Raw genomic sequence first — 72,089 nt, 5'->3', positions numbered from 1 at the left:
GGAGCACTAGGGTGGGGAGGGATGGACAGGGGAGCCAGCGGAGGCGGGGGGTGAGGGTGGGTGGTCGGGCTACTGTGGGGCTGACTCAAACTCTCTCCTCAGCTAACAGTTCTGATAAGATGTAGAGTTCATCAGCGGCTAGGTCAGGGAGATCAGTCCAACACAGGTCAGAAGAAGACAGGACAGCGGGGGCGTAGAGCATCTGTTTACAAAAATCCCGGAGACAATTTGATAAGCGGCAGTCCAAGGCCGCCAGGGAGCCAAATTCCTGATTCTGCGACTTGTTTTGGTACAGACTGTACTGATTAAATTGTTGACAGCCTTCAGTCTTACTGGCACCTCTCTGTGGCGAAAAATCCAATTCATCCGAATCTTCTTGGTTCGTTCCTTCGCCGTGCAGAAACAGATACATACATCTCCAAGATCTTACCCCTCAGAATCAGCTCCAGATATACAGAGTCTGAGTTTGAGTCTGTACCCTTCCCACGTTCTCGTCATAAGCAGCCTTACCAAGGCCAGACAGCTGCCTAGACTTCCTGAATTGCAACGACAAACCAGGTATCTCCCGATCCAATTCGGAGAAACCCCAGTGTCAATAAGCCAAATGTGTGTGTATTCCATTGACAATATGGCCAGGCACGTCATCTTCCACACCACACAGGAATCCATAACGTAGCCAGCTGGAATGTCAATTGATAAGAGGGAATAAGGTTCTCCTTCCCTAAATCTCCTCATGGTGAAAAATTGATCAAAAACAATGGCGTTGAGAGACCAGCTGACCAGATCCATAATTATAAATTCCAGTTCGGAAGTTGTGTGAAGAGAGGCTCTAAAGCAGCAAGCAGCAAAGCAGGGGAAAAAGGAAGGGCTGGGGAGAGAAGGAAAGTGCGACCGTCTCCGCTGAGAGCTGAGAAAAAAAAAAATAGCAGCCTTCGTCTCATCTATATTTTTGGGTCGGGCGTTTCTCATCTTCCTCTTGACAGTATCCCATAGATTCTCTTTGGTGGTCAGGTCAGGTGAGTTGGTCAGTCAAGCACAGTAATAACATGATCAACAAAGCATTTAGTAGAGGTTTTGGTGCTGCAGGCATGTGCTAAATCCTTTGCAGATAGAAGCATGACGTGCTCTAAGATCTTCTAGCAGAAGGCTGTGCTGCTTTTGGATTTGATAAAACACAGTGGACCAACCCCCACCAACACCAGCAGATGACACGGCGCTCCAAATCATCACAGACTGCACAAACTTTACAGTGGACTTCAAGGATCTTGGATTCTGTGCCTGTCCATTCTTCCTCCAGACTCTAGGACCTTGATTTACACATTAAATAAAAACTTTCTTCCATCTGAGAACAGGACTTTGAACAACCGAGCAACAGTCCAGTTCTTTTCCTCTTTAGCCCAGGTAAGATGCTTCTGGCATTATCTCTGGTTCAGGACTGGCTTAATATCAGAAATGCTGCAGTTGTTTCTCCTTTCCTGAAGACGTGTGCATGGTGGTTCTTGTTGCACTGACATCAGCCTCGGTCCACTCCTCGTGAAGCTCTTCCAAGTTCTTGAATAGACTTTTCTTGACAGTCCTCTCAAGGCTTTGATCATCCTTGCTGCTTGTGCACCTTTTCCTCCCACACTTTTCCTTCCAGTCAGCTTTCCATTAATATGCTTCAATACAGCACTCTGTCAGGTCATCTGGACAACTGTCAGGTCAGCAGTCTTCCCTGTGATTGTGATTCTGTGTGCTGAACTAATCTGAGAGATAAAAGTTATTTCTAACAGTAATTTACTCAAACTTAAAAAAAAATGAAAATGAAAAACAAACAAACAAAAACCTTTTCACAATGCTCTTTATCATTTAAAACAAATCACAGAATCAACTGATCTGATGGGCTGAGGAATGCTGTTCCAGAGTCTGTGTGCCACAACCTCAAACACATGATCACCTCTGGTTTTAAAATCAGAGCCTGGGATGTTAGGAGACCCAGGTTAGAAAATCTGAGAAGCCAGCTGCAGTGATAAGGTCTCAGAAGCTCTGCTAAATGAGCTTTATATGTTGATTATAGGATTTAAAGTGCATTCTGAATTTCACTAGAAGCCAGTGAAGGAACGCAAGAATGGGTGAAATATGTGAGAGACGGCTAGTTTTTGTTAGCAGCCTTGCTGCTGTGTTCTGCACCAGTTGGAGACGGGCTATGGAGGACTGAGAGATGCGTGTGAAAAGTGAGTTACAATAATGAAAGTGGGAGAAAATGTGTACTAAATGTTCCAGATGATTGAATGACAATAAAGCTTTGATTTTTGCTACATTTCTGAGGTGAAGGAAACAAGACTGTATGAGCGTTGAGATGTGAGCTTCAAAATTCAGTTGTTGGTCAAAAATCACGCGAACGTTTTTAGCAGATTAAGAACCTTAGTTTAAGTACCATCAACTTCTGCCCTCACACACTGACTCTATAAGCTCTGCTTGTTTAGTGCAGGTTAAGCTTTGCTGAAAAGCATAAATAGCGGTTGTCTTTTTTGGGCACACTCAAAGGTCAACAGTGTCCTGACTTTAAAATGCTGGTGTCAACAAGCCTTTCAGTATATACAAAACGACATTTTTTATACAAACTATTACGGCAGAACAATTACAGCAACAGATTTCTCATGTTAGCTGCTGATACTAGGAATGTTGCTGATTGATAAAGAGGTTATTCCTTTGTGTAACCTCTTTATCAATCAGCAACATTACTAGTATCATAACCCCTCCAAGCAAAGGACCATGAGGCTGCCCTGCTGTTTTTATTTGGTTGGTACTTCACTACAGCAGCAACCTTTCCATGCCCCAGCTTTCACCTCTTCTATAAGGGTCATGTGTTTGGCCCAGACCAGATAATTCAACCACATCTGGTTCTTTATGGTGTGGTCAGCAGAGCTGCACTGACGTGTTTACATGCAGCTTAGATGAGGTCATAGACCTGTGCTTCATTCACCTCCTGCTCCTGCTTGTTTCAAAATTAAATCTACATATCTACAAATATGTCACATTGTGTCACACATACTCTAATGGCTTCCAATGTAACAGAATTTGATGAAGAGTAGTTTAGTATTTATCTAAGAACAGTGTGCAAGCTGTCTATGAGATCCTGAAAACCCACCTTCCTTTTTCACCAGTATAGTGCAGGGCAGCACAGGCACTCAATAGTAGTTTGGGATGTGCCCCAAGGGTGCAGGCTCCAAAGCACTTAACTGAGTTCTGTCCAGATAAAATCTGTATAATACTTCTGTCATTTTTCTTCTACCACCAGGGAGCTCATTAGAGGTTATATGCTGTTTGAGTCCAGGGAGACAAGAGCAGATTGACAGCAACAACTCAAGGAGAAGAACTGAAGGTGAAAAGGTGAGCAGGCACAAGGCTGGTCCACTTGGATAAGGAGTATTCAAGTAGAAGTAAAAGAGGCAAAGACTGAAGGCTATTGATGATGCTGAGAAACACAAGTAAGCAGGAAAATTGGAATGACATAGGCGATGAGTTCTGTTTGTCACTACACATCCAGTATGTCCCATCATACCAATTCTGTCCCACTGGAGCAAGTGTGACAGGCTTTAAGAGTGGCCTCATCTCATACTGTCAGGCCAAGACACAAATATCCCCTTGTGATCTGAATTTATGACAACATTAATGCAGCACAGGAACTGGCCTCTTAAACTGGGAACACTGCTACTGACTATGCTGCCTGCAGGCAAGAAACACAATGTTAGATAACAGCGATGTTGGCCAGTTGGATCAAATATAAACCAGAAAATGATGCAGCTTTTGGGAATAGATGCAGTTATTCATCTGTTCTTAAAAGTCTTTTGTAAGTGTTATTTGTGATTTAGATCCAGAATTTGTTGAAGAAAGAGATATTTTTTGTAGTTTTGCCTCTGTACATCATTGCATCACGTACTGATAGTTTACTTTTAAATCAAACTGTCAATATGGGATTGAAGAGGTTTTATAAAAATTTTTGAATTAAGTATTTAAGAATTATAGCCATTTTTATATACAGTACTGCATTTTCAGAGGCTAAAAATTAATTGGACAAACTATAAGAAGCACTCCGAGCGTGCAAGCCACCACCAAGGCAGCTCACTCTCTGAGCAGTATTTACTGCTCAGAGAGTGAGCTGCCTTGGTGGCAGCTTTTTGTGTTCAATTAAAGTTATTCACACTGTAAACCCAGATTGAACACAAAAATCTAAGTTAAAAGAATAAAATAAAGTCAAACTATATCCACTGATCCAGCAGTGTGGATCAGGTGGTGGCTTGCACGCTCGGAGCCACCACCAAGGCAGCTCACTCTCTGAGCAGTATTTACTTTTAAAGGAATAGTAATGTATTGTCATTTTGTTTTCTTTGTTCTTTTTAAACGTACTTTAAGAAGTTTGCAACTGCTTTCTTTATGTTGACAATACACACCACACTTGTAAGAATCATAGTTTTGTTAATTTTGGACCAGTAAATCATTAAGTTTACCTTGAAGACCTTGGTGGATGTAAGCCAAACTGTATTGGATTATTAACATGACCCCACTCTACACCCCCACTAAGTTTTATCAGAATTTGTTCAAAGTTTTTCGAGCTGTTTTGTTTACGCATGCACACGCTACCAAAAACACAACCTCCCTGGAGGAGGAATTGTTTTTGATTCTTGGATGAAAGTTCTTTGCAGTCAACGGTTGCCTGAACCCATGGATATCACTAAATAATGTCTGTCCTGCTCGGCCTTCACTGTAGCTGCCTTCAGTTACTGCTGGTTTGTGAATCTTTCTACGTTCAATTTTGTATTCAGTAACTGCAAAGCATACTCCTTTTGGCTGAGATCTGGTGACTGACTTTGCCATTAAAGAATATCCCATTTCTTCTTGAGAAACTCTTGGGTTGCTTTTGCTTTGTCTCATTATCCATTTACAATGTGAAGCGCCGTCTGATCAGCTTTGCTGCATTTGGCTAAATCTGAGCAGAGAGTATAGCCCTGCTCCTTTCAGAATTCCTTCTTTCAGCAGACTGCAGACTTCTGTCAGCAGTCACATCTTCAATAAACACTAGTTACCTGGTTCCACTGGCAGTCATACATGTCCATACAATAACATCGGCTCCACCATGTTAAACAGATAATGCGGCATGCTTTGGATCATGCTTTTCATCTTGGCTTCAATTGTCCAAAGAATTTTTTAAAGAACTGTGTAGGCTGTTTTAAATGTTTTAGATGTTTTCTGGCAAAATCTAAAATGTAAAATTTAAATGGTGTGCTTTGTTATATAAATACTAGAGATACACATGGTTTGTACTTAATTCCTTCAGAATCAGTGGGTCTTTACGAGTGCTTTTATGAAACCATGTCTATGCATTTGTTTGTATGTGGATGTGCGTAATGTTAATCTCCCATATATCAGTTTACACTGTAAAAACAAGGCGAACAGAGATTTTATCCTTTAAATGTGTGTGTGTGTGTTTGCTGGTAGGCTCTTCAGAGCCACAGCCATCCCTGCAGTGAGCTCTAAGTAGCGCTGATTAAATCTGGCCTCCCTCTGCTCCTCTCCATTGCTTTTAGGATGCAGAGATAATGTTCATTAGCAGTGTCGGGTAGGGACTTTGGGAGGCGGATGCTCGCGTGTTGCTCGAGTGTGGCTGTAATGGTTTCTGATGGGAGGGTAATAATATTTGGTTGATTGTGAAGCTGCGACTAGGGCTTAATTTTATGGACTGTGTGCTCATGAACATATGACCTGTAAAATGCCATTATCGCATGAGGGAAGGAGTGAGGTTAAAGATCAGATGAAAGCCAGTCTCTTTGTTCCTGAATCTTTGCTTGATGAAGCTGGAGTCACTACCCAGAAGAGCCAAATTTAGGTAAAAGATTGGAAACCACTGGCAGGGTTTGTCCTAAAGCTGTAAAATGTGCCCACCAGCTTCTTTGAATCTGTGCAAAAAACACGTGTGTTATTGTAGGGTTACCAAGAAAGCTCACATCATGTTAACACAGTATTGAATTTAATCCACTGTCGTGTATGGCTGTGTGACCCAAATGCAGGATGCAGGACAACACACTTAACTCGAAGTGTATTTTTAATGCTGGAATCTTCTCACAGGATACAAAAAACTCAAAATACAAAATCCAAATTTCGACCAAGGCTCGACTAATAACAAGCCTGGGAGAAAAAGGGGGAAAACACTAAACAGGGGAACACACAGCTAAGGGATCACAGACAGTGACACAACAACAAACAGAGAAAAACTGAAGACTTAAAGACAGACAGGATAATGCAAGGATCAGGAACAGGAGAGACACAGCTGGGAATAATTACAGAGACAAGACAAGGGGAAGCAAAACTAAACACAAAGCGCACATGACAAAGGACTGTCAAAATAAAACAGGAAGTAACCAAACATGATACAAATGCAGACTTGACACAAAATGTGGAATAGCAAATACACTGTGGAAAACAAACAAGAAACTCCACAACAAGGGAGGGACACTAAGGGAAAACACAGGGAGAACTAAACTCTAAAGCTATGGGAACTTAGAGGTACATGATTAACCAGAAGCCTAAACACCACACTCAAGGAAATGAGGGGAAGCAAAACTAAACACAGAAAAGGGCCAAGACACGAGAACAAAACAGACACAGAAACACAGACACGGAGAAGACAAAAACAAAGGGAAACCAGGATAAAATACAATAACTAATAACAGGACAGAAACTATAACAAACTGAGAATCTAAGAAACACAGCTAGAAATATAACAAAAACAGAACCTCAGAGAAAGAACAGAAAACATTGGGCCAATGGCCCAGGACCATGACATCCATACAATAAAACTAATGATTTTCTTTGAACAATGAATTGTAGCTGTATATACCATCCTGCCAGTTGAGACATCAGATCAGAAAATACAACAACAACAAGCCACAACATTAAAACCAGAAAATGGGTAACATGAAAACCATTGACAATCTCATTGCATTTTATGTTGGAAAACGTTTTGTCCTGGGATTTGTGGATATTATAGGGCATGGGCATCCCATCAAAATTCCTCCAAATTCCAGAGTTCCCAATCCAATCAAACACTGTGGGAGATGTGCCACCACAAGTCCAATCCACAGAGGACTGAAAAGATGTGCTGCTGGACAACACAGGACACTCCAGGTTGTCCTATATCCATGCCTCGACTGATCAGAGCTCTGTTCATATGTTTTTTGGTCTCTGCTGGTTGCCAGAAAACCATATAAAGACACTGACTATGAAGCCACAATGGGTCAATTATCACACTTTATATTTTCTGAATTAAATAAACCATAGTGTTACTGTTCACACTAAGAAAACTTGAAAAAAAAAGAAAAAGAAAAGAAGTAACACTTAGCAAATGCTTGATTTAATGCAGGCTGTGTCATAGATTTCTGAGGCACACCATTAACAAGTGCCACTGCCAAGTCACTTTATGTGATTAGTTCACTTAGCTGATCACTTAAGGAACATTAGTTCAGTTTCTTCATATATAAATTGATGTACAATGAAATTAGCTGGATTAGGCACTTAAACTTTATCTTAAGACTGTAATTTGCTCAGCTTAAAAAAAAAAAAAGACTGTTAGCTGTTTTTTTCAGAAATGTAAATTTATTTCTTCTATCAAACTTGACACCAGATGCATGGATTTACACAGTAAACATGTGTACATGAGTATTTATAGATGCATACACTGCACCTTTCTAGTACTAGTTTGCACCTCCTTTTGACCATGGAGGCTCTTGAGTGCAGTGAACTCATTGTTGTTTTCAAAAAAACGGTCTGTGATTATTTGAGCTTTGTGACATGGTGTGTTGTCCTGCTGGAAGCAGCCATCAGAAGATGTGTTCATTGTGGTCAAAAAGGGATGGGCATGGTCACTAATAATACTCAGGTAGGCTGTGGTGTTTAAACAATGTCCAGCTGTTGCTTTGGGGCCTAAAGTGTGCTAAGAAAATATCCCTTGCACCATTACACCACCAGCAGCAGCCTGAACCATTGATACAAGGCACTATGGATGCATGCTTTCATGATCCATGGTTTTTATGACAATTTCTGACCCTACTATCCAAATGTTGCAGCAGAAATTCAAACTCATCAGACCAAGTAATGTTTTTCCAATCTTCTGTTGTCCAGTTTTCCTGTTCTAGCTGACAGGAGTGGCACCTGGTGTGGTCTTAAGCTGCTGTAACACAGCTGCTTCAAGGTTCGACATGTTGTGCATTCAGAGATGCTCTTCTGCACGCCTTTCTTGATTATTTGTGTTACTGTTGCCTTCCTATGAGATCAAAGCCACTCTCCTCTGAGATTAACTAGATATTTTTATCCAGAGCACTGCAGCTCCCTGGATATTTTCTCTTTTTCAGGCTGTGCACTAAAGATGGTTGTATGGGAAAATACCAGTAGATCATCAGTTTCTGAAATACTCCAACCAGCTCCTCAGGCTTCAACAACCATGCCACATTCAAAGTCTCTTAAATCACCTTTCTTCTCCATTCTGATGATCAGTTTGAAATGAACCCTGCCAACATGCCTAGATGTATTGAGTTGCTGCAGTTGAACAGCTGTAGCTAATAAAGGGGCTGGTGCAGTTTGCCATTGAATTAAACATGATTTCAAATCAATTCATGTATGAAGTAAGTGTGAATGACAATTCCTTGTCTGATGCTCTATTGAGCTGGCAGTAATATATAATATCTCAGCTTCAGGAACTCACAGAACATCTGGAATTAATTTGTGCATTGCTAGTTAGGCTATGATTTGTACTCTTATTATAAACTGTTATTGTGTTCATTAGTGATCTTTAAATACACTATTAGGCAAGTTTATTTATCTTTGGAGAATCCCCCTTTCAGTTTCCAGTCTTAATGAAATGCTAAGAGGATGCAGGGTTTTACTTCAAGCATGAAACTGTAATCCATGTCTTCTGCTAATTCTTGGGAAGAAAGCTTGCCTTTTATTCACATTTAATGTGCGATCTTAAATCAGCTTTTTTTCCCCTCTTCCTTCTTTCTGTCTATGCAGTGAAATAATTAGCTGGAGTCATTTTGTGTAGGAAATTTTAAGACCATGTCTTTCTTCTGCCCTCTCCTCCCCTCACATCACCAAAGGGACCTCTGGGATAGTTATACTACATTGATGTGTGCAGACTCAGGAAGCCTCTAGCTTTTCCATTCTCAGTATACACACACACGCACACACACGCACACACACACACACACACACACACACACACACACACACACACACACACACACACACACACACACACACACACACACACACACACACACACACACACACACACAAACCAGATCCATGAGCCACCAGCTGAGGCCAGTTCCCCTATAGGGGAACTATAGTTGACTTGTTAAATATATATAAAATGTATCTGAATTCCTCCTCACAGACTTTTGTGAGCAAACAGATTTGATAAACAGACATTAAACAAAACTGGGGTTTTCTGTGTTGTTATCACTTTGCCTGTTTTTGTGTTTCTGGATAAATACAAACAACTGGTTTGATGAACTACCAATGACGAATGATTTTATTGATCCCTGTGCATGTTCTTTGGGTACTCCAGTCAAATAAATACATGTTAGGTTAACTGGTGATTCTAAAAATTGGTTGTAGTTGTGGCTGTGACAATGTTATGGTTGTGCCTTTGATGACCTTGTGACTTTTACAGGTTATAAGCTCCAGCACCCCTGAAGCTCTAAGTTGGACTGAAGAATATGAAGGGATGGAGAGTTCTTGCTGTTTTGTATTTCACTGCTGAAGTACAGGCTTCATTACAGGTTTGTCCTTTTCCTGCATATCTCTCCATGATAACCTCTAATAAGTAATCTTTAGTGGACTCTGACCTTTGACCTCCCAATGAGACAAACACAGCTCAATATCTTACACTGATTTTGTATTCCTCCAAGTGGCATGCTTCCAGGATTTTATACTGCACTCTAATGGAGGCAACAAGACCTTTGTTTTGCTGCCAAGAACCTGCTTCATTATTAACTATATTTTATCTTAATTCAATTAATCCGTTGAGATTGATTTAGTTTTTTCTCTAGTTTTAACAAAAACTTTATAAAGTAAAATTCCACTTCAAATTATCTTTATATTGAGGCGATAAGGTGGCTTGTGGGTATTTAATGTGTTCTCTGGAGGGGGTTTCTAACCGTTATCGCCGCCTGTTTGTTGTCACACATGTTAAACTATGTCGATCAAGACGGCGCAGAGCGAAACTGACGCCCGGTCGGAGAGCGCACTGGGGCGGGCGGGTGATGTGAGGATCGGGGGCACTTAAATCTTTTATCTGAAGAATGGCTGCTTTGGCGATAACGGGGCTGACTTATCCCCACTAGCTCCTTAACTCACATTCCCAAAGAAAGCGTTGTTTGTATCGCTCTAGAGGAAGTAAGGGGGGCTCTGATCTTTACAGCCGGTTTGCGCTGCGCGCAATCACAGCTCCAGGACCAGCGGTGGAGTCGGTGCGTTTTGGCAGAAGGCATCCAGCTTCTTCATCTCTCGGTTCTGACAGCAGTCAGTGCTCTCCTCAGTGCCCCCAAGCTACCGGTTCTTACTTGCGGAACCCCTCGCAATGATACCAATGTAATCCACCCTGTTCATTTTTCTTTTTGTTTCACACTTTACTTACTGCAAAGCGAGCGCAGAGGACAAGACAACGCGGGAAATACTCCTCATCTGCAAGTTTTCGAGTGTGAGCCACACTGGAGGGGAGGAAGCGATGGCAGCTCCGGTGAAAGCAACCCTGGCTCTCTTGGTTCTCACCGTGGCAAGTGAGTAATCATTTCAAATCCTCTTAGAACGGGACGAGGGACTAATACTTAATTGAACTTTAATCTCTGGCTTGGGTTGGCCATTGGAAAACTGCACACTCTCTTAGAGCCACATGCATGCCAGTTAATAGGTCTGATAAGTAATGTATTTTATTGCCAGAAAACACCACATTAACGCTCTGATAAGCGTTATGCTTTCTTGAAGGGATAATTTCTTGGAAAATGTTTAAGCCACACTTTTACCTCACAAACATAGGTGGTACTGGAAAGCAGGCCAGTGGGAATAAGTAGCGGCTTTTCCACGCACCAGACACTTAAGCACGTGATTTTTCTGCACTCCTCAATTAACACGCTCCCCTTTACGCAGCAAACCCACGGAGTGATAATCACATTTACGTTTTAAGGGCAAGGGTGTGAAATGTGAGTAAGGAGCATTCATTTTACACTGCTTTCAATTTGGTCCAAGCCTATGTTTAGTCATATTTAAATAATTTAAATAACAAATTTGGCACCATGCTTTGCACATGACTCATTAAGCAGCTGGCTATGTGGTTGTAAGTGCGGATATAAGCATTGCTTTTGATCTACATGAAATCTCATGATAATGTTCTTGGGCCATTTGCTGTGCTTCTTTGCCTATAAGTGCACCAAGACACTTTGATAACAGTAGCAGACATTTAAATGGAGTGTTTACTTTAACTTGAATCACACCTATCAGATGATCTTCTGTAGCACCCCCCCCCCCCCCCCCCCCAGTCAAATAAAGTAACTTATGAGAAACTATGAGATCCTTCCTGATCCTAAATCAGGAAGGGGGAATCTATTCTGGAGCTGTCAGTGGTGCTGAAATTGGATCAATGCGCAGCACTAAACAGGGCAAAGCCCAGTACCCATTGTGTTTGCGTCTCCATATTAATGACTAGCTAGAGAGAAAAGAGTGTTTTAAATTAAGGAAAACTGCTTTGTAAAACCACTTAATTGCTCATTAGTTTGAGATAAGTGCTATCTAACTGTACAAGTGAACATTGTTACAACTACTTCAGTGTAATTAAATTTAATGATTGGGGATTTAATCCCCCCCCCAACAGTGGAGTGTATTTTTACTGGAAGAAGGGCATTATATATGCAGATAATATACAGTATGAATTAATATGAGGGACTATCTTTTATTAGCTGCTGTAGTAATTAAAAACAGCAAGACTAAAGACCAAGGAAGTTAAAAACAACAAAAGCTACTTTAATTTTTTCAATAATTGGTAAGTCAGCTAAAAATTGGGGCAGCGTCAGCCAGGTGTATTCATATCATTTAAAAAAGTACAAATGTGAAGTTTTCTGTGAGTCATTCGCTGTCACCTGTGCTCTATCTGCAGCTGATTCATTGTACGACCCTGTCACTTCTACCAAACTTTCTCCTGGCTGCGACCAGGAGAAAGATGAAATCCATTCAGCCACTCTGCTGGGATGCATTTGCTTTATGTCTTATTGTGTTGGCTTCTCTACAATTCTCACTCTGTGTCCCATCCCCTCTCTGTTCCTGTACACCATCATTTCTGTCTTAGTCTATATTTTTGCACTTATGTTTCCTATGCTGCAACTTATCTGACATTTTCAGTGCTGCATCACACATTTCCCTGCCTCCTGTGTTCTCTATCTCTCTCAAGAACCTATGACATGTTTTGCTCATTGCATGCTTGGAAGACTTGCTCACACACTATCCACATTTAACATGTTGCATGAAACCATCCCCATGCCCTGCCTGTGCTTCTCCGTAGCTCATGCGTGATGTATTATATGTGGGTGGGCAGGAACATGCAGCTCCTAGTTTTGTTTTGAAGTTTCTCATGAATTTAAAACTGGTTTCTCATAACTGCAGATGTATATCTCACCAACAGGGGCCAGCATCAGTGAGTCAACACTTCATAGTAAACTATTAGTCATTGTGTTGGAACACTTTTTTGGATGCTGTTCTTTGAAGGAGAGGTGCCGCCAGATGAGGAGAAGTATCAAAGTGCGTTGCAAAGCAAAAAAAGCTGCAAACCTAAAAACGGCTTTGTGTAAAGGTGATACGAGCCTGCTGAGAGCAAAAGAAAGACACTTTTACTGCACCAATGGTCTCTCTTATATCCTAAACTTGCACATGTTCCTGACATGCTGTGAACAAAAGAGCAAAGCAGGACAGAAAAATATGAGGGAGAGATTGTGACAGATAAAAAAATAAAAATAAAAAAATCATTGTAGTAAGAGAATTTGTTTTATCCTCACAGACAGAAGGGCTGTCTGGATGAGGAAAGGTTTGGGGCAAAACAACCAAAAGAAATCCCACGAGGGTCTAAAAACACAAAAATCTCTCAGGCAGTAGATTTGCTATGTATAGTATGAAATGTCTTGTTGGAACTTGTGAGAATCTGTGGATGCATATGCACGTAGGACTGTATTTTATAACATGACCGACTTGGGCGGTATCCTGAGTAAAACCAAAGGCAGCTGACGCCTAAATTGTTTTGGCCTCCGAAAGGCTACCACAGATGGTAATACGCTGAATAATTCACTAGCCTGAAAAGAAACCTACAGGATGTAGAATTGTTGTTTTTGCCCCCCCAGCCCCCCCACCCCCTAGTCTTGACTGGTGACACAACCTATCTGTCCATCTGCATCACTCAAACTCAGCGGCATGCCTGAAAGCTTTTTTTGTTTGTTTTTTTTAATTATCCTGATGTTGTGATGGAAATGGTGTTGATTTTATGTGAATAAGAAAGACTTGAAGAATAATCTCTGATTGTGTCTGAGTCTCTGTGCAAGTAAGATGATGGCATTTTTATTTTAGCGGCAATGAATTATTGAGGTGTGGAGAGTGCAGTGAGGCAGACAGGAGTGTGTATGTGAGTGTGTGCGCATACATGTGTGATGAGACCTGCTGGTAGACTCCCTCCCGCTCCATCTCTACTTAAGGCATATCCACATCTTATTTTAGCATCATCTACCATTTTAGCCGTTACTGTCAAACCCACCATGCCATACCATCTATACTGCATCCTTTCACCATTTTCAATCCCTTTCAGTCACATGAAGCCAATTGTCTTTCCTGGTTTATTAATGTTTTGTACTGGATTTATTTTTATACCCCCCCCCCCACACACACACACACATTTTTAAGCCAATATGACGTTTCTTATTTCTCTCAGGCAGAAATCAGGGAGCAGCCAAGGAAAAGCTGAAGAAACTACAGAAGAAATCACACTGCAGGGCCAAACTGCTATAAAGCTGTGTATTTAAATTATAAATCACATCTATTTAATTACTTCACAGCATGTATTCAGTTGAAGTTTTTTTTGCATTTCTCTTTTTGTTTAGTGCATAGATGCATTTGAATTTTGTCTATAGCCACTGACATCTTAATTTAATGCTCTAAATGGCTTTTTGGGTCTTACTGATTGTTCTCTGTGACAAAAAGATTCCTCATTGAAATGTTTAACGAGACAGAGAGGGCAATGAGAATGACTTTGGTCACAATAACAATAAAATCTTAGATTTCAAGGGAACTGTAAAAGCTGCAGACTGAAATACTTTAGTGACACAAATACTGTATGTCTTTTATAATTTGAGAACAATTATGGGACATGGTTAGATGATTGGACTGAGGACCTAAATGCAGGACATTGCAGAGTGAATCAGTCAGCCTTTATTGTGGCTTAATTCTTCATTGCGTAGATTCACCAAGGTACTGGAAACATTCCTTAGAGATTTTGGTCCATATTGACATGGTGGCATCACACAGCTGCTGCAGATTTGTCAGCTGCACATCCATGATGGGAATCTTCTGTTCCATCTAATCCAGTGGTTCTCAAATCCAGGCCTCGTGGCCCGGTGTCCTGCAGGTTTTAGATGTGTCCCTGATCCAAAACACCTGAATCAAATGGCTGAATTACCTCCTCAGTATGCAGTCAAATTCTCCAGAGTCCCGCTAATGACTTCTATATGTGATTCAGGTGTGTTGAAGCAGAGACACATCTAAAACCTGCAGGACACGGGGCCATGAGGCCTGGATTTGAGAACCACTGATCTAATCCCAGAACTGCTCTGTTAGACTGAGATGTGGTGACGGTGGAGCCCATTTGAGTACATTAAAGTCATGTGTTGTGTTTTCTGAGATGCTCTTCTGTATACCTTGACTGTAACAAGTGGTTATTTGCATTATCGGTTTCTGAAATGCTCAGACCAAACTGGCTGACAGCAACAAACACGCTGCATTCAAAGTCACGTAAATCACCTTTCTTCCCCCATTCTCACGCTTAAGCATCTTAGATATCCATGATGCCTCTGAAACTTTGAACTTATACAGGATTGTGGTCTAAGATCTGAGCATCAGAAGACTCTATTCAGCTGTTTTATAGGGTAAAAGACAGTAAAGGCATCATCTTAGTAAAGTAAGCTTAATGTGTAAAACCAGTTGATTTTAATTAGAAGTAGAAGCTGGCATCATCTGGCAGTTTGTTGCATGTCAACAATGAATTGTTGTCAGGCTTTAATCCCATTAACAGAAAACTCATGAATCCCTGTCATTATTCATTGAAAAAATATAGCAATATCCTATTTAATATTATCTGATGATTATACTAATCTGGGAATTGTTTTGTCTCATGCTCTGATGTTCCTATTGTTTATTGTTGTGTCTCTATTGTCCTCTTCTCCAGGCATCAGTCTCCTCTCTGTCTAGTCCTGACAGACACAGCTTTTTGTCTCTGAGGACTTTTACCTTCAGGGTTTCTTGTCATAGTTGCTCAGACACTGGACACTTTTCCTGTCTCCTGTTCAGATGGAGACTCACTGGAGGTTAATGTAAAGTGACCAAGTGTAGAGTATCCCTCTTCTTCCATCACCTGCCTTTAAAGCTCAGTGCATCTCATTTTCAGTTTGATTTTGACATGTTTCAAAACACTGTTTTCTTGAACGTATCTTGATAAGACAGTCGAATGCATGGCTACAAACCTGTGCAAGTGAAGTGCCAGAACAGTGTGCTATTTTAAGTTGATGCAAACACTGAAATTCACCTGTCCTAAACCATTATTGGGATAGAATATGGTGAGAAAATGGACTTCACTGCTAAAGCTGTTTAGATATACTGTGTATCAAACAGCAATTTGTTTATTGACTGCCTTCTTAGAAGCAAAAGATCACCTCCAGCTTTAGTTGGTTGCTTTGACCTGGCAAAGGCAGATCACAATTCAAACTCTTTGTGTTTGGCAAAGTCAAAGATGACTCATCTAAATAGACAACACTGCATAAGAGAGGACTGGCAACATTACCCTTCACTAAGACACTGACACAAACCCCATTTACTTTTTGGTTCTCTGGTATTTTGTTTATCCTCTTAAGATAACTAATAATGGGATTAGAACTCAGCATAAGTAACATGTACTATGTAACATGCTTTTTGAAGCAGGAAGTTTAGGTTGCTTTGGGCTGAGATTTGCACAGTATTAATGCAATCCACTTCTTCTATTTATTTATTTTTTTTGTTTTTTTGCACATCATCCTTCATTATACATTGTCCTGTAGGCAGAAAATTCATAGCCATCAGTCATGTCAAGCAAAGTTTATTTATGAAGCACACACACACACAGACACAAAAAGCTGCCACAAAAGCCTCCCAGACCCCAAACAACATAAAAACACACAAGGCTAAACATAGCAGAAACTGGAAGGAACAGCTTGAAGACAAAACAGGAGGACAGAGAAGACATTTAAATGAAAATACTGTATATGTGATAAACCTGATGAAATTAGGGCAGCACAGTGGTGTGGTGGTTAGCACTGTTGCCTCACAGCTAGAAGCTTTGGGTTCGAATCCATCTTGGCCTGGGACTTTTTGTGTGGAGTTTGCATGTTCTCCCCATATTTGTGTGGGTTTTCTCCCGGTACTCCAGTGGGCTTACGTTAATTGGTGATTCTAAATTGCCCATAGGTGTGAATGGTTGTCCGTCTCTCTGTGTTGGCTGGTGACCTGTACAGGTTGTACCCTGCCTCTTGCCCTACAATAGCTGGATAGGCTCCACCCCCCCCACGACCCTGAACAGGATAAGCAGAAGAGAATGGATGGTGATAAAGCTGTAATATATAACGTATTTGACAACTTTCAATTTCTTTGTGGTTTATTGCACTTTTTCACAATTTCTTTACCTACTATGGATTTATTACACACATATTATCAAAATTTGATTATAAAGCTTGTTTTGATGTAAGTTGAAAGCAAGTTGAAAGTCTCCAAAAAATTGCACTAAAGCATGTAAAAATGTAAAGATAAGCTCTGGTGGACTTGTTTTGTGGTAGATCATAAACATGGAAGGTACACTTCCTTTTCTTCCACTTTAAAAAGTACCAAAGTCTGGCAATGTCTCTATTCTAAAGCACTCGCTCACATGAAACTCTTTGTTCCATTCAGACATTGTTCTGTGGAGATTACATGGGTAGCATGTGGTGACACTCCCTCTGTTTATTGTCATATGTATTACACTTGCACTTAAAATGAAATAGACACTAAGTAATATGATGAACTGCCTGGGTTCATCATATTGCCTGGCCGTGCTGTTGGCAGGTGCAGAACATGTGTGCGTTTGTGTGTTTATGTGTGTTGGATTGTCACTAAATATGGTTACAGGTGACCTGTTTGTGAGACATGAATACTCCTACCATGGCGCGAGCGCACGTGCGCGCGCACACACACACACACACACACACACACACACACACACACACACACACACACACACACACACACACACACAAATATATATACACACATTACTCCCATTGCTCTCATTACACACCCATTAAATCTGTGAATGTGCGGCATGCTGCATCACTGCAGCACATAATTGTTGAGACCTCACAACACGAGATTTAAACATCGCTTCACCAGTTAGAGCTCCGGGCATCTGTGTGCGTTTTTGCGTGCTTCTGTTATTGTGTTAAATTCAAGGGCTCCAGTTAACCATACCTAGTAATTTAAGCCACACAGTACCCAAAATGAGGAGCACTCAGTGCCTAATGTAAGCCTTGATCTGACTGGTTCATCTCAACAACCACTCCACCGAAATGATGAAATCAGGCTTATTTTTGACAGTTTTGACAGGGCAGCCAACAGAATGAGATTGCATAATAGCCAGAGGACGTTTCGCTCGGTGAAACAGAATAAACTGGAGTCGCTCCCATTAGGTTCTCACAGTATGTCGAAAAAATATGGGCTATGGTGTGATTTTATGCTAAGTAATAAAATTTGTCTTTTACACTAATAAAATTGCAGCTAATTTATTGTGAGCAAGTGAAACAGGGTTGCATACAAATTCAGCAATCTGCTAGAGTAAAAACTACTGATTTAAATTTTTTCTGTTTTTTTCCCCCCTTCACGGTCATCTGTTTGTACAACGCTGGACTGCTTCTAGTGCTGCTGCTTTTGCAGCCTGTTCTGACCAATTGCATAGAGTTACACTTAAATAAATATTAAAACATAAATATGGCAGTATGTCATTAGGTAGTGTTCAACTAGTGAAGACTAAAAATGTATTTTTTTTTAACATGCATTTGATAGTACACAATTTGGGTTATAATCAGTTGTTAAATCATATGTAGCTTATTTTCAGCTCTTTTCTGTGTGTGTGTGTGTGTGTGTGTGTGTGTGCGTGCGTGTGTGCAGCTGTCCTGTGTGCGGAGGTGGAGGAACGTTTGGTGAATCACCTGTTGTCACCGGAGCGCTACAACAAACTCATTAGGCCAGCTGTCAACACCAGCCAGCAGGTCACCATTTACATCCAGGTGTCTCTAGCCCAGCTGATCAATGTGGTAAGAAAACACACACACAAATCCAAAACTGCACATGCCATAATCATGGAGTCATACCTTACTAATTTCAAATGATTGGGGAACACTGTTATTGCTAATAAGAGCAGTCAGTGCAGCCACTGCTTAAAGACTTCGGCCATGTCTGTGTTTCAGAATGAGAGGGAGCAGATCATGACCACCAACTGTTGGCTCACTCAGGTTTGTGTTAAAACATCTTGTTCATTATTTGTTTATTTTCTGAGAATCAGGTCAATTTAAAGAATTGACCAATGTGGTTGAATATCACTACATGAACTGCTACACTTATAAATGGCCTTTGAATGTAATTTTATGTGTTGTATTTGATTTCATGTTGTTACTGATAGATAATCTCTTTTTGTATGTACAGTTGTGGTCAGTTTATATACACTCATCATAGGTATGAATGTCAGGGTAATTTGAGGCTTTTCTTGGAACTGTTTTTTTTTTTCAGGGTGAAATGATTGTACAGCATACACTCCCCTCCAAAAGTATCAGAACAGTGAGGTCATTCCCTTTATTTTTGCTGTGTGATATTAAAAAATGCATATGAGACAAAAGATCAACATCCATTTTTCTTGTTCTTCATGTGACTGACAGGTGGGTTTTGCTTCCCAGGTGTGTCCTGTTACATTTATTATTCAAACAATAAATAGTGCTGAATATCTACATTCAGTTTCAGATTTGAGTTTTGCCTGTACAGACTGTGCAGTTCTGGTTAGAGAACATGAAAACCAGAGAGCTATCTGTTGGTGAAAAACAAGAAATTGTGAAGCTGGGAGAAGATGGAAAATCAACCAGAGCCATTGCAAAAACATTGGCCATAGCCAGTACAACCGTTTGGAAGGTCCTGAAGAAGTAAGTCATCACAAGAAAGTCCACAATCAGTGCCTTTGTTTTGCTGATGTTCAGCAGGAGGTGGATCTCCCGGCACCAGTCCTCCAGGTGGGGGACCTCCCTCCTGTAGTCTCTTCATTGTGGGAGATTAGTCCCACAACAGCTGAGTCATCAGCAAACTTTATGATATTGGACTCTGATGTGGCCTCGCAGTCATGGGTGTCCAGCGAGTACAGCAGAGGACTGAGCACACAACCCTGGGGGGTGTTGAGGTTGGGGGGGGATGAGGTGAGGTGACTGTTGTCTGTGCTTACTTGCCAAATGACAGTTCAGAGTACCCAGCCTTCCTGGAGTCACTGGGTGAGGTGCTTGAGATTGCGCAATCTGGTGACTCTATTGTTCTACTGGGAGACTTCAGTGCTCACGTGGGCAATGACACTGAGACCTGGAGGGGCGTGATTAGGAGGAACAGCCTGCCTAATCTGAACCTGAGTGGTGTTTTGTTATTGAACTTCTGCGCAAACCACAGTTTGTCTTTGGGTCCCCCCGGACGAGCTGGAGGAGATGGCTGGGGAGAGGGAAGTCTGGGCTTCTTTGCTCAGGCTGCTGCTACTGTGACCCCATGGCTCCGGATAAGTGGAAGAAAATCAATGGACGGATGGATATATAATTTTGATCCTGTGCAGATTAGAGAAAATCCAAAATAAATTCAAACTTGTGCACCCCATTCTTGTTTTTTTAAAGTCATTAAAATCTGCTGTACAATCATTTCACCCCAGAAAAAGAGCAAGTCAAAGAAATCATAAAAGCCCCAAATTACAATGACATCTACGCTCATGATGAGTATTTGTAAACTTCTAAGTACAATTGTATGTGACTGTTAATTTTAAATATTTTCTTATATGTTTGTATTTGCTTGTGTGCCCTTCTACACCAGGGCTGGAATGACTACAGATTAATGTGGGATCCTGAAGAGTACGAGGGAATCAAGAAAATCCGACTCCCGTCACAACACATCTGGCTGCCTGACATTGTCCTTTACAACAAGTATGTCCTCTTTGTGACAGACACAATGAGTGTGTGAGTGTGTGTGTGTGTGTGTGTGTGTGTGTGTGTGTGTGTGTAAAACTAAGTGATGAAACTAGGGACAGACTGAAAGATTGAGCAACTTCAGTTTACTAGCTGCAAAAGCCCCATTTTGCTAAAAGGTTTCTCATTCTATCCTCTTACTCTCTCTATCCTCCTAGCTCCTTTTTTATCCCACTTGTCACTTCTTTTAGTTTAATAAATATTGAATAATAACCCAACAATATTTTGTTGACATTGTGTCGAGTGTCTGCAGACAATTACATAATCAGGAAAGATCTTTTAAGGTTTGAGAGCTTTTAAGGTGTGAGATCTCTCTGTGCTCAGTCAGAGCACAGAGAGATTATGGGTTAAAAATTTTTATCTTTTAAGTGTTAATCCAGAAGGTCACCAGTTTTGGTGCACTTGAATAATACTATGTTTAATCATTATGCACTGTTCCATTTGAGGTAAAACTTGCAGTACATAATACACATTGCTTCATTTGAGCAGAGTATACACTATATAATAAATATTTACCTTTCAGTTTCAGCTTGCAGTAATTTGGAAGCCAAAATTAGGCTTCCACTGAACATTAACAATTTAGCTATGGAGGAAAATCACAGAAAAGTACACAGTCCCACGACTGCTGTGCTGATAGAAACACAGAAATTCAAACTTTCCAACATAGTTACACTGGAGTACAGGACACCCTTATACATTATTGATTGTTTTGTACAGCAGGCACAGATATGCAAATCATGATGTGAGAATATTTTGACATATGTGGAAATTATCTTGCTGCTCTGTAAAATGGCTGCAGGGAAAAATCAATACATCAGAATCTCAATGCTGTAAAAAGTCTTGGAGAAATAAGTTGTGCTGCCCTTAATCCCTGGAGAATCAACTAACAGATGCAAAGGCCTGTGGATGTCACGTCTGTCACCCATATAGGTCAGCAGATGGGTCTCCTCTCCATCTGCTAGTTTCTTGAGAAACACTAACTGTTGATTTTCCCCATTAAAATGAATTGAATGTTCTTTCTCTGTTGTGCCAGAGAACAAAAGCATCATAAATAAAAGCAGTTAGAGTTTTTAAATTTCATTTAGTGCTCAGTTCAGATAAATAATTATAGTGTGTGATTTTAACGTGGATGCTGAAAATGACAGCCTCAGTACTGCATTTAATCTATTATTAGACTCAAATGGCTTCTCTCAAAATGTAAATGAGCCCACCCACCACTTTCATCACACTCTGGATCATGTTCTAACATATGGCATAGAAACTGAACATTTAACAGTATTCCCTGAGAACCCTCTTTTGTCTGATCATTTCTTAATAACATTTACATTTACACAACAGTAGGGAATAAATGTCATTACAGTAGATGCCTTTCTGAAAGTTCTGTAACTAAGTTTATAGATACAATTCCTCCACTCAATGCCATGTGCCAACACAGTACAGAGCCGATATGGGGCTTTTCTGTTCAGAGTCTGCAAGTGCTCCCTGGGCTGGTACGGGTTTTCTCCAAGTACTCCAGCTCCCTTCAACAATCCAGAAACCTGCATGTTGGGCTAATTGGAGATTTGAAGTGGCAATAGTTGTTAGTGTGAGTTTGAATGCTTGTTTGCCTCTCTGCAATAGCTGTCATAGGGTGAGAGGCCTTGAGAGGTGGGACAGCCTCTAGCTGCCTTTAACCCTGAGTTGGATAAGAGAAAGAAATAGATGTTTTATGTATTACTTGTTAAAAATGTATGGACTCTCTGTAGAAAGTAATTAGTTAAAATACTTTGTACATCTTTATCTTATCTTACATGTGCCCACATCAATTCCAGTCCTAACTAGGAGGGCCTACATAAGATCTATCTTCAGCACAAACTGGAGTAAGGCGGTTGATATGATTATGTTTTTTTCTACCTGCCCCATGTACAAATAATTTGGGAACTTATGTAACACAAGTAAGATAATTCTTTGATTACTCAGTAATTTTATAACTGAATTTAGGGGTAGTTGCTGAAAAAAAGGTAACATAAGAGTGAAAATTTTGTCTGCCTCTTTGGGCTGCAAGAGTAATTACACAAACACTGTTAATGTGTGCTAAAGATGAAGAAAAGCCACACCATTGGTGATCTGTTTGTATTTGCTGTTGATGTTTTAATTTATTAGACTGAAATCTTTCCTTTGAATGTTGAGTTTCTTTTTTGTCTGCAGCATCAGAAACTTTTTGTGTACTTTCTATGTTTTTCAGTAGGCTGTCGCCTACTCCATCTCAGTCACAAACCAGTCATTGATGGTAAACTAGTAACTGTAGTAACTGAATGCCACCCCTCACACAAATTTAAAATGCTGGTATTCGACAAACTTCAGAGGGATTTACTTGTGTCAAGCTTTGACCACACACATGTTCTAAAATGTGCCACTGAAGTTGCCATACCACCACAATCTGATCAGCTGTCCACTGAGCATTTGGGGTTTGGAAACCTGTTCAAGTGCATCTCAGTGGTGGTAATGAGGGAAGAACAAGATGCTGCTTTTTTACTCTCCCTGCCCAGATTTATCCAAGTTTCACCTAAACTTAGATCAATAGATCGATAGATAGATAGATCTATCTATCTATCGATCTATTGATCTTTCTCTTTCTTTCTCCTCTTCTTCTTCATCCTTTTATGGGTCTCCACAGTGGACCATCTGCCTCCAAATCATCTGAACTTTTATAATGGTCCAAAGCAGAGCAAGCTCTTGTGTCACCATAAAATATCCCAACAGCTGCACTGGAACTTTGAATCATGATTTTCATCATGATCACTGTGTTTCATGAATTAAATTTGGCTTTTAAGCAACATGGACAGAAGCCCCCAAAGTACTCAGAAAAAAGGAGTAGAGTAAAAACAGAGAAAAGGTCCTGGACTTGGATGAATGATTGTTTTCTCAGCTTCTGGAACCGTTGAGGTTGACAGAGTCTGACAGGTTCACAGTTGTTTAAACATATAGTTCTTGTGTTTTAATCCCGCACTTTACAGTACCTGCAGGTATTCAACTTTTATGAACCTAGATTGCTGGTCAGCTGAAGGACAATGGACAACTGAAGGGCATAATAGCGTAAGAGACCAGCGAGCAGTGATTATCAATCCTGTTTTGTAACTTCAGGTGCAGAGATGCAGGTTAAGGTCTAAGTTTGGAGACCTGAGGCCACAGCAAGTAGGTGGGGGCTGCTGCATTTTTTATTAGTCTGGATATACACAGCAGCATTAAAGCATTAGAGGCAAGTGTGATGGTTGGATTCCTGACCCACTTTATAATTGATAGGCCACTTATTTATAATGCATCCTCTGCAGGCTTAATGAGATGAAGAAAAAAGTCAGTCTCAGCAGATTTGAGGTGTGAGGGACAGGTGTTGCCTTGATGCCAGCATGTGTCCCAGGCCAAGCTCTTTCCTTGAGATGCTAAATGCATCCTTTGGACTTCAAACTGTTGCACGAGTCACCTCTGCAGACTCATGGAAGTAGTCAGAACTTTTACTCAGCATGCAATCAATGAATTTACTTTAGAATGTGACAAGATATTAATGAGTGACCAACAGCACAGTGGCTCTCATTAAGTAAGGCCGAAGGTGTGAGAGAAATTGTCAATAAGCAGTACAATGAAGCAAAATGTTAGTTAAAACACTATTCATTGTCAGGGTTTAACAAACATTAAAACAGCAGTGCTTCAGGTACTCAGGGGGTTCACTTCAGGAGCAAGTGAGACAATGAAATACGATCCAGTTATCAGAAATAGATCAGTGATACTGAAACATTATCCGATACTGGATTATCAGTCATTACAGCAGCAATCATTTTATGTTATGCTGTAATTATATACAGGTAAAGAAAAAATATTCACCAAGTTCACAAGTGGACTTTTACAGTTCTTTTGGTATGTGCAGAAGAACAACTTTATTAAGCAATTTTGTTTGTTTAAATGTAGCTTCAGAAACTGGTACCACCCTAACCACATTCTTATGTGAAAGCATTTCATAAATAAGAAAATAAATACACTGTACATAGATATATTTGTTAAGAGGGACAAATTCAGGACTTCTTTGAAAACATATTCAAAGTGAGGATCATGTTCTGTTACTTCAAACTGTGTCTGACATAACTCTGTGTTTTGAAAATGAAAAGTTGTCAAAAAGCATGTTATTCTGGATGAAAAGGGCAAAACAGGGGAGTTCAAGTACAGCTGGGGTTTATTTTAGGAATCATTTTGAGCTTTTAGTCAATATTAGCTTGCCAAGGCAATAAAACTACCTGTAAGATTATAGAAAATATGATTCGGATTAGAACATACCCTTTCATAACTTTACCAGACTACCAGAAAGTCTTGAAGGAAAACTTCTTCTCAATGACTTTGAGTGTTGTCTTGCTTTCTGTTGGCATATTTTGTAAGGATGCTTGAAGCACCTCAGCTGGCTCCTTCAAATACAAAGAAGTAGTAATTCTGTGTTTAAATGACTGGGATATAAGCAATCCTTCTGTGAGTGCTTGACTTTACTTCTGTCTTTTCTGCAGTGCTGATGGCACCTATGAAGTCTCCTTTTACTCCAATGCTGTGGTCTCCAATAATGGCGAAGTGGCCTGGCTCCCACCAGCGATCTACAAGTCGGCCTGTAAAATCGAAGTCCGTGATTTCCCCTTTGACCAGCAGAACTGCACTCTCAAATTTCGTTCTTGGACCTATGACCACACAGAGATTGATCTCATCCTCCTCAGTGATTATGCCTCACGTGATGACTTCAAACCCAGTGGTGAGTGGGATATTGTTTCACTGCCTGGACGCAAGAATGAAGACCCTAATGATATCAGATACCTGGATATTACCTATGACTTTATTATCAAGAGAAAACCGCTCTTCTACACCATCAACCTGATCATTCCCTGCATCCTGATCACATCACTGGCTATTCTTGTGTTTTACCTCCCATCAGACTGTGGTGAGAAGATGACTCTTTGTATTTCAGTCCTCCTGGCCCTGACTGTGTTTTTACTCCTTATCTCAAAGATTGTGCCACCTACGTCTCTAGCAGTGCCTCTGATTGGGAAGTACCTAATGTTTACAATGGTGCTGGTCACCTTCTCTATTGTCACCAGCGTTTGTGTGCTCAATGTGCACCATCGGTCACCCAGTACGCACACCATGCCTCCTTGGGTCAAGCGTGTCTTTCTGTATCGGCTTCCCTCTTTCCTCTTCATGCGGAGACCCGGTAGCTCTAACATCCGTGAACGATTCCGGAAAAAGCACCAGAAGCAAAAGTACTCTGACCAGAAGCGGTGTGGAGCAGAGGGTGGAAGTGGAAGTTCCACTGCAATGGCTGATTCCTCCTCATCCTTCTTTGTTAATGAGGAGTCGGCCAAACACTATGGCTGGAGGGTCAGTGACTTGTCAGAGAACACAGAGTTCAGGAAGAGGATGACCTTGAAGAGCAACATTGATGTGGAAGATGCAGTTGATGGAGTACGCTATATTGCTGAGAAGATGAAGAGTGAGGATGATGACGAAGGGGTAGGTGTTTGGAGATGTTTGACCATATTGCACATCGCCATGTGAACTCTTCTGTATACCAAAATATACCATGCTTTATTTATTTAATTTTTAAAATAACCAAATATATGCACATTTTCCTCATGGCTTATTGCCAGATGTTCACATTTTAACATGCCGTAACAATGATACATAAGTACATTACCACAGTGGATTTTAAATCAAACAACAAACAGACTTTTGAGCCTCTGAAAGTGGTAAAATGTATAAAAATGGCTGTTATTCCCAAACAGTTATTGCAGTAAACCACATATTGATTGTTCAATTTAAAATCCACTGCAACTGCGTGCAGAGGCAAAATTACAAAAGTGACATCACTGTCCAAACTTTTATGGCCCTAACTCTACATGTCCATCTGATCCATCATTTTTATCCCTCCTATTTATTTTCTACGAAATTAGCCTTTCAGAATGACATTCTAGTGAACTATTGAAGAAATATAAGACAGAATCTAAAAGAAAATTAGCCAAAGAGTAACCATGTTGGTTTCATTTTGAAATCTGAGAACAGGCACTGACATGAGGTGTTTGTCTAATTAGATGCAGGCAAGTGTCATCTATCTGACACCATCTAATGCAACACCCATCAAGTGTCTAATGTTGGGAGGCTGTCTCACCTTTTGTGTCCAAAAGTGCTCCTTTAGACACATACCATTAGACAGCAAATGTGTTAAACACACAAGCAGGCTAGCACGAAGACATTAAAGTTTACCTGAAAGTGCCAACTATTGGCTTTTTAAGGTCTCAGAAAGATTATTCTGTCAGTATACTGAAAATAAATACATTTGCTATCATAGAAAAGGGCAACAGTCTTTGAATCCTGAAATGTATATTTTTAGGCTGTGCCAGTTATCAGGTGAATTGCATTTGTACTTTATGTTGTCATAAAAACATCATATGATACTGTTTTTTTTTTAAACAAAAGAAGCATGGGAAAATGATGATCACAAATCAACTGTAATAAGTAAAACCATTCAAATAAGTTCAGTTCACTTTTGTTCAGGCTCATGAACACAATAGCAGCATTTAATATGCAACTGTTTTATCTCTCTGCAGATCATTGAAGACTGGAAATATGTGGCGATGGTGATTGACCGTCTTTTCCTGTGGATCTTTGTGTTTGTGTGTGTAGTTGGGACAATGGGCCTCTTCATGCAGCCTCTTTTTCAGAGTTATAACACCCCCATTATTGAGGACATAGAGCATAATTCTGAAACTTGAACCTTCATTGTGACCTGACCCAGAAGTGGCTTTTTATTTCCAGAAGCAGATTTTAACATCATATCATATGGCCGCCTCTCACCACACTCTGACTGGGAAATGACACATTTTAACCTTTCCATTTTCTCCTCCCCGCCCCTGCTCTGCCTTTTAAATCTCCATGTGCCCGCCATCCTCTGGTCCACTCATCTTTCCCTCACACAGGAGCTGTGATATTTTTATTTCAGCGGCTCTGCAACCCCCCAAGCTTTGTAAAAGAAAGAAAGAAAAAAAAAAGTTTAAAAAATGCATTCATAACCCAAACTGTCTGCTATAACATGAGTCACAGTATTTACTACAACAGCTTTTCTAAAAGGCTCGGATGCTGTGTAAAATGTAAAAAAATGTGGTTGCATTCTCAATTCAGTTTAGATTCTGTTGTGGGATGAGAGAGAGCACAAGCCTGGGTGTAGCCTCCCGCATCAGCCGCACTTTCACTAATATCTATATACAGTTGCCTGCAGCACTGCAAAGGCTTGTGTTAGAACTGCCAGATCCTCAGCGTACACTATATTGCCAAAAGTATTTGCTCATCTGCCTTCACACAAATATGAACTTGAGTGACATCCATTCTTAATCCATAGGGTTTAATAGGATGTTGGCCCACCCTTTGCATCTATAAAAGCTGCAACTCTTCTGGAAGCAGTGTTAATTTTGTTGACGAAATATTTTCGTCATAGTTTTCGTCAACGACCCTTTCTTTCATGACGAAAACAAGACGATTACTAAATTAAAAACACCTAAAAGGATAAAAAGGATGACGAAATTAATTTGCACTTTTGGAAATGGTTTCGTCTTGACGAATCCATTTCCACACTCTGGCTTTTTTTTTTCACACAAGGCCTAAACTTGACATAGCTTTTCTAGTATGCACCTGTGCATCACTAATAGTAGAAAATTCCTTGTTTTCTTTTCAGCAAAACAATGCTAAACCGCATTTTGTGCATATTACAACATCACTTTGTTTTAAAAGAGTGGGAGTGCCAGACAGACCTGGAGCATTTGGAGCATTTTGAAAGAAAAGACAAGGGAGAAACTGCAACACAGTGCTGTGAAAAAGTATTTGACCCATTCCTGCTTTTAAAAAAATGTTTTTTTTTTTTGCATATTTCTCATATTTGCATATTTCAGATCCTCAAAGTAACTTTAACATTAGATTAAGATAAATACAAAATACTGTTTTTAAATGATGATTTCATTTATTAAGGGGGAAAAAGCTACCCAAACCTACCTGGCCCTGTGTAAAAAAAGTAATTGCCCCCTTGTTAAATCATGGATTAACTGTGATTAACCACATTTTTTGGAACGCTGAGCTAAATTTCACAAGCCACACATGGTTCAGATTACTGTCATACCTGTTGAATCAAGAAATCACTTAAATAGAACCTGCCTGACAAAGTGAAGTAGGCTAAAAGATCTCAAAGAGCAACACATCATGTCAGGATATTTAGAAACTCAAGCACAGATGGAAAAACAAAATCATTGACATCGATCAGGCTGGAAAAGATTACAAAGCCATTTCTAAGGCTTTGGGACTCCTGTGAACCACAGTGAGAGCCATTATCCACAAATGGAGAAAACTTGGAACAGTGGTGAACCTTTCCAGGAGTGACTGGCGTACCAAAATTACTCCAAGAGCGCATCAACAACTCATACAGGATGTCACAAGGGAACCCAGAACATCTAAAGAACTGCAAGCCTCACTTGCCTCAGTTAAGGTCAGAGTTCATAATTCAACAATAAAAAAAAGAGACTAGACAAAAATGGCATCCATGGGGAAGTTCCAAGGAGAAAACCATTGCTGACCAAAAAGAACACAAAGGTTCATCTCACATTTGCCAAAAAAACATCTTGATGATCCTCAAGACTTTTGGGAAATATTCTGTGGATGAAACAAAAGCTGAACTTTTTGGAAGGTTTGAGTCCTGTTACATCTGCTGTGAAACTAACAGCATTTCATAAAAAGAACATCATAGCAGCAGTCAAACATGATGGTGGTAGTGTGATGGTCTGGGGCTGCTTTACTACTTCAGGACCTGGACGACTTACTGTATCTAAAAATCCTGAAGAGAATGTTCAGACAACAGTTCATGCCCTGAAGCTCAAGCTCACTTGGGTTATGCAGCGGGACAATGATCCAAAACACACCATCAAGTCCACCTCTGAATGGGTAAAAAAAAAATCAGAATGAAGGTTTTGGAGTGTACTAGTCAAAGTCCAGACTTAAATCTGATTGATGTTTTGGCCTTAAACAGGCCATTTATGCTCAAAAACCCTCCAAATGTGGCTGAATTGAAACAATTCTGCAAAGAAGACTGGGCCAAAATTTCTCCACAGCGATGTGAGAGACTCATTGCGAGTTATCACAAAGACTTTATAGCAGTTCCTGCTGCCAAGGGTGGCACAACCAGTTATTGGTTTTAGGGGGCAATTACTTTTTCACAGCCCTGTATATTAAACAAAAATGAAAAAATAAGAAAATAGATGTACACAAACAGCAACTCAGGGCTTAATTTTATTTCAATTCTTTTCTTCTTTTCTTACCCTTTTGTATCTTGGTCCAAATCAAATTCTAATGACTGTATCAGGGCATGACTAGCACTAGCATGCACACAACGCAGAACAGATACTTTGTATTGAATTTTTTTGCTAACTGTAAGTGTGACAGAGCCCAAAGAGAAACAGAATCTTCCAAACAGACTCATTTTGCAGAGGTGGATCTCACACAGCTCACACGCACCCGAAGAGAAGAAGGTGAATCTGTTGTGAAGACACCCGGAAGATGCTCACTCCCCGTGTCCTTTTGCCAATACCACAAATACATCCAACATGAAACAGCTGACTGCTGGACTGTTTAAATAATAATGGATGGGTGTGTATGAGGGGGTGCCCAACCTTTTTGTTTACACTCACACAACTCACTGTGCAGAATCTGGGCTGTCTTGATAAACTGATTAAATCTATGAGAAATTGTTAAACCGTCTTTGTTTTAAGTGAAGGTGGGAAAATAGTGCTGAAAAATTCTTCAAACCAATGACTGTGAGGCTGTTGCTGCTCACTGTGCGTCTTTTAAAGGTACAGTACACTGGCCAAAAGCAGTGCTTGTCAGCATCCATCACCAAGAACCAGCAGCAATAATATTGTACAGTATTTTATACACACTGACCTAGATAAAATGACCAAACAGCCTGTCACTTCACTTTCATTATATGCCATCATATCGTAGGCTTTCCGGTCTGTTCTTAGAGGCATTACTTGAAACCATGTCCTGTTATTATTTCTAAGTAGCATTGTATAATTTTTCACCTTCCTAATGCACTTGTCTGTCACTGCTGCCAACATTAGCCTGGAAAAAAAAGTGTACTATTCTTATCCAGCTTGATTGATTTGTTTCATTTTTGACTTCTTGGTGGATGGTTGAATTCCCACTAGACAGTCATGCTGGGTGACATGCTGAGTTTTGTCTAACAGTAAGGGACTATGATGGGGACTTGATGTCTTGCTCAAATGAATCAATAAAGGGTAATGAAAGCAACAAACATGTCTGATGAATCCCATCTACATTAATCACTCTAGCCTGTCTTTTTTCATAACATGCCTCAGTTTCTGTATTAATCTCTTGAGACATGTACTTTCCCTCACTGGCTTCCTCCTTTATTTGTGGTATATATAAGAGGTTATTTCACCTGGTTATGGACATAAAGAAGTTAAAAAAAGTGTTTTGAACATAAATTTCTGGATTGTATGTGCTCTATTTGTGCTGTCCTGGGTCAGTGTTAAAGTCAGCTGAGTGCAGATTCATTAGTGAGTCTTATATCCTCAGGCCTCGCAACTTCACCTTCTGTTAGCTTTAGATGGCAACGAGGCTGTATGACTGCTAAAGGGAGACAGCGGGTGAATGAATACACACACAGTCATAAATCTAGATAGTTGACTAAAACTGAACTAAAAACTAAAACTAGATGGGAAAAAGCACTTTAGTTAACTAAAATAAAAATACAAACTAGACATTTGAAAAAATTAAAAATAATTGAAACAGTTTTGCGAGGTTGGAAAACTAAACTAAAATAGAAAATTTAGTAGAAATAGCCTTTGTTTTAATTGTTAATTTAGTAAAATTAACTTGCCTGATGAGGTTTTATTGAGACTTTAGATGTCTACAAGAATGTGAGTCAGCTGCTTTCAAAAGGTTATTTAACACCTATATTGATTTTCCTAAAATCCTTCTAAATATGCCCTCCATATAATAATACCAAAAAAGACCTAATAAACTAATAAAAACACTGAAACTAATAAAACTAAACTAAAACTAAACATTTTTAAAGAATAAAAAAAAGGCAAAAAAGAAATAAAAACAAAAACAAACAAGAAGCACTCAGAGTGCAAACCTCTGCCGAGGCAGCTCCCTCTCTGAGCAGTGTTTACATTTAAGGTAATAGTATTGTATATTGTATATATTTGTTTTTTTTTTTCTTTGTTCTTTTAAAATGTACTTTAAGAAGCTTGTACTGCTATAAAAATCAGATAAGGGTATCATGACACGTTTACTTTGATTACACAAGCATTATGTAGGAGTATGTAATGGATAATAGGTACTGATTTAAAAATAATGACATGAATAACTTGAGCTTATATAATATTATGCTGCAGTATATTTTTAACTAACTAGGCAGATCTGTCATGGTTGCTGTGGCAGGCCGGAAAGGCAGACCCCAAAAGCAGGACTCAAAAAGGTGCAAAAATGAACTTAAAGGACTTTATTGAAAATGAGGACCATATAAACAAATAAACTGGGCTGGTCTGTGGCCAGAACTAAAACTAGGGGGAACAAGGAACAGCACCGCACACAGCTGGACATAGATGACAACACGACAAAGAACAGAAGAAAACTGAGGGCTTAAATACACATCAGGTAATCGGGGCAAGAGGAAACAGCAGGGCACAGCAGGTGAAGCAAATGAAACTAATAACAGGGGAAGCAAGCTAAACTCAAAGCACGGGAATACAAGACTGTCAAAATAAAACAGGAAGTGACTAAGGAAGGAACACGGCACAGGGAAACAGAGACACAGACAAGGGACAGAAAAGCAGACTAGTCACAACACTGGGAATAAAACTCAATACGGAAACATAGAAGGTCAGGCGTAAGACAAAAGGACAAAAAGACACCAGAACACAGACGCCGGGGAGACAGGGATGAGGAACAAGAAAACCACAAATGATAAAGCCACACTAAGAACGATGAAAACCAAAACAAACTGGGAAAACACAGGGAAAATAAAATTAAACACAAAACGCTGGGCAGACGGCCCAGGACCATGACAAGATCATTCTCTTGACAGTACTTCTTTAATGGTATAACATAGTTTGCAACATTGTTTTAAAGATAAAACACATTTTATGAAAGATTGACCTTGAAGAAAAAGTCAAATAGTTTTCAACCAATAAATAAAGTTAATAAACCAGTAAAGTTGACCATGAAGTCCTTGGTGGATATAAGCTAAATTTGAATAGATTGTTAACATGACTCCACTTCATACCCCTACAAGTTTTATCAGAATTCATTAAAAACTTTTCAAACCATCAAGCTTACAGATAAAATGATAAGCAAATGTTTGTTTATCAGTTTGTCTGTAAACTCAATGGTTTACAACCTAAATTTCTAGGTGGAGGTAATTAAAAAATACAAAATGATAATAACTCTGTTTTTAAGTATCAGATTGAGCCAAATATCTAGATACATGTTACAGAAAATCACATTTCACACAATCAGAGTTAAATTTTGGACATTATTAATTTTGTCTCATTAGTGTATCATTTTTAGTAATAACTGGAGTTTGAAAACAAAATTTTCAACAACAGGAGCATGTGTGAAGATTATGTAATATTATTTTTCACAATATTATTTTTCTTATTAGTCAGTTATTATTATATAATCTATCTATCTATCTATCTATCTATCTATCTATCTATCTATCTATCTATCTATCTATCTATCTATCTATCTATCTATCTATCTATCTATCTATCTATCTATCTATCTATCTATCTATCTGAGACACACACGACTCTGACTTAAGCTTACAGATGTAGTGACAGCCACTGAATAGCAGCTTGGTTCAGCAATTATAGCTCCTATTTGTACCCCCATCATCCCTCCACTGACACATAAATTAGATACTTGACATCTGCATCAGTTTCCAATAAGAGAGGAGCCATATGCACTTGGAGAGTGGTGGGAAGTTGTTGGTGGTTCGGAGGGCTGCAAAGTCACAGTCACACTACATTTTGGTTTTAGTTTGATTATTCTACATATTTGCTACTATTTGTGCTTCATTTGTATGTGTGACCTTTTCGATCTTTGTCATCTTTTCATCCTCTCTCTTGCCAGTGAGAGGGTTTTACTAGACCGATCCTTTCCTCTGCAGCACAGTGGTCTCTAACAAAAAACCCAAAAAACCCCCAAAACAAAGCCAAGACAAAACTTAACCTAAGCAAAGATTAAAGCAAAGGACCATCCAACGGAAATCAATTTCAAGCTTATCTTAAATCTAACCAAGGTTGCTGACTGACCTGGCAATTTTTCTGCTGTGGCTAAATCGTCTCAGCTGGCAACTTTGACTGTAGACAAGCAAAAAAGAAAGTAGGTTTTCCACAGATTCAGCAGCACACGTATTATACCCATATGACCCTTAGGCTGTATACTGTGGAGTCAGCAACCTGCTCAACTACCTCTTAGATACAATAAAGGTGCTCGTGTGTGTGCTTGTGTCCCTCTAGAGGTGTACCTCTTCAGAGATGGCACCACTGCATGCAGACTTTTTCCTTCAGAAATCCAACATTGAAGGGACAAAGAGAGCAGAGAGAGGCAGAGAGAGCAAGAGATGCTGTTTACAGTTTCCAGGTGTGATCTTGAAGTGTGACCAAAGAGATCAAACTGGATGTGGGGGAGGGAGAGGGAAGTGAGTGGAGTAACAAGCAGCACGGGAGAGAAAAAGAGAGGGAAAGGTATGATTGAGGACGACAGAGATCAGCGAGGTCGGTCATAAACAAGAAACACAGGACTGTTTCAGTCTGTTAGACGGACAGAGGAGGCGACATTGGAGACTGTTTCATGCTGTAGTCAGAGATCAACAAGCATTAATTCTTCATTGCAAACACATACATGTATATTGTGTTGAAATGTTATTTATTGTATAGCTACAGTGGATGCTTCAATCAAAATAAGTTCACGAGGAAGTTTTGACCTCATGAAGTAAGATCAGGAAGCTGGTCTGATAGATAGAAAATTGGATTAGGAAATGCTTGAGAGGTGGGTCATTCAAAGATCCACACATACATGGCACACTTGCTGCGACTCTTTGTCTATTTTCAGTTTCATTCCCGCAGCATGCTGCAATCAGCCTCTTGTGCATCAAAGCGTCAGCAGTTTGATCTGTTTCCTGTAGTTGGTCGTTGCCCTCCATCTCCCCCATTATCCTCCACAGGACATTCCTTTAGGATTTATACCTGCCATTTCAGCTCTGTGGTCGATATTTATGAACTACATTACTGCATTACAGAATGTGTAGCTGCCGTGCAGTTGAGTCAGGGGAACCATCGATCCTCTCCTCTGAGCTGCTGAGCCTCTGAGATGAGGGACGGACATAGAGATGTGGTCTAAACACTTTAGAGGGTTTTCAACTTGGCTCAGGGGTTGCGCTGTAATGTCCTGGCCAGAGAAATAAATATCTCCTCAAGTCTTCTACCTGCTGACAGATTTGAATGTCTACTGCTGCTCACTAGTGGATAAAGTGAGATACTGCAGAGCTCAGTGTCTTCCCCAGCAACAGAAGAGAGCTAGAGTGTGATGTTAAAATCTGTTTATCATGGAAAACAATGACAAACAAAAAGCTAAATAAAATGTAATCCTCATCCTCCACATTATATTGCAATAGTATACACCAAATATCTTTACTCTGGTAAGAGTCAAAATAACAAAAGGCTGAGATGATTGATTTGGATACTTGCCTCGAGGCCAATGAGAAGGATTATGAAGGGTATTAGAATATTAATTAAAAAAGTTCTTCACACATTTCAAACTGATCAAGCATCACTTGCAGCCATGATCATCTGTGACAGCAAAAAAGAGACAGAAAACAGTTTGGATTTCATCTTAGGACAAAGATGAGTGGGCCAGATAATGAGTAAGCTTTGTGTGGCTCACTTTAACCCCTCAGGCTGCAGCTGCTTAACTGAAAATAACACTGCTGGTCATTCAGAGAACAAGATGGAAAGAGGCAATAAAACATGAAGTTTAATGTGAGTGATGTATTGAGTGCAAAATGTTTTAGATTTATGTTTTGTGAGAGAACAGAGAATGTGAGGGAGGGAGGGAGAGTCTGTGGGAAAAGCATGGCAGAGAGAAATGGCAGTTTAATTAACAGCAAAGGGCTTTGATCAGATAACTGTGATTTGAGCAGTGAAGGGACTTTAATTAGTTGCTGTTGGCTGGAACAGACCACAGCATGGCCTCACAGACTGCCTATAGTGGACACTGCATGAATGAGGAATAAGAAATGGACTCTGTGTCATTAATGGGTTTGGAGAAGGAGGGTGAAGGAGGAGGGAGGCACGAGAGCAGTGGTAAAGGGTAGGGTTGGGGGTTGGGGGTTGAGGGCGTATATGCTTGGAGGGCTGAGTGGGGTCACCAAGTGTAGCGTGGCTAGCAGATCAGGAAAAGCTGTGGGAGGAAAGGGGATGCTAAGAGCTTTTAAAATGGGAATATCGGCGGGTGGTGATGGTGGAGTGGTGGAATTAGAGCATAAGGAAGATGGTGATTATGGGGAAGAAGGCGTTTTAGATTAGGTCAAAGAGCAAGGACAGAAAGAGGAAATTTGAGATTTTCTTTCATAAATCATATCTCTGTGATTAGAACTGGAATCCCACTTAACTCTTTTTTGCAAAAAGGAGATAATAAAAAAGGTTTTGGTTAAATGTTAAACAAACATAGGTGCCCTTTTCAGGATTAGAATAAACCACAATCTTCCCCTTCCCCAACCAAGTGAGTTAACATGACCAAATGAAAATGAATATGATGCTCTAGTTAAAATAATTTATTGCAAGATTAAATATTGTACTGTACCCCCCTCCCAAAAAATGACCTCATGAGGTTATTACTACACACAATCTTCATTTTCTTCATTACATTTCTTTTAAATTGCATAAAATTTTCATAATAATAGTTGCCCTTTTTTTTATTTTTGCAGTTTTGTGCAGGGATGGTAGTGTAGAGCCTTTTTTAAAATTTGATCAGAAAACATCTGTCTGCTGCTGCCTGCAACAATGCTGAGCAGAGCTGTTAGAGTGAAAAACAAAATGCAGTTTTAGGGTGAAAAACTAAAACACTGAGCTTCAAGATGCTTAAAGCTCAAGTAAACTGAATGGGGATCAAATCTGCCCCATGTATTTACGAGTGCTGCTTTAAATATGCTTACTGTATGATTGAAAGGAGGTCAGCTGTAATCCAAGTTGATCCTAAATTTGCCACAGACACAACTTGATCAATAATACAAGCTAAGGATCAGACTTGCAGTAACATCAGACTACAGGTTGTTCATATGCAGACGTCAGCGTGACTGACAAGTAATGAGATGAGACAGCTGCTAGCTGACGGGAAAAGACAAGAACTTACAATACACTTAATTAGGCATGGAAAGACTAAACCTACTTGTGCTCTCTGCTTTTCTCTTTTATGTCCCTCAGATTTGATCTCTCCTAATAGATCTTCCATATCTTGAGCTGCTGTTTATATTTAAATTTAAATTGCTCTATTTATATCAGCCATTTTGGCTTGTTTTAGCAGGAAAAATTGTGGAACTAATTACTTTGATAGCTCTGCTCCAGCAATTGATGCAGGAGTAATATTATTAGTCCCACCTGTGTTTGGCAAATTAAACTTTCAACTGTGAAAAGGGTATAAAGGAAAACCTTATTTATGACTTATGGGGTGAAATATCCAAAAATTAAGCTGGAGAGAGGAAAGAAGCAAAGAATAAATAAATAAAAGAAAGGAAGAAAAAAAAAGATTAAGCAAGAAGAAGCCACAGAGGAGTGTAGCAAGCAACAAAAATAGGGAAATACATTCAGCCTAGGAGAAAGAAAACGTGTATAAGGTTGATGTGGATGAGCCAGGACAGTCCTGTCTAGCACACACTGTAGCTACTCTTGCCCTTTTCCTTTCGGCTGAATGCAAATGCTTGGACTTCACCACACTTGCAGACTAGCAGTAGGTACTCCACGTATTTGCAAAGACATTTGCTTTTTTTTTTTTTTTTTTTAATTGTTGTTCCGTAAGTTTACTGGTGCATTAAATTTTATTCTGCACACACAGAACCATTTCTGTTTGGTATAATCACATTATTTTTGTCTGTCTATGGTAAGAAGACATACATATGTTCTCTTATTTTGCTGGTGGCTCATGTAAAAGAAAAACTTCTTTTTGATTATAGTGTCATGTAATGCTGTGGATCTTATATCTTATGTGTCAATAAATACAAGCCTACTCTTAACAATCAGTCATAAAAATAATGGTGAGTACATAAAGTTCCATCTCATTACACATTTCGTTACCTGATGGGTGACAGTGAACATCTCACTGACAAAATCCACGAGAGCTCAGCCCTAACTCTGTCTTAATTCAGTGTTTTTTTTGCCTTTCACAAACATAGATGAGTCACAAAGTGATAAAAAGTGGTATAAAGAGAATGGTTCTCATTTGGTGCTCTTTCAGAGAGTAAACAGGCTGGGATGTCACCTCAGTTTGAGACGGTTCGTAGACATCAACTGACTGATTCTGACACTACGGAGCAATGCCCTTGTCTCATGCACCTGACTAATTCCTGTCTCCCTGCAGATGCTCTGTGACTATGAACTGATTCTATTTTACTTCCCTTTTCTTCATCTGACTTTCTTGCTTTGCTGGGTTTATGTGGGTGTGTTACAGTCTGTTGTGCTGTCTCGTATCAGTATTTATACAGTATGGGCACTAACCCAAGTATTAATCTGCACTCACTGAATAACAAATGTAGCAAAAAAATACTTTTATGCACACAACCCCTGTGTAATGTTCACTAATTTCAGATATTTAAAAAATTTGCATCAAGTGGTGTGATGGATTCTGTGTATGCTGAGTATATAATATCTCTTAAAATGCATGATAAATCCTATTGTCTTCCTTACACACTTCATGGATTGTTTGGATGTTTGAATATCATTTGTTTGAAATTAAATTTTTATAGTTCCCACAGTAACATTATCACTGTTTTCTATGCTTGTTGACATGAGGTTACAAAGTATTAAACTCTTTTTTCTTTTGTCTTTTAATATTTTGTTTTCTTTATGATACCAGAAATCCATCAATCAACATTTACATCAAATGCTTCTAACGTGATTTCAGAAGAGATCCTTACTGAAAACCTACATTGTTTATTCCATCACTTAAAACTTACAGTAGTGGTCACAGGTTGGTCATCTATGGTCATGAGCTTAGGGTAGTGACCGAAAAAATGAGATTGCTGATATAAGTGTTGGAAATGAACTTCCTCCGAAGGGTGGCTGGCCTCTCCTCTAGAGATAGGGTGAAGCGCGCAATCATCTGAGAGGGGCTCAGAGTAGAGCCGCTACTCCTCCACATCGAAAGGAGCCAGCTGAAGTGGCTAGGGCAGCTGACTAGGATGCCTCCTGGGCGCCTCCTGGGTGAGGTGTTCCGGGCATGTCCTACCAGAAGGAGGCCCCGGGGCAGACCCAGGACACGCTGGAGAGATTTTATTTCTCGGCTAGCCTGAGAATGCCTCACTGTTCCCCTGGATAAGCTGGAGGAGGTGGCAGTGGAGAGGGAGGCCTGAGTTTCTCTGCTTAGGCTGCTGCCCCTGCAACCCGGCACAGATAAGTGGAAGAAAATGGATGCGTGGATGGATGAAGGTTACAGGTTGGAATCTTGTCTTTAGAAATCAATGCTGGAAAATGTCTGCAAGTATTTGCTTTACATTCAGCATCTTGTCTGCAGCAGGAAATGATTCGCTATTTTTAAGCTGTTGGTTAAAAAAAAAAGAAGCAGAGGGTTCTGCAGCAAAAGAGACGGAAAATGAATAATGAAAAAGGTAAATCAAAAACAACAAAGTAGTATGAATGAAAGACAATAAGAAATCCCCTGTTTCTCTCCAAACTCAGGCAGAGAGTGGAGGCTCCTTAGCTTTTCTTTTCATCTTGCAAATTGAGAAGTCTTCTCTTCTCTTCTCTTCTCTTCTCTTCTCTTCTCTTCTCTTCTCTTCTCTTCTCTTCTCTTCTCTTCTCTTCTCTTCTCTTCTCTTCTCTTCTCTTCTCTTCTCTTCTCTTCTCTTCTCTTCTCTTCTCTTCTCTTCATGCTCCCTCACTACATCACATCTTTTTTGGTCATTTATAACAGTTCATGGTCAGCTGATCTGACTGCATATTAGTTGTACATATCTCTTTAATTTTACCAGTCACACCCTCCCTCTCTCTCTCTCTCTCTCTCTCTCTCTAGCTGTCTCTCTCTGTCGAATGTTTCTTTACACACTACTGTGCTTTCTTTCTCACTTTTATTCTTATTCATTTTTTTTAGGGTCTCCTATGGACCCATGTAGGGCACTTAGTAATTGCAGCTTTCCCCGGGCAAGCCTTCACTCATCAATGACAAACCTAATTGAGCTTAAAATTGAGGCCCGAGCAGTTAACACTTGTCTTTAGCCTCTTGGCTTCTTACCTGCCAACTTCCAACATACAAGGTACTTTGCAGTTTAACAGTTAACAGCACACATTGCATCAAACTCACTGCTACCACTCTAATATTAAACTGAATTACTATTTTTGATTTGATTGGGAAAAGGAAAACATGGTCACAAACATCAACAAAAAAATATGTCCTATGTAGTCACACAACTGTAGAGGGGTTGACTGCAACTAAAGGTGAACTAATCTTGGCCAACGCATGCCCACACACATATGTGTTTATGTGTGTGTGTATGGCAGTGCATGTGTATATAGCAGTTTCTACTACATTAGTATTCTGTGCATGTCTAACAAGAGTTTTATGAAAGATGAATTTATAAAAGATAGAAAAGACACTTTGGATCCAGATATTTATGCTGTCGCATGCGGGTTTCAGTGACATGGTAAAATTATTTAGCTGAAGCTGAAAGAGCATATTATTTAAACTAAAATACGAATGGAAAATATTTCAAGAGCTAAATTAACCCTGATATTTCACTTACAGCAACTACTACATTATTATTCCTTTAAGGACGAGGCAGAAGTCAGTCATAAGACTTGGGTGCTCCAGAATAATTTCATTGTGATTCCACACAGTACTGCTGTACATTAATGGTTTTGCATTATATGAATCGGGCAGACTCTGCAGCCTTCAATACTTTATTATAGAGCAGCTAATGCTTTAAGCTGCCTGCATTGTTATGCTTGCAAAATCAATTAAGTGACTAAATAGGTCATTTACAGCTCAGTATTGAAAATATGGGATCTTTTATGCGTGTAGGTGAGTGCTGTGTCTGTCTCTACTCATTGCGTAGAGGTGGGGATAATTCTCTGACTTAGGAATATTTGAGTTGATTTTTTTGGGAGAAATTTTGGAGGAATGTTGCTAAATTTATATAAATCTACATCAAAGATTAAATAAGAGAATATTTTTAATATGAATGTTTTTGCACGGGGACTTGTACATTCCTTACCATCCCAGAGCCATATTCGAAAACTACTTAATTATTCCAGACCTATCACCTCTGAGTCACTCTGAGTCAGATTGCTAGATTTGGCCCTCGGATGTGTGTGTGCTTAGGCTGTGTGTGCACGCCCGCGTGTGCGTGCGTGCGTGCGTGTGTATGGGACGCAGGGACGGGGGAGGCAGAGGGGAGGCGGGACGTGCAGAAGTTACCCATGTAGGCAGAGCGCACCAACCTCTCCACGTTCGGGAGCGCAAAGGAAAAGATGCCCTAAACGTGAAGCTTCACAGACATCTACAGCAGATTATTACGAGAAGAAAGTATTCAGCATCGCTATTTATACACAAAACGCCTCGCCAAACGCCGATGTCTCCATGAGTCTCTCCGGGAAACTAACAAACATCCTTCTGCTGGTGATCCTCGCTGCGCAAGGTAGGACACGGCGCTCATTACTTTTAAACCATCACTTTATCTATTTTCTTTGCGCGTTACGTCAGTTTTAAATATTTTTGGCTACCCACCTGACCTCGAGTTAACTCTTTTGTGCGCTTCTGAGTAAAAACAAACTGCTTCTATTTTCAATACAGAGAGGAAGCTCTTTAAAAACCAGTCGGGAGAAATCTTACACAGACAGAGCAACTTAAACTTTACCTCAGTTTATCAACGCAGTTGGTTTATATTTGGACACTGATGCATGCAGTTTCTGTCAAATCGCTGAAATGGCTGTTCATGAAATATTAGACATTCAAATTCTTCTGGGGGTCCAGTAGCGCGCATCCTCCAACAATGCAAGACCGGGTTTTCGCGTTAAACGCACGCATTACACTATTTTACAACACTGGGCACAACATTTCCCCATGGGTAATTGTTGCCGACTAAACAACAAATCTCATGTGCATGTGAAATATAATATCCTGTGCTCTTCACACTTGTAGAGTCACTGTTATGCTGTAGCGAGGCAAACCAGAGGGGCATAGGCGCACTGAATAATCGTTATATTTCACCATGAGCATCGGGTTCGGTTACTTTTTTTTCTTAAGGACATGATTATGGAGTTCTTAACATGTCACCATGTAGCTCACACAGCCCATGTGAGGCAGCCATCAGTGGCAACACAGAGACAACAAACAGCTCAATAAGTGTCCATTCTGATTTCATCCCTGGTTTCTCCAGGTGTGAAGGGCTTGGGGACTTCAAGAGAGTTCAGAGGTCAAGATACAAACTAGCATTGCACAGAACCAGGCAGCAAGCAGACGGTTGCCTGGGGTAATTACTATGGGTAATCTTGCTACATCAAAAAAAATGGACTTAAGTTGGAATAGAATAGAATAGAATAGAATGCCTTTATTGTCATTATACAGAAGGTACAATGAGATTGGAAGGCTACTGTTTAGTGCCATGTTGTAGAAAGTCACACTTTCAAAAATATAAAATAGAACTTCTAAAAATATACAGAAAATAAAACAGAATGTATAATATATATATATATATATATATATATATATATATATATATATATATATATATATATATATATATATATATATATATATTATTACATGTGTATATATATACATATATATATATATATATATATATATATATATATATATATATATATATATATATATATATATATATATATATATATATATATATATATATACACATGTAATAATGAAAATGGTGACTATTGCACTTGGTGAATGAAAATTGCACAAGTGAATGAATATTGGATATTACACAATATAGAAGTGATAGATATTGTTCAGTATAAATAATAAAATATTGCACAGAGATGTGGGTATTGCACACTTAGAGTGGGTGAGTGTGTGAGTTCAGGGTGGTGATTGCTCTGGCAAAGAAACTGTTCTTGAGTCTGTTCATTCTGGCTTTGATGCACCTGTAGCGCCTACCAGAGGGCAGCAGGTCAAACAGTTCAAAGCCAGGGTGTGAGCTGTCCTTGATGATGTTTTTGGCTCTGCTGAGGCAGCGGGAGGTGTAGATGTCCATCAGGGAGGGGAGAGGGCAGCCAACAATTCTTCGTGCTGTCTTCACTACCCTTTGAAGCCTCACCCTGTCTGCCTCAGTGCAGCTGACATACCATGGTGTGACACAGTATGTCAGCAGGTCAGCAGCAGGTTTGAGTCCAAGTTATTCTTCCCGAGGACCCTCAGGAAGTGAAGTCACTGCTGAGCCTTCTTGATAACAGCTGTGATGTTACCTGACCAAGAAATTCATAAAGAAAACTCTTAAATTTTTACTTATGCTTTAATCCTGATCAGACTGTCATGTTGTCTGCATTTTTGTTTTATGCTGTGTGACCCATTTCATTATCATCTCCTGTTTAAAATCACCTGTACACATATTTTCTATTTTGCCTTTAGTTTGCGTAAGGCTTTCAGTCTCCTGTGTGCTTTGAAACAGCAGGTTTTGAAGTGGGATCTTTCAGTGGCTCCCTGGGGAACCACAGAGAAAGCAAAGAGTAGATAAATGGTTTAAAGATGAAGCTTTGTCTTGTATTCCCACATAACTTGATGGTTATTTTAATCCTGAATTTTCTGCCATTTACTTCCACAAAAACAGATGTGCTTCTTCAGAGAGTGTCTTCACTAGTGGGAACAACTTTAATAGGAATTTGTGTGTAGGATAAAATAACCCACTTAAAAGTGATAATATGTATACATATATATATTTTTTTCTGCAATATCTTTATTCTAAGGTCTCACTATTGTTTTCAAATCCCGTCAGTTAAATAAGCAAAATATGCCTTAGCATTTTTTTTGGTGAGGTTTCTGTTGTTGAAGCTTAAGTTTCTATACAACATTAAGAAGATAGGAGATTTTTCAGGCTGAGGATTTGCGTTGCCAATAAAAAAAGTTGCAATGCCTTCATTTCATACTTTAATGCATGTAAATCATATGCATGTAAATAACATTCATATATCCAGTGGAATAAAACACAGATACAAATCTATATCCTGCTGTATTTCATTGCCATGAAATGCAAGCAATAGTATTTTATAGTTTTCATTTTCTTGCCCAATTTTACTAGCTGTTTTCATTGAAATTAACCATATTGTTGCTTTGCTAGATGCCTCACCTTATCAATATTTATAACAAAATCAATTTAATGAATTATTTTACTATTTTAAATGTATTTTATCTTGCCCAAGCTACAGTAAGATGACTGCTAGGCTAGTTGCAAAATATAAAACATGGATGTAGCTTCCAGATTGGAAAAATGCTGTTTCTGACTTGAGCTCTGTAAAAACTTTCTTGCTGAGTTCATGGGCTCAGTCACTCATTATGGGACATATTGAATAAAAACTTATGCCTGTTTTTAAAATCTTGGTCATACCACGTTAGCCAATGACTGTGGGGTTTCACAGCCAGACCTGCCCTTCCTCGTTGCAAGCAAAATGGCAATGGTGGAAATGCTCATCTTGGGGATTCATGCTGAGTTCCATTTACCTTGGACGTCAGCTGTTGGAGCTTGAAGTGACTTGTGGGTTCCAGTGGTAAAACCCAGAAAACCAAGGAAAAACAGGATGTGTGCTCGTGCATCACTAGAAATACAGTGCAATGCCAGTTTTTTTTTTTTTTTTTGCTCAAAAACAGCACTACAGCACATTCATGGATAGAGCCTGGGCAGTGCTCTGTGGTTGGCTTATTTAGCCGCCATCTTGGATTGTTATGTCAGGGTTGGTGGTGCTGCTCTGACATTCTGAATTGGAAACCTGACTGAAGGGGGAATTCCATTTAAAAATTCCAACTGGGAACTCAGAAATTCTGACTTCAGACTTCAGCCGGAATGCACATTAAAATGGTACTTCAGAAACCAATGGGTGACATCACAGCAGTTGCGTCTATCTTTTATACTGTCTATGGTTATTAGTAGCCTATAGTTGGAGTTATAGTTCTAATGGTGAATTTAATTAGGTGTTATGTGGAATAACAAACTAAATTCCCAAGAAATGTATTCAGTTAACTAATATTTTTCAAATACAGAAAAATAAACTGTGAATACATTTTGTTTTAGCTTTAGCTAATGCTAGCTGTTTGAAGTTAGGTGACAGTTTGGTTAGAGGTTTAGTTAGAGGACAGAAATTCAGAGTCACATCTTAGGTAGTTAATGGTATAGGTTTTGGTTTTTAGAATGTAGCCTCCAGCCTTAATGGGAGCCATTGCTCATAGTAAACACCCAAGTCTTCCTTGGTTCCTTCCTTCCTTGGTCTTCCTAATTGTTTTCCTGGGAATGTCCTGCTGGACATGCTTCATTTATCAGAGACATTTGGGGGAGTAATCAAATTTTTTTTTTTTACTTCCTGAGGGCAGTAGTGAGTTTGCCCCACATGTGGCACCTGGAGGCCTCCCTGGGGACCTGCACTAAGTGCCTTTGTACTGTCACGCTCCAGTCATCATGTGAAAGACACTGCCTTTACACATCCTGTAACCTAACACTGACTCATAGTCAAGGAGATGTGTTTCTGTAAGACACATGGGATGACGTCCCTCAATTGTCTCTTTTTTATGCCTCCCTCTGTCACTCCCTTCAGCTGGAGAGATTTGCTACAGCCAGCAGCCTTGCTGCTTTGCCCTTGAACTGAGTGAATTTCAAAAGGAAACAGTGCCTTAAAAGGAGGACAGTGTCAGTGCTCTCATAAGAGAGCAGATTTTGCTCTTGTGAGAGGAAATCCACTTTATATTGCTACTAGTTGTGAGGTGGTTAACTTGGGGGGGTGGCATGGGGGTAAAAAAAACAGGAGGACACCCCCCCCCCCCCCCCCCCTTACACACACACACACACACACACACTCTGTCATCCATCTCTTCTCTCCTCCTCAATCCTTCAATGACTGTGTGGGCTTTTGTCCGGGTTTGAACAGGGGCTGTGTGTGCAGATAAGTGCCTAAAAACACACACATTGACTGTACAAACACTCCCAGTGGGGGTCCGATTACTGGACTACAGAAGGTATTGTCTCCTGCCATCCAGGATCGTGTGATTTTTCCTCATAACAGAGGAAAAGCTGATCCTGCAGTCCATGGGATTGGGGTATTTTAGTCACAAATAGAATCTTGTTGAAGTAGGTTGGAGGCAAGGAATGAGAAATCTGTACGGCATGAGGATTTATTTGGAGTTATGACATTCAAAATAAAGTCACAGTCTGTGGAATACAGATTGTGGTGCACATGAGCATATTTTAGAACAGGATAGGTTCCTTTACTTGGGAGACTGAGTGATAAGCGTGAGTGAAATTGCATGATACATTTCCCTTCAGCATCTTTCCTGCACTATCTCCACAAATTGCTGAGCAAGATGTCCAGCTGCACTTGCATTATACTGACCTACTCTGCATTGTGTTTCAGGCTTGACCCTTTATCTATGCTGCGGATTTTAATAGGTTGCAACTGTGAGTGTAGAGAGTATCTGCTTTCTAACCAGTTCCGCCCAAGAGTTATTCAAAACTGTAGGGTGGCAACAATCTGCGGCATTAGAAATGGTTTATATTAAGCCTCTGTACTCTGTAGTACTTATCTAAGTCTGCTTATATGAAGTTGTCTGTTTTGCATTGCAGCATCATCAAGCATATTTGCTCCTCTCGCAGACTTAAATGCTCATCTGTATTTCCCTTGGAAATATGGAGCTGTTCTCTGGTTTCCCTCCCAGAAGCAATATAGTTGCATTAAAGTCTGACAGGCAATCAGCGTGCATGTGTGTAAGTGTGCGGCTTAAGGACTGTGTTGTGGCTTGAGGATCCTCTTAATATGATTGTCATGCGATCATTGCCACCAAACTCTGGTTATTTCGCTCCTACACATGCTGTGTAGTGTAGCCACCAGATTGAGAGGTCTTATTACACCCACTATGGAACACACACACACACACACACACACACACACACACACACACACACACACACACACACACACACACACACACACACACACACACACTCCTCCAAATTGCCCTGCTGTCTGATTCCTCTGGGACATCCTGGTCTTCTGTGCTGGCAATGAACTGAGTCACACTTCATGATGGAAAGATAGAAGGTGAGAATGAGAGTGCTGGGGAGGAGGTTGTCCAAGATGCCTCAGATGAGGCAAGACAAATATTTTCCTGCACATTTCGTGCCCTGTTCCTCCTTCTAATCTCTCACTATTTTCTAGTGACTGGCCTCTGAACAGAAGCGGCATTAACAGCTTTAAACAATGTCATCTGTATTACCTTCTGAATCATCTTTAATCTTAAGGTCCAAATATTGTTGTTTTTTCCATTCCATGTCTGTTTTTTTTTTTTACAACACTAGAATAGAACTTTATTGTCATTATATGTACAACGAAATTAATCATCATACATACAACGAAATTCATTCAGAACAACCATCCAAGAGTAGGACAGACAAGACTAACATAGGGGAGATGGGTGTCTGCAGCTGCAGCCACTAGGGGCGCCCGCCAGCACAATCACTAAAACACACAAACTAACACTAATAATGCTCTTGGTTGTCTGCAGCCATATACTTGAATTTCTTCTTTGAAACCTTTGTTTGTTCTCAAAATTTCTCTTAGACTTTGCTGAAATGAGCCTAGGATCATAAACATTGATCTTCAGGCTAAGCTTTACCTTTATCTAGGAGATGAAGACCTCATGTATTCATCATAGTTCTTGTTGGTAGTCAGCTTCCAGGTTCCAACAAAATCCACATTATTAAGTATAATAAATAACTTATTGATGTTCCTGGGTCTACCTTTTTTAGTGGTGTAACTTGCAGCTAAACTACAGTGAAGTCCAGTATTACTTCATATTTCGTACCGCTTGATGGATCCTGGGAATTTATCTGATCTGCATGAGAAAATCCAAAATAACTGGACCTGGTGTTCTCTGGCTGGTGCAACTACTTGGGAAAAAGGTGTGTTTTACCTTTTTTTTTTTTGCTGTTTTGAGTGACATCACAAGGATCTGTGCAGCACAACTCTTAATATGGTCACGCAGGAGCTGCACACTGACATACTCCTGCAACCTCAGTTCTCCATACTGCCTAAAAGAATAATTACGTCTATCAAGTCATTAGAGCCACTTGTATCAGTTACCTTATTGCTTTCTTTCCACTCAAAGCTCAAAGCATTGGTGGTGAGTTTTCCTCCTGAATGGATTGGAAAACTATCTATTTGGTTGTTCTTGGACCCAGAATGGAAACACAGCTCACTCTGTGAACTGGGTGAATTTCTTGCAACAGCATTCATAACATACCCAAGAGTGGATTGTTAAACCTGCAAACCAAATTTTTCCAATGCCCAACTTTAGTCTTTATTTTTAACAGGACAGCAGGAAACAGTGACTGGGAATGATGGACAGGAAGTAGTCCAGGGTCCTGTGCTGCTACTCCAGTATTCACTGCTCTTTGTGGATTTAGCCAACTGAGATAAGCTAAGCTATGTTGTGCAAGCTATATAGCTGATTTCCAACCCCCAGACACTATAAAGTTAGTATAAAAGGTAGAATTCAGTGAGTGGATCTAATCAACACCATCACCGTAAATATAAATATAAATTGAGTAACAGCACCCTAGATGTAACCAGTCCAACATAGTGCATCGCTGCAAACTTTATTACAATACTGCAAACTAACCAGTTTAGCCAAACTGCTTTAAACTGCCTGGTATTTTCATGCAACCTTTGAATAACACAAGATTAGTGTACTCAATTTGTTTTGCAAGATGTTTCACAAAAATATAATTCAGCAAAATATCACATATAGATCCAATATCTGATTTAAAAACTCTGAAATGAATTAGGACATCACATGCAAGCTTTAAATTTGCAGGGTATAAAATTTTATTTGGTGAGCACTCTCCTCTTATCGCTTATCTTCCTCTCCTTTCCTCTCTTTGTTAAATACAGCAAGTGTACATTTAGCGCACAGACACAGTTTGTTACAAACTGCACAAAAACAGTTTGAGTATTCGGTGATATTTGTTAAGCATTGTGAAATGTTGCAGTTGAAATTGCCTCCCACTTAAAAAAAGCTACACCATTAATTCTTGCTCCTCTTCTGTAGCTAGCAATATGCTTAAATACAGCAACCACAACTTTACGTCTGCACCATGATGAGATGAAAAGCCATAATGTTCTTATATTCTTATTACTGAGCAAGAATTTCCATGTCGTCACTGGAAGCAATGCCGGGCTGCAGGAACTGAAAAATGAGCTCATTCAACAATAATATGCATTAACCTGCCTATCAGATTTAATTAGTCATTAAGTGAATGTGCCAGAATGCTGTTCTGGATCTCTCCGGCCGACTTTAACCCCTAAGTGGCACCCTATTCTATATGTTCTAATCCAAATATTTTGGAAAAACAGTACATAGTTTAGCAAAGACTTCTCCCCCATTCACACACTCATCACTTTGAAATGGGAACAAAACTTTAGCTTAAACTTTAGCTAATCCACGGCAAAAAGTTTTGCCATGGATTTGGGACACAGTGTTTGTCAAAATCTTACCGCGTGCTGATTCAGTCAATACTGCTGACATTCATGATAGACAGGCTTGCTTCAGCATCTCTGTAGGAGAGATAAGTAACGCGACTACCTGCAGCTGTGACTGCAGTGCTGTAAAAACCACCGCAGCCTCCCACTCCAGACAGACCAAGTCCCCAGACTGTGTTTCTGAATTTAAGAGTGTCGTAACAACAGCACACTGTCATTTCTAGCCTCTGCAGAAACAAGGCACACTTATAAATATGACAACACGTGGATACATCTTAATTAAATATTTGGCAGACTTAGGTGGTAAGGGCATAGTGTCAGTCATATGAACTTTCATTTAATTTTTTCCATAAAACGGCTGAGTACCGTATTTTATCTCCTTTATAAGAGGGCTTCCACCTCACTTTCCTTCCTTCCCATACACCTGCTAAATGGTGGGCTGCCGCGCTGTCTATTATGCCACCTCATTCATCATTTCTGTGGTTAAAATCACATTTCACATTTGTCAAAATGACAAAACTGTGTCTTTTACTTTTCTGTGTGATTTGTGGTTTGGCTCATTATTTTGTGTCCCAGGCGCTGTTGCCTCCCACTCCGACAACATACACAAAATAACTGTAGCTTATTTTTTTGTTAACAGAGCAAAGAACTTTTGTTTTCTTTTGCGTGTTGATGTTAAACAATTGAATTGCTTCATTTAAATATACTGGATTTACTTATTAGATTCTCTTAGCGTTTCAGGAAATATATACTTTGTTAGAAAAAAACCCTGAGTTCCCTTAAAATATCTTACAACATATGGAGAGAATATAGCTTAAAAACCTCCACATCTTCTTTGATGAAAGCATGGAGACAAGTGGCATTAAATTTCATGCATCAGTGAAAAAGAAAATCACGTGCTTTTCAGAATGAGTCAAACCTAAGGTGAGTGGACATAAATAGTAACATGCACTGTTATATGCATGTACAGCAGCCCTCATACATGAAGCCACACTTAGGTTAAGCACCTTATGCTTCACGGGATGGTCAGAAATTGCAGTAATCATTGTGGATTCTCTTGTGCGTCATTCAGGATGTCAAAGTCAGGCCATCAAAATCCCTGGTGAGCAAAGGCACACTATCTAGCTTTTCTCTCCTTGTACTTGCTGTCACTTTTCCTATCTCTTCTCACCACTGTCTCTTTCTTTGTATCTGTTTTCTATGCACTCTGACAGTGGTGTATTTTTGGAGGGTAATTAGTTCCTTCAGATTGTCCACAACTGGCTTCTAGGCTCATCCTGTTAAGCACATGCCTGATCAAAGAGCCTCCCACAGGCCACGGGTCTTCCAGCAGCTTTTGGCTCCTGTAGCCATGAGAGACAAAGACAGACTCAGTGTTTGGCTTTCTAATTCTAAATCAATGTGCATTTTTAAGGGTGAAATGCGTGACAGTTTGACGTGGCTAATGCAAAGCAGTACAACGCTTGTCACTTTGAGACACCACAAAGTGAGGGGAAGAAATGAGCACGTCCGGTGAGATGAAACATGAATGTCAAGCTGATTTCACTTGGCACAGTGATTATGGTAACAACTTCATTCTAAAGCTTGAGGTCGGTGAACTGATAAAGGAAAAGGATTTGATTTATTTTTAATGCCATGTATGACCCTTCTGGTTTGTTTGTTTGATGGTATTCTTGATTCCTGGTATCTGGCTGTTTGTCACACAAGTCTCTATGGCCATTAACTTGGCTTTTAAAAAAGGTATGTCTCAGTGATCATACCAATATGGAATCTGATAAAAAAAATTGCCAGGCTGACCTAAGTAGAAATTTTGAGTTATCTCAAAATTATGAGTTACACGTCTCTAAATTTTGACATACTGACTCAAACTTAACTCAGACTTCTAAGTAGAAATTCCAAGCTACCTAACTAGAAATTTTGGGTTATTAAGTCAGTGTTTTGAGCTACTAAATTGGATGGATGGTAAAAAATTATTTTTCAGTGGCAGAAACAATCTTCCATACACCAAGTTTAGTTTGAACTGTTCTGTTATGAAATACCCCAAACTTTCAACAACCATTTTAAACTTTTTGACTCTCACTGGGACCATTTTTGTAAGTTTTGCTTTCATATGTTATTTACTCTAATTTACAGTTGTCTTGTTTGTTGACTTTTCCATGGTTTACCACCAAAATCAGCCAGGATTGGCTCCATCCTCCAACCTTGGATAAATATTAAGAAAATAGATGGAGAGACGGATGGATGGATGGATGGATGGCTGTTTTGTCATTTTTAGGGACCAAATCTACTGAAGATCATATTGGGTAAAAGTGCCCCTTTTCCAACTTTACACATGTTTTAAATGTATTTATTTACATCTGCTTAACGCTCTTAAAGTAACCATAGGTTCCTATATAATCAATTTGTGAGGGAAGAAAGGCCCTCGTTGCACACCTGATTCTGATGATTTTCCCTGACTAGACCAGTGGTTGTCAGTGTTTTTACATTACCTTTTACCATCTGCTCAGCTCACGTGGTGCCAATGAGGTGGTATAAAATAAGTAGTACTACATAACAGTATCCACAATGAAAATCAATAAAACAAACAAAAAAAGAACATGTACAACTGAGTCTAGCTGTAGTGTAAACAAAGCTGTTTGTTTGGCTGTTCTGCATTAATGTGCTGGTGTTTTGCTTAACTGGAAAGATATGAAGGAATCATAATCCATGCATAAGATATTAAGAAAATTATTTAAAAATTATTAAAATTACAAAATTGTTGAAAATAAAACATAACAGGATCACTCTTACTTTTGCAAGCACAGAAAATGAATCCTTATGCTGACTATCATTGACAAGCAGTAAATGTTTGTGTATAATCACCTGACCTGAAAGTGCAAAGGTTAGAATTAACTTCCTTTAAACTAAGTCTTCCTAACATCTTCAGAGGCAGAACAAAAAGTGATTTAGGGGAGTGATTGTGCAATCGGACTTAATTCTTTTTGTCACAAGAAACAAAAGGTCCAATTAACTGACTGATTATAATTGCCCTGGTTTTCCCTCAGCCAATTAGAGGCTTAAACAAGGTTCTGAGAGTGCAACGAATTAGGGAGCAGTGGGCAGTTTTTAAGGCAGGTACAGAGAGCAGAAATTACACAAGTGTCTCTAGAGAAAAGGCTTTTCATTAAGCTTCAAGACTTAGCTCGCTTCTGCCATTGACCTCAGAAAACTTCTGTGGAGTTTTGAAGTTGTAATATAATTTGCAGCTTCTTACCCACTTAGCAGCCGAGCAAGATCTTAAGAACAAGAACCAACCACACTACGTTAAAATAAAGTCAGCTGTAGCATGTTAACAGGCTCTGTGATTTGCCCAACATAGCAAAGCCCCCTGCAATCTCCATCTCCAGCCAGGCTTGGCTGTAGTTGATGTGCTACTCCATAAACAGGAGAGACTGATTAGCAAAATGTATAACAGCTGTGCCAACCAGCCTCACCTGGCACTGCCATCTTGACTGCCCAGCTCCACCTCTTCCTCCTGAGGCTAAGCCAAAACCCCTCTTCACCACCACATTAGCTTGTCCTTATTTCATTTTACTGCCTTAAATTGTTTTGGTAACAGTGGCTTTATGAGCAAATGTAACCCCGATCCTGTGTTTGATGGAAACAAATGAGTCTGCCAGTGAAATGTATTCCCCTCTGAGGTTGAAACAAAATTGTTGTAAATTGAGTAAAAGGCTTCAGAAGTGTTGCTGATTCAGACTTTAACACTATAAGGCATGTTTCAAACTCATATGGTTCCTTAAACTCAGGATAAAATTCTTTGATATTTATTAATTCCTCCAGCTTTGGCATGTTAACGTAGATTTTGTGAACATGAGCAAATGAGCTTGTCTCCCAAAATAAAAATTCAGACAGACAATAAACTGAAATATCTGAATGATATTTGTCTAAGTGTACTCCCAGCTGTAATGAATGCAAGAACAGCTTTATGATTTCAATGTATGGGCAGTTATGAAATATTTGTTTCACTATATAGGTTCTTCAAAACATGTACTATATTAAAGTAACACTCTCACCGACAGTCTGTTTTTATCTAAGGTGATTGTGTTGGGTATTGTGTCCTGTGAAACTTGAGTACATATGAGCTTTATGAAAATAATAATTTATAACTAAACACCCTGGGAAATGGAGGAGGACTTGCTTCAGAGCAAAGCAATGGTTTATTAAAAGCCAACTAAGTTGAACTGCCACATTATCAGGACGGTAAAATATGGTAACTTTTTGCATTTGTTTCCCTTCATCGGTCTTATGGTGTGATCAGAGGATGTTTATGGACTCATTGCATCTTGTATTTGCACAGCAGTAAATGGTCTGTGAACTATAATTTGAAATAAGACTGTAGTTCAGCCTGTATATATATATATATATATATATATATATATATATATATATATATATATATATATATATGTGAATTGTTTATCTCCCAGTGGTGTAATATAAAATAGCCATAACACCTTTTTACATTTTTTTAAATTAATTTTTTTTATTCACAGTCACATCATTTACCAAATACCGACATATTTTTTTCTGGTCTATATTAACATATAGTATAAACATGTATTTTTGCATTTTGCAGCCCTGATTCCTGGTAATTACACAGAAATGATTACAGGTCTTTATATATAATAGGCCACAGTGTTAAACATAATATTTACACTGTTGCCTTCAAACAGAAAAGAATTGTGGGGACATAATGTGGAATTAATTCCAGGATTCTAATATGGTAACAATATCCCAATATGTTAAAGCATCAACCAATATGACCTCATTATTATTAGGTTACTACCACAAGTCAGTACATAGAAATTCTGCTGTGCATATATTACCATTTTATTACTAGCAGGTAATCATATTATTACCAAAATATTACTATATTATTACAGTTTTGCCTCATAGGCACGTTTTTGTTTCCACATTATTACACCCATTTTCTGATTTGTTATTACCCAGTTACATAAACTGATCCAACATTGTAAAGAGACTCCTATACATGATTTAACTTGCAAATATATATTTATTCGTGAAGTTTTGGTGCTAGTCCTTCATGACATAAATAGTTTATTACAAATAAAGGCCATCTGAATAGGGAGCAGCCATAAGTCTGATAAAGGTCAAGCACTGAAATTCCAGAAATAAAGTAGACAGTGTAGTGTTGGATTAAGACATGACACAAATAATATGATGATGACAAAAAAAGCAAGCAACACCCCCCCCCCCAAAAAAAAACAAACAAACAAAAAACAAACAAACAAAAAAACAAACAGGAAACTAACTGGGGAAAAGTATCAAAATAGAAACTGAAGCTGTTTCCCTTTTTTCTTTTTTGCCTGTGAAGACTGAATTGATTCAAACAGAAAGTGTCCCTTTAAAGATACATGTTTTATTTAGTTGTTGTCAAGGAAACAAACCTTTTCAGTGAATATAGCTATTTGTGTGTGTATATGGGTTGAGTCCAACTTCAATACATTCAGACCCATCTCTAAAATGCTGTAATGCATTTCACTAAGTGCAGGTTTAATGGTTTCATACTATCCTGAAAAATGTGTGCAGCACTTTGCGACCAGCAAGTTGTGGGGAATGCCTCGGAGTTTAAAGCATTTATTATTTGCCTAGGTTTTTGAGCCCGAGCAAAATTGTTCAGTTCAAAATGTAAGGTTATCGAAGGCCGACCTCCGTTTTTTTGTTAACCAGGAGAAAAGGGTAACAGAGAAGAGAGAAACACAAGGAATAGCAGGTCAAATAAAGGATCTGGGATGGAGACAGAAATTGAATTCTCACACTTATGGTTATGCATAGAAGAGATGAAGCTCACTGAAGTCACTAGAACAGTGTGTCTGAGGATGTGCTTGTAGCGTGAGTGTCTGCTCTCCCATGTGAGGCAACATTTTCTGCTTGGACAGGCGTGGGTCTACATGTGCCATCCCAGGCACCAGCGTTACGAGCGGCAGCTTTCCACAGTATGACCTTCAGTCCAGACTTAGACACACTTACACTTCTGCAGACACTCTGGCCAAAAACACGTCATTGTGTTTTGCTTCCTACAAGTTTTCAGACTTTGATTTCACCGTGTCATCATACAACTGAACTGACACACTTGGATCATTTGTAGCCTTCTCTCCTGTCATTGAATAAATAGTTCAAAAATGACTTCTCCTGAGTCAAACTGAAAGCCCTAGTGGTATGTAGACAAGGCTTGCCTTTTTTGCTCAGGATAATCACTGTCAAGTCTTAACCCAGTAATGCCAAGTGTATCTTGTTTCATACATGAGTTTTGCTGAATTTTTGAGACCTCTGCATCATCGTGTGATTTTATTTTCCTGAAAAAAAAAAGAATAAATTGCACAAAAATGCTGGATGTAGCAAAAATTATACAAATTAAAACGCATATATGCAAATGTATATTTAATTTCTTCTTTTTTAATCAGTAAGAAGTTCAATAAACATTACAGTTTAAAATATTTTAAAATTTCTCACAATTTTTTCATGGTTCAGGCTTTACAGGGTTAAGTATAATGAAGGTGAATGGAAGTTGGTTTGCAATGCTTAACTTTAACAAACCAGCGCAAGCATATTTCCATAGATGTATCTGCAAGGCTAGATACCTCCAGGAGTTAGTCTTTTAATAAAGCTGTAGGTGGATGTGTTGTTTGGTCTCTCTCTAACAACCATAAAATGAAAGTGAGGAAATGTTGAAGTTATTCTGAGTAATGTGGATTTTATGTAAAAGCTGATATTTATTGTATGCATTTTCTCTGCTTCACCCTTATTCTTTTTCTTACTTTCTCACTTGCTGGTGAATTAAAGCCTTGATGATAACACCTTCAGGACACATTCTTCTGTGTGTTTCTATAATATTTGGTTTAGGAGACACTAATGTTAAATCCTTTAGAGTGACTGACCTTTTAGTTATATCGAAGTCAAGTTCAATTTACTAGCAGGGCTCCACAATGCCTACAATTCAGCTCACTAAATGTGAAGAGACAATATTTTCTCTTCTTTTAGTGCTTGTAATCGCTCATCTTCTCTCATTTCTTTATTATTATCTCCTTTTCTTTTTTAGGCTGTTTTTCATCTAAGGCAGAGGACAGATTATTTCGAAGGTTATTCCGAAGGTACAACCAGTTCATCCGACCAGTGGAGAATGTATCGGATCCAGTTACTGTGGAGTTTGAGGTGTCCATATCTCAGCTTGTCAAAGTGGTAAGAGGGGAAAATCAGTAATAACAACGTGTTTGTTTAAATAATAAATAAATGATAGTGGTCATTCATTAATGGCACTAAATTTCCCTGCTTGTCTTTTCAGGATGAGGTGAATCAAATAATGGAAACCAACCTGTGGCTGAGACACGTGAGTAACAGTTATGAGCTGTATTTATATCTGTTCTTTTGTTTCCTGTGAATTGTTTTAAGCTCTCATTGTTTTAATCCTTGCCTGTCTTTCAGGTGTGGAACGACTACAAATTGAGATGGACCCCCTCTGAGTTTGATGGGATTGAGTTCATACGTGTTCCATCCAACAAGATTTGGAGGCCAGACATAGTCTTGTACAACAAGTAAGTTTTACTGCACAAATGCTAAGAGGTCTTTACAGGGAGGATTTTATTTTGTTTTCTTTAAAGCTAGATGTCTGTAATGTGTTATTTTCTGCCCCCCTCTTTTCTTCTGAAGCTGCATTTTCACATCCAAAACCACCACACACAGTAGATATGCACGCCCTGCATACTTCTCTAGTGTAATTTACTTTCAGTACCCTGGTGTCAGTCTAAGATCCAAGCTTGCCTTATAACTTTAAAACTGAACTTTATTTTAAACATACCTGCTAATTATATGCCTGCTTGCTCTGCTGTAATGGCCTTGAAATTGTTCTCTCACAGTGCTGTAGGTGATTTCCTTGTAGAAGACAAGACCAAGGCTCTGCTAAAGTTTGATGGAACGATCACTTGGATTCCTCCAGCTATTTTCAAATCCTCCTGCCCCATGGACATCACCTACTTCCCCTTTGACTACCAGAACTGCTCCATGAAGTTTGGCTCCTGGACGTATGACAAGGCCAAGATTGACCTGGTGCTCATTGGCTCTAAGGTCAGCGGGACCTTCTGGTGTGACAAGAAAGAAATCCTTGCAGTTTCACAATTTTGGTTTATATGCCATTAAAAAAATCTAATTTTATAACATTTTTATGCATCCCTCTTGAGAAGAATAACTGGAATTTTTAAGCTGCAACATTTTAGTACTGAGCCACACACTTTAAGTGCTTATATCTTCCAACTCCATTTAAATCTCTTCACTTTTTCTCAAGAAACATTTAAAAGATAGTAAAAGATAGTGTCACAGTTTTTTCTCTCTTTAAAAAAGTAACATTTTGCTAGTGTGAACAGGCAGACAATTGATTCTTTTAATGTTTGCATTCATCCTCTTTATTACTGTGCATTAAGAAAGCCTCCTAATGCACTTTCAATATAAGAGACGACAGAGCTCATAAGGTGGAAGAATTCATTTCTCTTCAAACTGACTTCATTTAAACTTTGAGAGACAAGAATGTTTTTTTTCTAAAAACCTTTTTCACATTTCTACTTCACCAGGTGAACCTAAAAGATTTCTGGGAAAGTGGAGAGTGGGAGATCATTGACGCACCAGGATACAAGCATGACATCAAGTATAACTGCTGTGAAGAGATCTACCCTGACATCACGTACTCCTTCTACATCCGTCGCCTGCCTCTCTTCTACACCATCAACCTCATCATCCCCTGCCTCCTCATTTCGTTTCTCACAGTGCTGGTCTTCTACCTGCCATCTGACTGTGGAGAGAAAGTTACCCTGTGTATCTCTGTCCTTCTCTCCCTCACTGTGTTCCTGCTGGTCATCACTGAGACCATCCCTTCAACATCTCTTGTCATCCCTCTGATTGGCGAGTACCTTCTCTTCACCATGATTTTTGTCACACTCAGCATCGTCATCACTGTCTTTGTATTAAATGTCCACTACCGCACCCCTATGACTCACACAATGCCAGAGTGGGTGAGAGCTGTGTTCCTTGGCGTGTTGCCCAGGGTAATGCTGATGAGGCGCCCTATTGATCAGGGCTGCTCCTCACCTGCCAGAATTACAGGAGGGACAGGAGGAGGAAGCAGCAGTGGAAGCAAGAAGAGAAAAAACAGTATAGGAGCAACAAGTAGCTCAGGAAGTGTAAGTGTTGGAGGCATAACTGGGGGTGTAGCATGTCCACCGCTGGAGAGTGGTGCAGGGGGAGGAGGAGGAGGAGGAGGAGGAAGTTCCTCAGCTGGTGGCTCAATGAACTGTGTGGAATATGGTGAGATGAACCGTGACATGAAACGGGATATGAACAGAAGGTTCCCCTACAGAGGCAAAGAAGTACCGACTCCTGTTCCACCCCCGGTGGTGCCACCGCCACCACCACCACCTCCTCCGCAGCCACCTCAGACCCAAGGGCCCCAGGAGTCAGAGCTGCCCAAGCTGCCGAGGCCCATTAATGCTTCATCGCCGGTGAATGCTGTTGTCGCCTTTTCTGTGGTGTCTCCAGAAATCAAGCAGGCCATTGAGAGTGTAAAGTACATCGCAGAGAACATGAGGACCCGCAACAAAGCCAAAGAGGTATGCGGTTTGGAAAACACAATCTTATTTATTTTGTTAATATATTTAAACACGCCTTTCAATTTGATATAAGGTACACGATATAGGCAAAAGTATTGGTCCACTTCTCTTAATCTTTGAATTCAGGTGTTTATAGTCCCATTGCCACAGCTATATAAAATCAAGCACCTAGATATGCTGTCTGCCTTTAATTGTGAAAGAATGGGTCATTCTGAAGAGCTCGCTGAATTTGAGAGTGGTGCCACAATAGACGCCAACGTTCAACAAATCAGTTTGTGAAATTTTCTTTCCTATATATTCATATTCCACAAGAAACTACAAGTGGTATCTTGCAAAGTGGAGGCACAAGCTCCGTTAGGAACCACAGAAACTCAGCCATGAAGTGGCAGACCATCTAACGTTACAGAGCAGGGTCTATTCAAAAAGCTGGGACAATGTGTAAAATTTAAATAAAAACATTATTCAATGATTTGCAAATCATTCAATGCGTATTTTTGTATTAGAAAAAATGGAACTGAGAAATTGTATTTATGTATTTATTTTAAAATAATTTATTATTTAAAATATAAGCTCATTTTCAATTTGAGCTAGAAACATGTTTCAGGAACAACTGGCAGAAGGGGCAACAAAAGACAACAGGCAGAGCAAAATTTATGTAATGCTAAAAAACAAAACAAAAAACAACAACCAAAACAACAACAGGAAAAACAGCAAAAACAACAACAAGAACAAAAAGCTGGTGAAACATGTTATATCTAATGAAGTTAATTATTTAAATCATTAAGTACAAAAAGGGCAGCCTTTCAAGTCTTTCACAAGTAAAGATGGGGATGAGTTCACCATTTATGAGTTTAATAACTTAATGACATTTGTCAACATAAAATTGCAAATCATTTGTGTATTCCATCATCTGTCATACATAAAATCATTAACAGACTGACAGAATGAGAAATTTCTGAACATGAGAGACAGAGGCTGAAAAGCAATAATAAATACAATGGCTGTGACCTTCAGTCCTTGGGCAGCACTGCATAGAAAACAGACGAGATTCTGAAATGGAAATCACTGCATGGACTTAAGAACACTGAAAACACTCCTCGGGAACACAGTCACTGCTTTCATAAATGGACAAAACTCTACCATAGAGGGAAAAAAAAATACACAAGCAAGAGTTAGAAATGCAGTGTTCTTCTCTGGGCCCCTGGTCTGTCAAATCACAATCTTTTAAAAATCTTCTGAAATTCTTTTGGACATTCTGTCCTTCAAGAAAAATAGGAGAGGGGCCAAAAACCAGCATCCATGATGGCATAGGTGTGCATCAGTGCACAGATCATGGGTAACTTACACATACTGGATGTGAAGTCACAATTAATTTGGAACAATTTTAGCAAAACATTTGGTTTCATCATGAGATTAGGGCTTGCTTATTTTAACAAGAAATTGCTAAACAGGCAGCATGACTCTGTTATGAACTGCTAAACTGCCTGCAGTCCAGACCTGTCACCCACTGAAATAATTTGGAGTCCCATGACATGTGAAACATTGACAAAGGAGGCCACAAAATGTTGTACACCTGAAATCCTATATCAAGCAAGAATGGGATGAAATTAGATTAGATTAATTAGATTTCCATAACTAAAGCTCTTGGTTTCCTTGACTCCAAAGCACAGAGTGGGAAATGTGTTAATGGCATCAAATTCAAAATGAGTATACATTGTTTATTATGTTGTCTTTGCACTTTTTTTTCAGTAAATGTGGGCTTTAAATTATTTGCAATTCTTTTTTGAGTGCAAATTATTATTTGCATTCTGTTTTTATTTACATTTTACACAGAATGCAAACTTTTTTGGAAAAAGTCTTGTACTACAGTACTTGCAAGAAAAGGTGGAAAAAGTCTTTTGTGGTTTCAGAGACAGCTGTGTGAAATCTGAGTGACATCATGGAAAAACTGTACAGGTGTGAAGATAAAAATAATCCAGACTTGAGCTAAAAAGAAAGAAGTGAGCTAAAAAGAAGTCTTTTGCTCATCTCTGCCTGAGTCTAGAGGCTTATGGCTATATTAGTCACTAGTGCTAACACACAAATCTCATAAAAACATGTCAGTGGTTGTTCTATAATGTTGAAAATATAGTCTCCAGGTTTTCTGAATGGAAGAAGAGTGGCCCTTGTTTACTCATACAGTGGCTTGCAAAAGTATTCATACCCCTTGAACTTTTATATATTTTGTCACATTGCAACCACAAACATAAATATATTTCACTGGAATTTAATGTGAAAGACCAACACAAAGTGGTATACAGTTGTGAAGTGGAAAGAAAATTATACATGATTCAAAACATTTTTTACAAATAAAAAACTGAAAAGTGCAGTGTGCAAAAGTATTCAGCCCCCCTGAGTCAATACTTTGTGGAACCACCTTTTGCTGCAATTACAGCTGCAAGTCTTTTAGGGTATGTTTCCACCAGCTTGGCACATCTAGTGACTGAAATTTTTGCCCATTCTTCTTTGCTAAACAGCTCAAGCTCAGTCAGATTAGATGGAGAGCGTTTGTGAACAGCGGTTTTCAGATCTTGCCACAAATTCTCAATTGGGTTTAGGTCTGGACTTTGACTGGGCCATTCTAACACATGAATGTGTTTTGTTTTAAACCATTCCATTGTAGCCCTGGCTTTATGTTTAGGGTCGTTGTCCTGCTGGAAGGTGAACCTCTGCCCCAGTCTCAAGTCTTTTGCAGACTCCAACAGGTTTTCTTCCAAGATTGCCCTGTATGTGGCTCCATCCATCTTCCCATCAACTCTGACCAACTTCCCTGTCCCTGCTGAAGAGAAGCAACCCCAGAGCATGATGCTGCCACCACCATATTTGACAATGGGGATGGTGTGTTCAGAGTGATGTGCAGTGTTAATTCTCCGCCACACATAGCGTTTTGCACTTTGGCCAAAAAGTTCAATTTTGGTCTCATCTGACCAAAGCACCTTGTTCCACATGTTTGCTGTGTCCCCAACATGGCTTCTGGCAAACTGCAAACTGGACTTTTTATGGTTTTCTTTTAACAATGGCTTTCTTCTTGCCACTCTTCCATAAAGACCACATTTGTGCAGTGCACGAGTAATAGTTGTCCTGTGGACAGATTCCCCACCTGAGCTGTGGATCTCTGCATTTGGGCCAGAGTCACCATGGGCCTCTTGGCTGCATCTCTGATCAGTGCTCTCCTTGTTTGGCCTGTAAGTTTAGGTGGACGGCCTTGTCTTGGTAGGTTTACAGTTGTGCCATACTCTTTCCATTTCCGGATAATGGATTGAACAGTGCTCCGTGAGATGTTCAAAGCTTTATAGCCTAAGCCTGCTTTAAACTTCTCCACAACCTTATTCCTGACCTGTCTGGTGTGTTCTTTGGACTTCATGATGCTGTTTACTCCCCAATATTCTCTTAACCAACCTCTGAGGTCGTCACAGAGCAGCTGGATTTGTACTGAGATTAGATTACACAAAGGTGGACTCTTTTTAGTCATTAGCAGTCATCAGGCAACTTATGAATGCAATTGGTTTCACTCAGTGAAAAGGGGGCTGAATACTTTTGCACACTTCACTTTTTAGTTTTCTATTTGTAAAAAATGTTTTGAAAAATGTTTTGAATCATGTATAATTTTTGTTCCACTTCACAATTGTATACCACTTTGTGTTGGTCTTTCACATTAAATTTCAATGAAATATATTTATGTTTGTGGTTGTAATGTGACAAAATATGGAAAAGTTCAAGGGGTGTGAATACTTTTGCAAGACACTGTATGTGCAAAAATAAGTGCATCCAAAATTACATTTGGATATATGAAACGTGTGCACCGGCCTATTTCATTCTTACCACTATGAGTATATTAGTAAATCAGAATCATTCTGAAACAACAGACTTATGCAATCTGCATGCTATCTGTATAGTCCAACATCCCCATTTCTCTATGTAAGGAAACACGTTTACTTCCAGGTGAAGTAGAGAAAGTGGTGACAATGTTGCAAGACAGAAGCCTGCACCTCTGAGGCAGGGCAGCAGGAGAAAGTCCAGCTGAAGAAAATGAAACAATTGTGTCCAAAGAAGAAGCCAGAAAAGGCAGTGTTTGGGAAAACTTTAAATAATGACAACAACAACCACAACAACCACAACCACCACAACCACACCGCCGCCACCACCGCCACACCACCACCACCACCACCATCACCACAACAGCAATAACACCACATGATAATCATAATAATCAGTGATTTGTGCATGAAACATTCATATACACAATTTATGCACAGATTTGTATGTGTGCACTGTTAGTAAATGAGGGGCAATATCTATGGCTTTGCTACATGTTCTCTCCTGTATCAGGTCATGTAGGTCTAAGAGTGATGTTCATTTGGGGGAGTACACATCAACAACAGCTATAATAATAATGTGTCGCCATGCTATCTAATCTCATCCAATCATTTTTCCACGTATTATGATGAGCATCTTGTATGCAGCTGTGTGCAGCACTCAAGATAAATTGTTCCCTGTACATCCCTGAAATTGGTACTTCAAATATATACTCAGACATCAAGAGCAGCAAAAACGACACAAAACCCTGAGCTAGTTGTTAGGACATTATAAATGTATTCAGATTACATATTATTTAAAAAAAAAAGGGTTACACACACTATTACAACTTGATAATAACATGATAGTAGTGGGGTAATCTGGGAGAAATGACAATAATGATGTAATAATTGAATTATATGTACATAAAGGGTAACAACAAGTAGTAACTTGGTATCAACCTTTTTTTTTTTTTTTTTAGTAGTAGTAGTAGTAGTAGTAGTAGAAGTACATTAAACTGTATATAATGTGGTAATAACTAGGCGCAATAATGTAGAAACAACTTTAACAATGTATATAAGGCAAAACTACTTAATAAAAATATAGTAATGCTTTGGTAATAATATGTTTACCTGTGAGCAATGAAATTATCATTTCTGTGCAGTAAATGCACAGTGATATTAATGTGGTAGTAACTTCTTAATATTAAGATAACATAGGGTGATGTTTTCACATATCTGTACACTATTACTATATTACAATGGTGAAATTAATCCTTTTTATTTCTGTGCCTTATTACCTGGAAATATTTGTGGTAGTTTCTATGTAATAACAATGAATCAAGCCTGCAAAGTGCAAGACTACCTATTTCTATTTAATCTCAGCATAACAACAGATTAAATCAAATGCCCTGATGTACACTTATTTCTGCATTATTATGCCTAGTTATTACCCCATTATATTAATTTGAGTCGAATATTATCTAAAAAAAAACATGGTTGCTACAAAGTTATTACTTGATTATTACCTTAGATGTACTTAGATGGTATTATGTGGTATCTTACTTATTTATTTCCACAGTATTACCACATTTTTACCATGCTGTTACTTTGCTGTAACATACTGTAAAGTGTTTCCCAAAACTGAATATTTGGTGTATTTGGGGTAAATTTGACAAATTTTGACAACCAAATTTAGCTAGTCAATTATGCTAGTTTGGTCACCTATGCCCAGTTTTCCCTAATGTGCTACATACACCTTCAGGAAGATACAAACACAAGCTCAAAATGAGTGTAAGACACTGCAAGAGAGCCACCTAAGAGGTTTAGCCAAACCTCATAAATGCCGTCCCTTATTCGTTATCCCTCAATCCTCAGTAATAATAAAAAACATATAATAAAAAGAAAAATTAATGTTTTGTAGACCAGACAGAACAGATTCCCCCACTATATCTAGCACACAAATAAACACACAGATACACATTACCAAGCATTACTACATGTGGTTCATCTGTGCATACTAGGTGAATTTCTAGCTAGCTTGGTAAATGGAGTGGAAGCCATTTACAAAGGGCTATAAAGGGAGTGTAAAGCTGCTTGTTTGTCACAGATGGTGGGCTTTGTGCATGCCTTCCTCACACTCTGGATGGTCCTGATATGATTGTTGCTTCTGCTCCATCTTTACTTAGCAATGGTGGGATCTTTCTTGCATGCAAAATAGCCTTAGTGCCTTCTGTATACACACAATGGCATTATGGTCACTGAAGCCATGATCTTATTGTCCACACCTGACCAATCAGACCACACTCATACTATATTTAGAACTGTGCAGATGTGAGGATGGCACAATGCCACAAATAGTTTTTTATCAGTTAACTACATGCTAAAGTTCAGTAAATATATATTAAAAAAAGCTAACGCAAATTAGTGTTTGCTGTGACTACCTAACAGTAGTTCTTATTTAAGTACACTGGCAGATCAGATCATTTTTGGACAGATAGCACTGTGAAGCAAACACCAGTTGTTCTTTCAGCCTCTCTTGCACAGAAAAACATAGCCGTACAACTCTAGCTCATGACACAGTGACATGCAGTGAATCTGACAGTTTGTGCCATAAAGTTCACAATTACCATTAAGCAAAGGTCGCTAGAAGGAATTTGGAGAAGGAAAAAGAGACAGGGTGCTCTAGATATTTTAATTCTTTCTGCTTTAAGTTTCCCTTCTTTTCTTTCCTCAGGTGGAAGATGACTGGAAATACGTTGCCATGGTCATCGACAGGATTTTCCTGTGGGTGTTTGTGACAGTGTGCGTGCTGGGAACTCTGGGACTCTTCCTCCATCCCCTCATCAGCTTCTTGAAATGAACCACGCCTCTTTGGCCTCACTTGTCTACTTCTGTCTGTCTCTTTTCCCCACTTCAGTTACTTCAGGAATTATCCCCCTTGCAGCTCTTTCTTGTCTTTCATGGGTGCCGTTGACCTCCTTTTCCAGCTTTTTGTTTCTATCCGTCTCTTCCTCTTCGCTGGGACTCCCATCATCAGCCATCACTTCTAGCACTCAGCTGTCTGTTTCCTCACATGACTTACCCAGATACTCTCCTCTCTCTTATTTTTCTATGTGCAAGTGATGCTATCTGGTCTCACTCATTTTTTAAAAGCCTTATTTACACATCTGCTCTTCTTTCTTTGTTTTCCATCACTGTGGACAGCTTGTCTTTTCATGGTCATCCTTTGTTTCTATTTGAGGTTGCATTTCTACCATCCTGTGTTTTACTGAAAATGCCTGCTCAGTTATTATTGTTGTACAGTCTTGTACAAAATTGTCAGGTAATTGTTTAAGTAAAAATTGTAATTATCATAGAGCAGTGATTCTCAAATTCAGGCCTTGTGGCCCAGTGTCCTGCAGATTTTAGATGTGTCCATGATCCAACACACTCGAATCAAATGGCTGAATTATCTCCTCAGTACGCAGTCAAGTTCTCCAGAGTCCTGCTAATGACTTCTATATTTGATTCAGGTGTGTTGGATTAGGGACACATTGGGCCACGAGTCCTGGATTTGAGAATCACTGCTATAGAGGAACATCTAAGAATATGAATAATTAAAAAAAAAAGCCTGAATAACTTTTCAGTAGCCATTGTAAATCAATGCAATAAAGAGTATTAAGACATGTGCACAATATGACCTTTAACAGTTACTGCAGTTTGTGCTTACTTGTTGTCAAATAGCAGCAATCATCTGTATTTTTCCCAGTAAATACCTTTGTACAATACAGTAGAAGTGTCCTATGCATGGATTTGGAAAATGACACTGACTATAGCTGCACACCTTTTAATGTATGATTATGCACCAAATTTCACAGCATCAGTGAAAATTTTACATTGTATAGACACACTTTGACTTGCACAATGTAGATTAAATGCATAAAAATATTTAAAATAAACTGAATTAATAAATTAAAAAAAAACAAAACAGCTGCCTCTCGTCTTTTCTAATTAATGAATAAAGTCCTGGACTTTATTGTGTAGCGCTTGCACATTCAGCCCTTCATCTGTAAGGTGAGTCTGTCTGTGAATTCGATACTCATACCTGCCACTTTATTAGGTACACCTGCTCAACTGCTTGCTAGCCAATTACACTTTGGGGCCCTTAGTACCAATTGAGCATCGTTTAAACCCCACAATCCATCTGAGTATTAATATCCATGTACCCATCTTCTAATGGCTGATTCCAGCAGGGTAACACACCATGTCTCAAAGCTTAAATCATCTCTTTCTTCAACATGAGAATTCATTGTGCTCATAAGGCCTCCACAGTTACCAGAGCCAATCCAATAGAGCACTTTTGGGATGCGGTGGAATTGGAGATTTGCATCATTAATGTGCAGCCAACAAATCTGCAGCAACTGTGTGACGCTATCATGTACCTGAATCTCAGAGGAATGTTTCTAGCACCTTGTTGAATCTATGGCAATCTGTGCTAATTAATCTAATTCTGAAGACAACAGAGGGTCCAACTCAATACCAGTGAGGTGTAAAGTGGGTGAGAGTGCTGTATCAGTGGCAGGATATGTAGTGACAGGGTTTTGAAGCTGCACAGAAGGAGCTTTTTTTTCAGGAAACAAGACATTTAGTTTGAAATACTTGACATTAAGGAGAAGAGAAATAAGCACACATTCTACAACAAGCATGTGATCCTGAAGTTACTCTTTCACAGAGTTTTCTTATACATCCTCCTATGTCTATTCTCCAAATAAGAGAACACAGTCTGTTTCTGTACTATTAACAAACAGCCAAGATGATCTTGAACAGAAGACAGCTGATCATGCTCCAAAAGGCTTTTACGGCTCACCTGAAGAGTTTGAACTCACTCAAAAAGTGGGATAAAAAAATCTGTAAGAGATTCCTGCTTAACAGGTATGATTTAGAGGCAGGAGGTAAAATGAAAGATCACAATAAAGAACAAAGCATAGTAGGTCAGCAGAATAAATCAGTAGAAATGGGACCTATTTGCATATAGGCAAATTGAAACTATGTTTAATTCACTGGAAGTGTTTTACTTCAGTGATGTCAGTTTGTTGACATAAACAGCTTAAAATACCCTCAATTTCATTTTCCTTTTGAATCCTGAAATAGGAATACATATTGGAGACACTCAAATAGACAGAGGTGCCACCCAAAGACAATGGTAAAAATTCAAATATCAACACCAAGAATATCACAACCATTAAAAAGTCTAAGTCTATGTCAGGGGAGTTAGCCAGCTGTTGAAGAAATGTCAGATCTGCTCACTCACTTTACTGTGGTCCAGACAATTCAGCAAAAATAACTCAGAAATACAGTATAAAAACATTACATGTAAGTTAGGGTTAATAAATAAATGAATGATCTTTACTTGGTTTACTGATTTACCCTTCACCTCTATTAACTGTGAGAATCTTTATATAACTTTGAGAAGTGCTTCATAAACAAATATTAATTACTTGTAGTAACTAGAGAGCTGACATAAATGTCAAATGGTAGATGTCACTCACAACATACTGCAACCCGCTCTACACATCCAAGTGTTCATGGATTTATTTAACAGCTGAATTTCATGGAAATAATTGTGAAAATGAACTGCTGTTGTTCCAGAGCAAAACCAGGACTGGGAGGTACTGAGGTAAGTTCAGTGTGGTTGTCTGCTGGATCTAGGTTTTCTGTCTTCACCTAATGCAGTGATACACATTTGGTGAAGTAAGTAAAGAGCTGCCTCTCTAAAGCAAAAGTACAAAATTTGTCTTTGAAGCTCTACTCCTTTTCTGACTTTCCCCTCTTTTCTTTCCTTTTTCAAAGGTCACGAGTGAGTCTGAATGTGCCTGTCAGCTCTCACAAACCTACACACACACACACACACACACACACACACACACACACACACACACACACACACACACACACACACACACACACACACACACACACACACACACAGCAAAAGTTCAAGGTAATGGAGGCACAACATACAGCCCTTTCCCCTCAAGTCACATTACAGTGTGACTGTGGCTTTAAGTCGGCCCACACTGTAGCTCCCAACAAACTCCACTGCTCACACTTAATCCCTACTTGTGTATACCCATTGAGCATGTATACATTTGTGTTTGTGCAAGAGTGTTGTCAAGAGGAGAAGGGGAAGATTACACATGTCACCTGAGAAAGTGAGATCAAGAAACACACACACTGAGACAGAGAGGGTGGAGATGGTGACAGAGTGAGTGTTTATCTGAGTCCATATGAGCACTTGGCAGCAAGCGTCTCACTACATGAGGATTATGGCATGGATGGAGTCTGGCTATAAATATGAAGATGAGCAGCAGCCTTATCGCAGACACACATAGTATCCCATCAGTCTCAGTCTGTAGCCTGACAGGGTCACATCAGTGCCTGGCAGCAACAGAATGAAGAGATCATCCAGAGAACTACCAAATACTCTAGCTATATTTGGACAATATGCATGCAATTTTCCTAACAGCCTCTCCCCTGACTTATTGCACCTTTAAATAGGGAACGAATTAGGAGTCCTCCCAACACCTTTATTTATAATCTTATTCACTAGATGAAGATGTTTCTCGTTGATGTATTTGGATGCCACTTATAGAATAAGTTGAGAAAGACTCACAAATTGGCTGCTTCTAGAAAGCTGCAGCCACTTAAAACTGAATTTGTAATGGTGTGAGTTTGATGTTTTAAAGCTGTACTGTGGATCTTTCTTGAATGATTGGACTTCATGAAGGGACTTGGTGGCAGTCAGAGCAAAGTAGAGAGCAGCAAAGCTCTGGGTGGTAAATTCAGGGATAATACATTATTAAGCCAGCCACATGGATGAATATTTTACATGATTCTTCACTGTTGACGCAACGGTTAGCATCTAACTCATGGAAAAGAATACTCTAGGATGATGATTGCTTCTTTTTATTGTTACAGGTTTGGAGTTTTAGGATAAAACTCACTGGGAAAAAAAATCATTGTTTAGGCACATGTTTATTTTCCATCATTTATGCAAAAAAAAAAAAAAATCTTTACATCTTTTCCCAGATGGGTTTCTCTTAATCTCTTCTTGTCATCTGTTTCTTTGTCTAGCTTTCCATGTTTGCTTTGCCCAGTACTTACAGAGACCCTGCCCGCTAAGTAGCAGGGACTGGATGAAGGGACATCTACAGAGGACCTCTTGAGCTTGCTTGGGAGAATTGGGGTGGGGCTGCAGGGTGACATAGGGGCATACTGCAGAAGGGTGGATGGTGAATTAGGGTAGTCTCTTGTGTAGTTGGGAGCAGAACGGTACATGCCTGTGGCCAGTCAACCATGGATAAGTAAAGGAGACTCTCCGCTAAATAATTCATTCCAATGGGAGACTTCTGAACCCGCGCACACACACACACACACACACACACACACACACACACACACACACACACACACACACACACACACACACACACACACACACACACACACAAGTGTGTTTTGCTACACACACACACACACACACACACACGGTCCTCTTGCACACACAAATGGCTGCTTCTCGAAGTAGAATGCTACAGCACCCTCACACCAAACACACACTCCACAAAGAACAGCTTCTAATTTTACTCTGATGAATATTTACAGACGGATGAAGAAACATTGTCTTGCAATAAAGAAAGAACATTTTGGTGAAACAATGGCAACAAAAAAAACCCTTCTAGATTGTTTTTGGCTTGTGAGCAAATATCACATAGAAACATACAATATGTCAATAAATTAATAAACTATTCTTAATACATATTAGAAATACAAAACATATTTAAAGCCCTGACAGTGTGTTTTACAACTGTAGTCAGACAGGTTCACCACTGAGTGCTGAGGCAGGTACAAATCCAATATCGAAAAATTTGGGATGCTGTATTAAATCTAAGGTTAACTTCTTTGTGTTCATTTTCCCCAGTGATTCTCATGCAGCTGAAGGGTGGCTACAAACCTAAACTTCCTTACCTGTCTCTGTTAAGCTAGTCCACTTTCCCTGAATACGTGCAGCCAAATATTCACCTTCCAAACTGCCCTACCTGCTCACCCTCCCTTGGACTGGATTTCCCCCAAGATCTGACCAGTGGCTTCCCACTTCTTTTTAAGATGTGTTGCTGCCATTAAATTCAAAATGACCCCTTTTTTTTCAAAGACTGAACACTGGAGCTGGTCCTTAAGTATGGCTGGTGATGGAGTGATGAGGAGAAGGTATGCAAACTGGAAAACAGGAATATCCCCTAGACAGAGCTTACGTAGGCTGAGTTCAACCTATTTGGAACAAAAATCACAGAAAATAAGACTGACCAGTGCAGGCTGTGACACACTGACTGCAAAGGAGTTTCATCTAAGTGTTAAAAACTATTCTTATATTTAAATGTTTGCCTCAATTACTTTTGATCCTCTGTAAATGGGGGACAATGTGTACAAATGGCTGTAATTCCTAAACAGTTCATGCAAAAACTTTTTTGTTAAACTCACTGAATTAAAAATAAAAATGTGACTGAAGTGCAAATGATTTCAAATCCAATTTTTACTCTGGTACATAGAGTCAAAAATGACAAAAATTGTGTTTTTGTCTCAATAATCATGGACATAGCTGCATAAATACAACAGCATGTGAAGCCAAATTAAACTACACACGACAGAAATATGCAAATGCGTTAAATACATACGTATTGGCACATAAAGCAGTACAGGTGAGCAGGCATGGTTTCGCATCCACATTAAGTACATATAGGCACTCACAATTGCTACAACACGTAAAGACAGTCAGACATATCAGGGAAAATTCAGATTATAGATACACATGCAAATATGAAAAGCACAGCTGACTTACACCTGATGACAGCATCTTTTGTGAGCCAGAGTTCATTAACTCTTTGCCAGCTGGCTCTGAAAGGAGATGTTGTGCCACGCACA

At 39.3% G+C, this 72,089-nt stretch overlaps 2 protein-coding genes across 2 annotated transcripts; both read left to right on the top strand.

The window, feature by feature from the left end:
- Nucleotides 1-10,765: 10,765 nt before the first annotated feature.
- On the top strand, nucleotides 10,766-27,410 carry LOC115787119 (neuronal acetylcholine receptor subunit beta-2-like). The gene is made up of 6 exons (XM_030739695.1): nucleotides 10,766-10,817; nucleotides 18,508-18,653; nucleotides 18,807-18,851; nucleotides 20,446-20,555; nucleotides 25,124-26,114; nucleotides 27,209-27,410. The coding sequence occupies exons 1-6, from the start codon at nucleotides 10,766-10,768 to the stop codon at nucleotides 27,371-27,373; spliced, it is 1,509 nt and encodes a 502-aa protein (XP_030595555.1). The 3' UTR covers nucleotides 27,374-27,410.
- A 13,953-nt stretch (nucleotides 27,411-41,363) lies between these two features.
- On the top strand, nucleotides 41,364-67,060 carry LOC115786822 (neuronal acetylcholine receptor subunit alpha-3-like). The gene is made up of 7 exons (XM_030739268.1): nucleotides 41,364-41,577; nucleotides 56,742-56,881; nucleotides 56,985-57,029; nucleotides 57,125-57,234; nucleotides 57,556-57,763; nucleotides 58,264-59,295; nucleotides 65,866-67,060. Exons 1-7 carry the CDS (start codon nucleotides 41,520-41,522, stop codon nucleotides 65,989-65,991), a joined length of 1,719 nt encoding a protein of 572 aa, XP_030595128.1. The 5' UTR covers nucleotides 41,364-41,519; the 3' UTR covers nucleotides 65,992-67,060.
- Nucleotides 67,061-72,089: the final 5,029 nt, after the last annotated feature.

Source organism: Archocentrus centrarchus, chromosome 10 (genome assembly GCF_007364275.1).
Source record: "Archocentrus centrarchus isolate MPI-CPG fArcCen1 chromosome 10, fArcCen1, whole genome shotgun sequence".
NCBI lineage: Eukaryota > Metazoa > Chordata > Actinopteri > Cichliformes > Cichlidae > Archocentrus > Archocentrus centrarchus.
This window is presented reverse-complemented; position numbering and strand designations above follow the sequence as displayed.

Bases quoted from the DNA above. Each gene is read 5' to 3' on its own strand.
- LOC115786822 (XM_030739268.1), top strand. From the start codon at position 41,520: ATGAGTCTCTCCGGGAAACTAACAAACATCCTTCTGCTGGTGATCCTC. The intron at 57,235-57,555 runs GTAAGTTTTACT...GTTCTCTCACAG, and splicing joins GACATAGTCTTGTACAACAA to TGCTGTAGGTGATTTCCTTG. The intron at 57,764-58,263 runs GTCAGCGGGACC...CTACTTCACCAG, and splicing joins TGGTGCTCATTGGCTCTAAG to GTGAACCTAAAAGATTTCTG.
- LOC115787119 (XM_030739695.1), top strand. From the start codon at position 10,766: ATGGCAGCTCCGGTGAAAGCAACCCTGGCTCTCTTGGTTCTCACCGTG. The intron at 18,654-18,806 runs GTAAGAAAACAC...TCTGTGTTTCAG, and splicing joins TAGCCCAGCTGATCAATGTG to AATGAGAGGGAGCAGATCAT. The intron at 26,115-27,208 runs GTAGGTGTTTGG...ATCTCTCTGCAG, and splicing joins GTGAGGATGATGACGAAGGG to ATCATTGAAGACTGGAAATA.